Source organism: Gorilla gorilla, chromosome 23 (genome assembly GCF_029281585.2).
Source record: "Gorilla gorilla gorilla isolate KB3781 chromosome 23, NHGRI_mGorGor1-v2.1_pri, whole genome shotgun sequence".
In the NCBI taxonomy this organism is placed as follows: domain Eukaryota; kingdom Metazoa; phylum Chordata; class Mammalia; order Primates; family Hominidae; genus Gorilla; species Gorilla gorilla.
The window spans coordinates 12,087,607-12,159,695 of record NC_086018.1 but is presented as its reverse complement, the minus strand read 5'-3'; positions in this window follow the sequence as shown (position 1 = coordinate 12,159,695).

The window sequence follows — 72,089 nt, the reverse complement described above, 5'->3', positions numbered from 1 at the left end:
GATATTCCTATTTCCAACTAAATCTTCACAGTTATCCAAATATCCACTTGCAGATTTTACAAAAAGACTGTTTCCAAACTGCTGTTTCAAAGAAAAGTCGAACTGTGTTAGTTGAGGACACTCATCACAAAGAAGTTTCTGAGAATGCTTCTGTCTAGATTTCATATGAAGATATTCCCGTTTCCACCGAAATCATTAGAGCTATCCAAATACCCACTTACAGATTCTACAAAAAGAGTGTTACCAATCTGCTCTATCAAATGAAAGGTTCAACTTCGTTAGTTGAGGACACACATCATAAAGAAGTTTCTGAGAATGCTTCTGTCTGGATTTTATATGAAGATATTCCGTTTCCAACGAAATCTTCACAGTTATCCAAATATCAACTTGCAGATTCTACAAAAAGTGTGTTTCCAAACTACTGTATCAAAAGAAAGGATCAACTCTGTTAGTTGAGGACACACATCACAAAGAAGTTTCTGAGAATGCTTCTGTCTAGATTTTATATGAAGATATTCCCGTTTCCAACGAAATCTTCACAGTTATCCAAATATCCACTTGCAGATTCTACAAAAAGAGTGTTTGCAAACTGCTGTATCAAAAGAAAGGATGAACTGTGTTAGCTGAGGACACTCATCAAGAAGAAGTTTCTGAGCATGCTTCGGTCTAGATTTCATATGAAGATATCCCCGTTTCCAACGAAATCATTAGCTCTATCAAAATATCCACTTACAGATTCTACAAAAAGAGTGTTTCCAAACTCCTCTATCAAAAGAAAAGTTCAACTCCTTTAGTTGAGGACACACATCACAAAGAAGTTTCTGAGAATGCTTCTGTCTAGATTTTATATGAAGATATTCCCTTTTCCAATGAAATCTTCAGAGTCATCCAAATATCCACTTGCAGCTTCTACAAAAAGAGTTTTTCTAAACTGCTGTATCCAAAGAAAGTTTCATCTCTGTTAGTTGAGGACACACATCCCAAATAAGTTTCTGAGAATGCTTCTGTCTCGTTTTTATGGGAAGATATTTCCCTTTTCACCTTAGGCCTGAGAGCGCTCGAAATCTCCACTTGCAGATACTACAGAAAGAGTGTTCCAAACCTGCTCTAAGAAAGGGAATGTTCAGCTCAGTGAGTTCAATGCAGATATCACAAAGTAGTTTCTGAGAGAGCTTCTGTCTAGATTTTAGATGAAGATATTCCCGTTTCCAATGAAATCGTTAGAGCTATCCAAATATCCACTTGCAGATTCTACAAAAAGTGTGTTTCCAAACTGCTGTAACAAAGGAAAGGTTGAAATCTGTTAGTTGAGGACACACACCACAAAAAAGTTTCTGAGAACGCTTCTGTCTAGATTCTATATGACGATATTCCCGTTTCCAATGAAATCTTCACAGTTATTCAAATATCCACTTGCAGATTCTACAAAAAGAGTGTTTCCAAACTGCTCTATCAAAAGAAAGGTTCAACTCCGTTAGTTGAGGACACACGTCACAAAGAAGTTTCTGAGAATGCTTCTGTCTCGTTTTTATGGGAAGATATTTCAGTTTTCACCGTAGGCCGGAATGCGCTCGAAATGTCCACTTGCAGATACTACAGAAAGAGTGTTCCAAACCTTCTCTAAGAAAGGGAATCTTCAGCTTTGTGAGTTGAATGCAGATATCACAAAGTAGTTTCTGAGAGTGCTTCTGTCTAGATTTTAGATGAAGATATTCCCGTTTCCAACGAAATCGTTAGAGCTATCCAAATATCTACTTGCAGATTCTACAAAAAGAGTGGTTCCAAACTACTCTATGAAAAGAAAGGTTGAACTCTGTTAGATGAGGACACACATCACAAAGAAGTTTCTGAGAATGCTTCTGTCTAGATTTTATATGAAGATGTTCCCGTTTCCAACGAAATCTTCACATTAAACAAAATATCCACTTGCAGGTTCTACAAAAAGAGTGTTTCCAAACTGCTGTATCAAAGGAAAGGTTGTACTCTGTTAGTTGAGGACACACATCACAAAAAAGTTTCTGAGAATGCTTCTGTCTAGATTTTATATGAAGATATTCCCGTTTCCAACGAAATCTTCACAGTTATTCAAGTATCCACTTGCAGATTCCACAATAAGAGTGTTTCCAAACTGCTGTATCAATAGAAAGGATCAGCTCTGGTAGTTGAGGACACACATCCTAAAGAAGTTTCTGAAAATCCTTCTGTCTCTTTTTTATGGGAAGATATTTCAGTTTTCACCGTAGGCCTTAATGCGCTCGAAATGTCCACTTCCAGATACTACAGAAAGAGTGTTTCAAACCTGCTCTATGAAAGGGAATGTTCCGCTCTGTGACTTGAATGCAGATATCAGAAAGTAGTTTCTGACAGTGCTTCTGTCTAGAATTTAGATGAAGATATTCCCGTTTCCAACGAAATCGATAGAGCTATCCAAATATCCACTTACAGATTCTACAAAAGAAGTGATTCCAAACTGCTCTATCAACAGAAAGGTTTAAGTCTGTTAGTTGAGGACACACATCACAAAGAAGTTTGTGAGAATGCTTCTGTCTAGATTTTATATGAAGATATTCCCGTTTCTAACGATATCTTCACAGTTATCCAAATATCCACTTGCAGATTCTTCAAAAAGTGTGTTTCCAAACTGCTGTATCAAAAGATAGGTTCAACTCTGTCAGTTGAGGACACTCATCGCAAAGAAGTTTCTGAGAATGCTTCTGTCTAGATTTCATATGAAGATACTCCCCTTTCCAACGAAATTATTACAGCTATCCAAATATCCACGGACAGATTCTACAGAAAGGGTGTTTCCAAACTGCTGTATCAAAAGAAAGGTTGAACTCCGTTAGTTGAGGACACACATCACGAAGAAGTTGCTGAGAATGCTTCTGTCTGGAATTTAGATGAAGATATTCCCGTTTCCAACGAAATCTTCACAGTTATCCAAATATCTACCAGCAGATTCTACAAAAAGTGTGTTTCCAAACTACTGTAACAAAAGAAAGGTTGAACTCTGTTAGTTGAGGACACACATCACAAAGAAGTTTCTGAGAATGCTTCTGTCTAGACTTTATATGAAGATATTCACTTTTCCATCGAAATCTTCACAGTTATCCAAATATCCACTTGCGGATTCTACAAAAAGAGTGTTTCTAAACTGCTGTATCAAAAGAAAGGTCCAACTCTGTTAGTTGAGGACACACATCCAGTATAAGTTTCAGAGAATGCTTCTGTCTCGTTTTTATGGGAAGATATTTCCCTTTTCACCGTAGGCCTGAAAGCGCTCGAAATGTCCACTTGCAGATACTACAGAAAGCGTGTTCCAAACCTGCTCTAAGAAAGAGAATCTTCAGCTTGCTGAGTTGAATGCAGATATCACAAAGTAGTTTCTGAGAGTGCTTCTGTCTAGATTTTAGATGAAGATATTCCCGTTTCCAACGAAATCGTATGAGCTATCCAAATATCCACTTGCAGATTGTACAAAAAGGTGGTTCCAAACTACTCTATCAAAAGAAATGTTGAACTCTGTTCGATGAGGACTCACATCACAAAGAAGTTTCTGATAATGCTTCTGCCTAGATTTTATATGATGATGTTCCCGTTTCCAACGAAATCTTCACATTAAACAAAATATCCACTTGCAGGTTCTACAAAAAGAGTGTTTCCAAACTGCTGTATCAACGTAAAGTTTGAACTCTGTTAGTTGAGGACACACATCACAAAAAAGTTTCTGAGAATGCTTCTGTCTAGATTTTATAAGAAGATACTCCCGTTTCCAACGAAATCTTCACAGTTATTCAAGTATCCACTTGCAGATTCCACAAAAAGAGTGTTTCCTAACTGCTGTATCAAGAGAAAGGATCAACTCTGCTAGTTGAGGACCCATATCCTAAATAAGTTTCTGAGAATGCTTCTGTCTCTTTCTTATAGGAAGATATTTCAGTTTTCACCGAAGGGCTGAATGCGTTCGAAATGTCCACTTCCAGATACTACAGAAAGAGTGTTTCAAACCTGCTCTTTGAAAGGGAATGTTCAGCTCTGTGACTTGAATGCAGATGTCACAAAGTAGTTTCTGACAGTGCTTCTGTCTTGAATTTAGATGAAGATATTCCCTTTTCCAACGAAATCGTTAGAGCTATAAAAATATCCACTTGCAGATTCTACAAAAAGGGTGTTTCCAAACTGCCCTATCAAAAGAAACGTTGAACCCTGTTAGTTGAGGATACACATCACAAAGTAGTTTCTGAGAATGCTTGTGTCTAGATTTTATATGAAGATATTCCTATTTCCAACTAAATCTTCACAGTTATCCAAATATCCACTTGCAGATTTTACAAAAAGACTGTTTCCAAACTGCTGTTTCAAAGAAAAGTCGAACTGTGTTAGTTGAGGACACTCATCACAAAGAAGTTTCTGAGAATGCTTCTGTCTAGATTTCATATGAAGATATTCCCGTTTCCACCGAAATCATTAGAGCTATCCAAATACCCACTTACAGATTCTACAAAAAGAGTGTTACCAATCTGCTCTATCAAATGAAAGGTTCAACTTCGTTAGTTGAGGACACACATCATAAAGAAGTTTCTGAGAATGCTTCTGTCTGGATTTTATATGAAGATATTCCGTTTCCAACGAAATCTTCACAGTTATCCAAATATCAACTTGCAGATTCTACAAAAAGTGTGTTTCCAAACTACTGTATCAAAAGAAAGGATCAACTCTGTTAGTTGAGGACACACATCACAAAGAAGTTTCTGAGAATGCTTCTGTCTAGATTTTATATGAAGATATTCCCGTTTCCAACGAAATCTTCACAGTTATCCAAATATCCACTTGCAGATTCTACAAAAAGAGTGTTTGCAAACTGCTGTATCAAAAGAAAGGATGAACTGTGTTAGCTGAGGACACTCATCAAGAAGAAGTTTCTGAGCATGCTTCGGTCTAGATTTCATATGAAGATATCCCCGTTTCCAACGAAATCATTAGCTCTATCAAAATATCCACTTACAGATTCTACAAAAAGAGTGTTTCCAAACTCCTCTATCAAAAGAAAAGTTCAACTCCTTTAGTTGAGGACACACATCACAAAGAAGTTTCTGAGAATGCTTCTGTCTAGATTTTATATGAAGATATTCCCTTTTCCAATGAAATCTTCAGAGTCATCCAAATATCCACTTGCAGCTTCTACAAAAAGAGTTTTTCTAAACTGCTGTATCCAAAGAAAGTTTCATCTCTGTTAGTTGAGGACACACATCCCAAATAAGTTTCTGAGAATGCTTCTGTCTCGTTTTTATGGGAAGATATTTCCCTTTTCACCTTAGGCCTGAGAGCGCTCGAAATCTCCACTTGCAGATACTACAGAAAGAGTGTTCCAAACCTGCTCTAAGAAAGGGAATGTTCAGCTCAGTGAGTTCAATGCAGATATCACAAAGTAGTTTCTGAGAGAGCTTCTGTCTAGATTTTAGATGAAGATATTCCCGTTTCCAATGAAATCGTTAGAGCTATCCAAATATCCACTTGCAGATTCTACAAAAAGTGTTTTTCCAAACTGCTGTAACAAAGGGAAGGTTGAAATCTGTTAGTTGAGGACACACACCACAAAAAAGTTTCTGAGAACGCTTCTGTCTAGATTCTATATGACGATATTCCCGTTTCCAATGAAATCTTCACAGTTATTCAAATATCCACTTGCAGATTCTACAAAAAGAGTGTTTCCAAACTGCTCTATCAAAAGAAAGGTTCAACTCCGTTAGTTGAGGACACACGTCACAAAGAAGTTTCTGAGAATGCTTCTGTCTCGTTTTTATGGGAAGATATTTCAGTTTTCACCGTAGGCCGGAATGCGCTCGAAATGTCCACTTGCAGATACTACAGAAAGAGTGTTCCAAACCTTCTCTAAGAAAGGGAATCTTCAGCTTTGTGAGTTGAATGCAGATATCACAAAGTAGTTTCTGAGAGTGCTTCTGTCTAGATTTTAGATGAAGATATTCCCGTTTCCAACGAAATCGTTAGAGCTATCCAAATATCTACTTGCAGATTCTACAAAAAGAGTGGTTCCAAACTACTCTATGAAAAGAAAGGTTGAACTCTGTTAGATGAGGACACACATCACAAAGAAGTTTCTGAGAATGCTTCTGTCTAGATTTTATATGAAGATGTTCCCGTTTCCAACGAAATCTTCACATTAAACAAAATATCCACTTGCAGGTTCTACAAAAAGAGTGTTTCCAAACTGCTGTATCAAAGGAAAGGTTGTACTCTGTTAGTTGAGGACACACATCACAAAAAAGTTTCTGAGAATGCTTCTGTCTAGATTTTATATGAAGATATTCCCGTTTCCAACGAAATCTTCACAGTTATTCAAGTATCCACTTGCAGATTCCACAATAAGAGTGTTTCCAAACTGCTGTATCAATAGAAAGGATCAGCTCTGGTAGTTGAGGACACACATCCTAAAGAAGTTTCTGAAAATCCTTCTGTCTCTTTTTTATGGGAAGATATTTCAGTTTTCACCGTAGGCCTTAATGCGCTCGAAATGTCCACTTCCAGATACTACAGAAAGAGTGTTTCAAACCTGCTCTATGAAAGGGAATGTTCCGCTCTGTGACTTGAATGCAGATATCAGAAAGTAGTTTCTGACAGTGCTTCTGTCTAGAATTTAGATGAAGATATTCCCGTTTCCAACGAAATCGATAGAGCTATCCAAATATCCACTTACAGATTCTACAAAAGAAGTGATTCCAAACTGCTCTATCAACAGAAAGGTTTAAGTCTGTTAGTTGAGGACACACATCACAAAGAAGTTTGTGAGAATGCTTCTGTCTAGATTTTATATGAAGATATTCCCGTTTCTAACGATATCTTCACAGTTATCCAAATATCCACTTGCAGATTCTTCAAAAAGTGTGTTTCCAAACTGCTGTATCAAAAGATAGGTTCAACTCTGTCAGTTGAGGACACTCATCGCAAAGAAGTTTCTGAGAATGCTTCTGTCTAGATTTCATATGAAGATACTCCCCTTTCCAACGAAATTATTACAGCTATCCAAATATCCACGGACAGATTCTACAGAAAGGGTGTTTCCAAACTGCTGTATCAAAAGAAAGGTTGAACTCCGTTAGTTGAGGACACACATCACGAAGAAGTTGCTGAGAATGCTTCTGTCTGGAATTTAGATGAAGATATTCCCGTTTCCAACGAAATCTTCACAGTTATCCAAATATCTACCAGCAGATTCTACAAAAAGTGTGTTTCCAAACTACTGTAACAAAAGAAAGGTTGAACTCTGTTAGTTGAGGACACACATCACAAAGAAGTTTCTGAGAATGCTTCTGTCTAGATTTTATATGAAGATATTCACTTTTCCATCGAAATCTTCACAGTTATCCAAATATCCACTTGCGGATTCTACAAAAAGAGTGTTTCTAAACTGCTGTATCAAAAGAAAGGTCCAACTCTGTTAGTTGAGGACACACATCCAGTATAAGTTTCAGAGAATGCTTCTGTCTCGTTTTTATGGGAAGATATTTCCCTTTTCACCGTAGGCCTGAAAGCGCTCGAAATGTCCACTTGCAGATACTACAGAAAGCGTGTTCCAAACCTGCTCTAAGAAAGAGAATCTTCAGCTTTCTGAGTTGAATGCAGATATCACAAAGTAGTTTCTGAGAGTGCTTCTGTCTAGATTTTAGATGAAGATATTCCCGTTTCCAACGAAATCGTATGAGCTATCCAAATATCCACTTGCAGATTGTACAAAAAGGTGGTTCCAAACTACTCTATCAAAAGAAATGTTGAACTCTGTTCGATGAGGACTCACATCACAAAGAAGTTTCTGATAATGCTTCTGCCTAGATTTTATATGATGATGTTCCCGTTTCCAACGAAATCTTCACATTAAACAAAATATCCACTTGCAGGTTCTACAAAAAGAGTGTTTCCAAACTGCTGTATCAACGTAAAGTTTGAACTCTGTTAGTTGAGGACACACATCACAAAAAAGTTTCTGAGAATGCTTCTGTCTAGATTTTATAAGAAGATACTCCCGTTTCCAACGAAATCTTCACAGTTATTCAAGTATCCACTTGCAGATTCCACAAAAAGAGTGTTTCCTAACTGCTGTATCAAGAGAAAGGATCAACTCTGCTAGTTGAGGACCCATATCCTAAATAAGTTTCTGAGAATGCTTCTGTCTCTTTCTTATAGGAAGATATTTCAGTTTTCACCGAAGGGCTGAATGCGTTCGAAATGTCCACTTCCAGATACTACAGAAAGAGTGTTTCAAACCTGCTCTTTGAAAGGGAATGTTCAGCTCTGTGACTTGAATGCAGATGTCACAAAGTAGTTTCTGACAGTGCTTCTGTCTTGAATTTAGATGAAGATATTCCCTTTTCCAACGAAATCGTTAGAGCTATAAAAATATCCACTTGCAGATTCTACAAAAAGGGTGTTTCCAAACTGCCCTATCAAAAGAAACGTTGAACCCTGTTAGTTGAGGATACACATCACAAAGTAGTTTCTGAGAATGCTTGTGTCTAGATTTTATATGAAGATATTCCTATTTCCAACTAAATCTTCACAGTTATCCAAATATCCACTTGCAGATTTTACAAAAAGACTGTTTCCAAACTGCTGTTTCAAAGAAAAGTCGAACTGTGTTAGTTGAGGACACTCATCACAAAGAAGTTTCTGAGAATGCTTCTGTCTAGATTTCATATGAAGATATTCCCGTTTCCACCGAAATCATTAGAGCTATCCAAATACCCACTTACAGATTCTACAAAAAGAGTGTTACCAATCTGCTCTATCAAATGAAAGGTTCAACTTCGTTAGTTGAGGACACACATCATAAAGAAGTTTCTGAGAATGCTTCTGTCTGGATTTTATATGAAGATATTCCGTTTCCAACGAAATCTTCACAGTTATCCAAATATCAACTTGCAGATTCTACAAAAAGTGTGTTTCCAAACTACTGTATCAAAAGAAAGGATCAACTCTGTTAGTTGAGGACACACATCACAAAGAAGTTTCTGAGAATGCTTCTGTCTAGATTTTATATGAAGATATTCCCGTTTCCAACGAAATCTTCACAGTTATCCAAATATCCACTTGCAGATTCTACAAAAAGAGTGTTTGCAAACTGCTGTATCAAAAGAAAGGATGAACTGTGTTAGCTGAGGACACTCATCAAGAAGAAGTTTCTGAGCATGCTTCGGTCTAGATTTCATATGAAGATATCCCCGTTTCCAACGAAATCATTAGCTCTATCAAAATATCCACTTACAGATTCTACAAAAAGAGTGTTTCCAAACTCCTCTATCAAAAGAAAAGTTCAACTCCTTTAGTTGAGGACACACATCACAAAGAAGTTTCTGAGAATGCTTCTGTCTAGATTTTATATGAAGATATTCCCTTTTCCAATGAAATCTTCAGAGTCATCCAAATATCCACTTGCAGCTTCTACAAAAAGAGTTTTTCTAAACTGCTGTATCCAAAGAAAGTTTCATCTCTGTTAGTTGAGGACACACATCCCAAATAAGTTTCTGAGAATGCTTCTGTCTCGTTTTTATGGGAAGATATTTCCCTTTTCACCTTAGGCCTGAGAGCGCTCGAAATCTCCACTTGCAGATACTACAGAAAGAGTGTTCCAAACCTGCTCTAAGAAAGGGAATGTTCAGCTCAGTGAGTTCAATGCAGATATCACAAAGTAGTTTCTGAGAGAGCTTCTGTCTAGATTTTAGATGAAGATATTCCCGTTTCCAATGAAATCGTTAGAGCTATCCAAATATCCACTTGCAGATTCTACAAAAAGTGTGTTTCCAAACTGCTGTAACAAAGGAAAGGTTGAAATCTGTTAGTTGAGGACACACACCACAAAAAAGTTTCTGAGAACGCTTCTGTCTAGATTCTATATGACGATATTCCCGTTTCCAATGAAATCTTCACAGTTATTCAAATATCCACTTGCAGATTCTACAAAAAGAGTGTTTCCAAACTGCTCTATCAAAAGAAAGGTTCAACTCCGTTAGTTGAGGACACACGTCACAAAGAAGTTTCTGAGAATGCTTCTGTCTCGTTTTTATGGGAAGATATTTCAGTTTTCACCGTAGGCCGGAATGCGCTCGAAATGTCCACTTGCAGATACTACAGAAAGAGTGTTCCAAACCTTCTCTAAGAAAGGGAATCTTCAGCTTTGTGAGTTGAATGCAGATATCACAAAGTAGTTTCTGAGAGTGCTTCTGTCTAGATTTTAGATGAAGATATTCCCGTTTCCAACGAAATCGTTAGAGCTATCCAAATATCTACTTGCAGATTCTACAAAAAGAGTGGTTCCAAACTACTCTATGAAAAGAAAGGTTGAACTCTGTTAGATGAGGACACACATCACAAAGAAGTTTCTGAGAATGCTTCTGTCTAGATTTTATATGAAGATGTTCCCGTTTCCAACGAAATCTTCACATTAAACAAAATATCCACTTGCAGGTTCTACAAAAAGAGTGTTTCCAAACTGCTGTATCAAAGGAAAGGTTGTACTCTGTTAGTTGAGGACACACATCACAAAAAAGTTTCTGAGAATGCTTCTGTCTAGATTTTATATGAAGATATTCCCGTTTCCAACGAAATCTTCACAGTTATTCAAGTATCCACTTGCAGATTCCACAATAAGAGTGTTTCCAAACTGCTGTATCAATAGAAAGGATCAGCTCTGGTAGTTGAGGACACACATCCTAAAGAAGTTTCTGAAAATCCTTCTGTCTCTTTTTTATGGGAAGATATTTCAGTTTTCACCGTAGGCCTTAATGCGCTCGAAATGTCCACTTCCAGATACTACAGAAAGAGTGTTTCAAACCTGCTCTATGAAAGGGAATGTTCCGCTCTGTGACTTGAATGCAGATATCAGAAAGTAGTTTCTGACAGTGCTTCTGTCTAGAATTTAGATGAAGATATTCCCGTTTCCAACGAAATCGATAGAGCTATCCAAATATCCACTTACAGATTCTACAAAAGAAGTGATTCCAAACTGCTCTATCAACAGAAAGGTTTAAGTCTGTTAGTTGAGGACACACATCACAAAGAAGTTTGTGAGAATGCTTCTGTCTAGATTTTATATGAAGATATTCCCGTTTCTAACGATATCTTCACAGTTATCCAAATATCCACTTGCAGATTCTTCAAAAAGTGTGTTTCCAAACTGCTGTATCAAAAGATAGGTTCAACTCTGTCAGTTGAGGACACTCATCGCAAAGAAGTTTCTGAGAATGCTTCTGTCTAGATTTCATATGAAGATACTCCCCTTTCCAACGAAATTATTACAGCTATCCAAATATCCACGGACAGATTCTACAGAAAGGGTGTTTCCAAACTGCTGTATCAAAAGAAAGGTTGAACTCCGTTAGTTGAGGACACACATCACGAAGAAGTTGCTGAGAATGCTTCTGTCTGGAATTTAGATGAAGATATTCCCGTTTCCAACGAAATCTTCACAGTTATCCAAATATCTACCAGCAGATTCTACAAAAAGTGTGTTTCCAAACTACTGTAACAAAAGAAAGGTTGAACTCTGTTAGTTGAGGACACACATCACAAAGAAGTTTCTGAGAATGCTTCTGTCTAGATTTTATATGAAGATATTCACTTTTCCATCGAAATCTTCACAGTTATCCAAATATCCACTTGCGGATTCTACAAAAAGAGTGTTTCTAAACTGCTGTATCAAAAGAAAGGTCCAACTCTGTTAGTTGAGGACACACATCCAGTATAAGTTTCAGAGAATGCTTCTGTCTCGTTTTTATGGGAAGATATTTCCCTTTTCACCGTAGGCCTGAAAGCGCTCGAAATGTCCACTTGCAGATACTACAGAAAGCGTGTTCCAAACCTGCTCTAAGAAAGAGAATCTTCAGCTTTCTGAGTTGAATGCAGATATCACAAAGTAGTTTCTGAGAGTGCTTCTGTCTAGATTTTAGATGAAGATATTCCCGTTTCCAACGAAATCGTATGAGCTATCCAAATATCCACTTGCAGATTGTACAAAAAGGTGGTTCCAAACTACTCTATCAAAAGAAATGTTGAACTCTGTTCGATGAGGACTCACATCACAAAGAAGTTTCTGATAATGCTTCTGCCTAGATTTTATATGATGATGTTCCCGTTTCCAACGAAATCTTCACATTAAACAAAATATCCACTTGCAGGTTCTACAAAAAGAGTGTTTCCAAACTGCTGTATCAACGTAAAGTTTGAACTCTGTTAGTTGAGGACACACATCACAAAAAAGTTTCTGAGAATGCTTCTGTCTAGATTTTATAAGAAGATACTCCCGTTTCCAACGAAATCTTCACAGTTATTCAAGTATCCACTTGCAGATTCCACAAAAAGAGTGTTTCCTAACTGCTGTATCAAGAGAAAGGATCAACTCTGCTAGTTGAGGACCCATATCCTAAATAAGTTTCTGAGAATGCTTCTGTCTCTTTCTTATAGGAAGATATTTCAGTTTTCACCGAAGGGCTGAATGCGTTCGAAATGTCCACTTCCAGATACTACAGAAAGAGTGTTTCAAACCTGCTCTTTGAAAGGGAATGTTCAGCTCTGTGACTTGAATGCAGATGTCACAAAGTAGTTTCTGACAGTGCTTCTGTCTTGAATTTAGATGAAGATATTCCCTTTTCCAACGAAATCGTTAGAGCTATAAAAATATCCACTTGCAGATTCTACAAAAAGGGTGTTTCCAAACTGCCCTATCAAAAGAAACGTTGAACCCTGTTAGTTGAGGATACACATCACAAAGTAGTTTCTGAGAATGCTTGTGTCTAGATTTTATATGAAGATATTCCTATTTCCAACTAAATCTTCACAGTTATCCAAATATCCACTTGCAGATTTTACAAAAAGACTGTTTCCAAACTGCTGTTTCAAAGAAAAGTCGAACTGTGTTAGTTGAGGACACTCATCACAAAGAAGTTTCTGAGAATGCTTCTGTCTAGATTTCATATGAAGATATTCCCGTTTCCACCGAAATCATTAGAGCTATCCAAATACCCACTTACAGATTCTACAAAAAGAGTGTTACCAATCTGCTCTATCAAATGAAAGGTTCAACTTCGTTAGTTGAGGACACACATCATAAAGAAGTTTCTGAGAATGCTTCTGTCTGGATTTTATATGAAGATATTCCGTTTCCAACGAAATCTTCACAGTTATCCAAATATCAACTTGCAGATTCTACAAAAAGTGTGTTTCCAAACTACTGTATCAAAAGAAAGGATCAACTCTGTTAGTTGAGGACACACATCACAAAGAAGTTTCTGAGAATGCTTCTGTCTAGATTTTATATGAAGATATTCCCGTTTCCAACGAAATCTTCACAGTTATCCAAATATCCACTTGCAGATTCTACAAAAAGAGTGTTTGCAAACTGCTGTATCAAAAGAAAGGATGAACTGTGTTAGCTGAGGACACTCATCAAGAAGAAGTTTCTGAGCATGCTTCGGTCTAGATTTCATATGAAGATATCCCCGTTTCCAACGAAATCATTAGCTCTATCAAAATATCCACTTACAGATTCTACAAAAAGAGTGTTTCCAAACTCCTCTATCAAAAGAAAAGTTCAACTCCTTTAGTTGAGGACACACATCACAAAGAAGTTTCTGAGAATGCTTCTGTCTAGATTTTATATGAAGATATTCCCTTTTCCAATGAAATCTTCAGAGTCATCCAAATATCCACTTGCAGCTTCTACAAAAAGAGTTTTTCTAAACTGCTGTATCCAAAGAAAGTTTCATCTCTGTTAGTTGAGGACACACATCCCAAATAAGTTTCTGAGAATGCTTCTGTCTCGTTTTTATGGGAAGATATTTCCCTTTTCACCTTAGGCCTGAGAGCGCTCGAAATCTCCACTTGCAGATACTACAGAAAGAGTGTTCCAAACCTGCTCTAAGAAAGGGAATGTTCAGCTCAGTGAGTTCAATGCAGATATCACAAAGTAGTTTCTGAGAGAGCTTCTGTCTAGATTTTAGATGAAGATATTCCCGTTTCCAATGAAATCGTTAGAGCTATCCAAATATCCACTTGCAGATTCTACAAAAAGTGTGTTTCCAAACTGCTGTAACAAAGGAAAGGTTGAAATCTGTTAGTTGAGGACACACACCACAAAAAAGTTTCTGAGAACGCTTCTGTCTAGATTCTATATGACGATATTCCCGTTTCCAATGAAATCTTCACAGTTATTCAAATATCCACTTGCAGATTCTACAAAAAGAGTGTTTCCAAACTGCTCTATCAAAAGAAAGGTTCAACTCCGTTAGTTGAGGACACACGTCACAAAGAAGTTTCTGAGAATGCTTCTGTCTCGTTTTTATGGGAAGATATTTCAGTTTTCACCGTAGGCCGGAATGCGCTCGAAATGTCCACTTGCAGATACTACAGAAAGAGTGTTCCAAACCTTCTCTAAGAAAGGGAATCTTCAGCTTTGTGAGTTGAATGCAGATATCACAAAGTAGTTTCTGAGAGTGCTTCTGTCTAGATTTTAGATGAAGATATTCCCGTTTCCAACGAAATCGTTAGAGCTATCCAAATATCTACTTGCAGATTCTACAAAAAGAGTGGTTCCAAACTACTCTATGAAAAGAAAGGTTGAACTCTGTTAGATGAGGACACACATCACAAAGAAGTTTCTGAGAATGCTTCTGTCTAGATTTTATATGAAGATGTTCCCGTTTCCAACGAAATCTTCACATTAAACAAAATATCCACTTGCAGGTTCTACAAAAAGAGTGTTTCCAAACTGCTGTATCAAAGGAAAGGTTGTACTCTGTTAGTTGAGGACACACATCACAAAAAAGTTTCTGAGAATGCTTCTGTCTAGATTTTATATGAAGATATTCCCGTTTCCAACGAAATCTTCACAGTTATTCAAGTATCCACTTGCAGATTCCACAATAAGAGTGTTTCCAAACTGCTGTATCAATAGAAAGGATCAGCTCTGGTAGTTGAGGACACACATCCTAAAGAAGTTTCTGAAAATCCTTCTGTCTCTTTTTTATGGGAAGATATTTCAGTTTTCACCGTAGGCCTTAATGCGCTCGAAATGTCCACTTCCAGATACTACAGAAAGAGTGTTTCAAACCTGCTCTATGAAAGGGAATGTTCCGCTCTGTGACTTGAATGCAGATATCAGAAAGTAGTTTCTGACAGTGCTTCTGTCTAGAATTTAGATGAAGATATTCCCGTTTCCAACGAAATCGATAGAGCTATCCAAATATCCACTTACAGATTCTACAAAAGAAGTGATTCCAAACTGCTCTATCAACAGAAAGGTTTAAGTCTGTTAGTTGAGGACACACATCACAAAGAAGTTTGTGAGAATGCTTCTGTCTGGATTTTATATGAAGATATTCCCGTTTCTAACGATATCTTCACAGTTATCCAAATATCCACTTGCAGGTTCTTCAAAAAGTGTGTTTCCAAACTGCTGTATCAAAAGATAGGTTCAACTCTGTCAGTTGAGGACACTCATCGCAAAGAAGTTTCTGAGAATGCTTCTGTCTAGATTTCATATGAAGATACTCCCCTTTCCAACGAAATTATTACAGCTATCCAAATATCCACGGACAGATTCTACAGAAAGGGTGTTTCCAAACTGCTGTATCAAAAGAAAGGTTGAACTCCGTTAGTTGAGGACACACATCACGAAGAAGTTGCTGAGAATGCTTCTGTCTGGAATTTAGATGAAGATATTCCCGTTTCCAACGAAATCTTCACAGTTATCCAAATATCTACCAGCAGATTCTACAAAAAGTGTGTTTCCAAACTACTGTAACAAAAGAAAGGTTGAACTCTGTTAGTTGAGGACACACATCACAAAGAAGTTTCTGAGAATGCTTCTGTCTAGATTTTATATGAAGATATTCACTTTTCCATCGAAATCTTCACAGTTATCCAAATATCCACTTGCGGATTCTACAAAAAGAGTGTTTCTAAACTGCTGTATCAAAAGAAAGGTCCAACTCTGTTAGTTGAGGACACACATCCAGTATAAGTTTCAGAGAATGCTTCTGTCTCGTTTTTATGGGAAGATATTTCCCTTTTCACCGTAGGCCTGAAAGCGCTCGAAATGTCCACTTGCAGATACTACAGAAAGCGTGTTCCAAACCTGCTCTAAGAAAGAGAATCTTCAGCTTGCTGAGTTGAATGCAGATATCACAAAGTAGTTTCTGAGAGTGCTTCTGTCTAGATTTTAGATGAAGATATTCCCGTTTCCAACGAAATCGTATGAGCTATCCAAATATCCACTTGCAGATTGTACAAAAAGGTGGTTCCAAACTACTCTATCAAAAGAAATGTTGAACTCTGTTCGATGAGGACTCACATCACAAAGAAGTTTCTGATAATGCTTCTGCCTAGATTTTATATGATGATGTTCCCGTTTCCAACGAAATCTTCACATTAAACAAAATATCCACTTGCAGGTTCTACAAAAAGAGTGTTTCCAAACTGCTGTATCAACGTAAAGTTTGAACTCTGTTAGTTGAGGACACACATCACAAAAAAGTTTCTGAGAATGCTTCTGTCTAGATTTTATAAGAAGATACTCCCGTTTCCAACGAAATCTTCACAGTTATTCAAGTATCCACTTGCAGATTCCACAAAAAGAGTGTTTCCTAACTGCTGTATCAAGAGAAAGGATCAACTCTGCTAGTTGAGGACCCATATCCTAAATAAGTTTCTGAGAATGCTTCTGTCTCTTTCTTATAGGAAGATATTTCAGTTTTCACCGAAGGGCTGAATGCGTTCGAAATGTCCACTTCCAGATACTACAGAAAGAGTGTTTCAAACCTGCTCTTTGAAAGGGAATGTTCAGCTCTGTGACTTGAATGCAGATGTCACAAAGTAGTTTCTGACAGTGCTTCTGTCTTGAATTTAGATGAAGATATTCCCTTTTCCAACGAAATCGTTAGAGCTATAAAAATATCCACTTGCAGATTCTACAAAAAGGGTGTTTCCAAACTGCCCTATCAAAAGAAACGTTGAACCCTGTTAGTTGAGGATACACATCACAAAGTAGTTTCTGAGAATGCTTGTGTCTAGATTTTATATGAAGATATTCCTATTTCCAACTAAATCTTCACAGTTATCCAAATATCCACTTGCAGATTTTACAAAAAGACTGTTTCCAAACTGCTGTTTCAAAGAAAAGTCGAACTGTGTTAGTTGAGGACACTCATCACAAAGAAGTTTCTGAGAATGCTTCTGTCTAGATTTCATATGAAGATATTCCCGTTTCCACCGAAATCATTAGAGCTATCCAAATACCCACTTACAGATTCTACAAAAAGAGTGTTACCAATCTGCTCTATCAAATGAAAGGTTCAACTTCGTTAGTTGAGGACACACATCATAAAGAAGTTTCTGAGAATGCTTCTGTCTGGATTTTATATGAAGATATTCCGTTTCCAACGAAATCTTCACAGTTATCCAAATATCAACTTGCAGATTCTACAAAAAGTGTGTTTCCAAACTACTGTATCAAAAGAAAGGATCAACTCTGTTAGTTGAGGACACACATCACAAAGAAGTTTCTGAGAATGCTTCTGTCTAGATTTTATATGAAGATATTCCCGTTTCCAACGAAATCTTCACAGTTATCCAAATATCCACTTGCAGATTCTACAAAAAGAGTGTTTGCAAACTGCTGTATCAAAAGAAAGGATGAACTGTGTTAGCTGAGGACACTCATCAAGAAGAAGTTTCTGAGCATGCTTCGGTCTAGATTTCATATGAAGATATCCCCGTTTCCAACGAAATCATTAGCTCTATCAAAATATCCACTTACAGATTCTACAAAAAGAGTGTTTCCAAACTCCTCTATCAAAAGAAAAGTTCAACTCCTTTAGTTGAGGACACACATCACAAAGAAGTTTCTGAGAATGCTTCTGTCTAGATTTTATATGAAGATATTCCCTTTTCCAATGAAATCTTCAGAGTCATCCAAATATCCACTTGCAGCTTCTACAAAAAGAGTTTTTCTAAACTGCTGTATCCAAAGAAAGTTTCATCTCTGTTAGTTGAGGACACACATCCCAAATAAGTTTCTGAGAATGCTTCTGTCTCGTTTTTATGGGAAGATATTTCCCTTTTCACCTTAGGCCTGAGAGCGCTCGAAATCTCCACTTGCAGATACTACAGAAAGAGTGTTCCAAACCTGCTCTAAGAAAGGGAATGTTCAGCTCAGTGAGTTCAATGCAGATATCACAAAGTAGTTTCTGAGAGAGCTTCTGTCTAGATTTTAGATGAAGATATTCCCGTTTCCAATGAAATCGTTAGAGCTATCCAAATATCCACTTGCAGATTCTACAAAAAGTGTGTTTCCAAACTGCTGTAACAAAGGAAAGGTTGAAATCTGTTAGTTGAGGACACACACCACAAAAAAGTTTCTGAGAACGCTTCTGTCTAGATTCTATATGACGATATTCCCGTTTCCAATGAAATCTTCACAGTTATTCAAATATCCACTTGCAGATTCTACAAAAAGAGTGTTTCCAAACTGCTCTATCAAAAGAAAGGTTCAACTCCGTTAGTTGAGGACACACGTCACAAAGAAGTTTCTGAGAATGCTTCTGTCTCGTTTTTATGGGAAGATATTTCAGTTTTCACCGTAGGCCGGAATGCGCTCGAAATGTCCACTTGCAGATACTACAGAAAGAGTGTTCCAAACCTTCTCTAAGAAAGGGAATCTTCAGCTTTGTGAGTTGAATGCAGATATCACAAAGTAGTTTCTGAGAGTGCTTCTGTCTAGATTTTAGATGAAGATATTCCCGTTTCCAACGAAATCGTTAGAGCTATCCAAATATCTACTTGCAGATTCTACAAAAAGAGTGGTTCCAAACTACTCTATGAAAAGAAAGGTTGAACTCTGTTAGATGAGGACACACATCACAAAGAAGTTTCTGAGAATGCTTCTGTCTAGATTTTATATGAAGATGTTCCCGTTTCCAACGAAATCTTCACATTAAACAAAATATCCACTTGCAGGTTCTACAAAAAGAGTGTTTCCAAACTGCTGTATCAAAGGAAAGGTTGTACTCTGTTAGTTGAGGACACACATCACAAAAAAGTTTCTGAGAATGCTTCTGTCTAGATTTTATATGAAGATATTCCCGTTTCCAACGAAATCTTCACAGTTATTCAAGTATCCACTTGCAGATTCCACAATAAGAGTGTTTCCAAACTGCTGTATCAATAGAAAGGATCAGCTCTGGTAGTTGAGGACACACATCCTAAAGAAGTTTCTGAAAATCCTTCTGTCTCTTTTTTATGGGAAGATATTTCAGTTTTCACCGTAGGCCTTAATGTGCTCGAAATGTCCACTTCCAGATACTACAGAAAGAGTGTTTCAAACCTGCTCTATGAAAGGGAATGTTCCGCTCTGTGACTTGAATGCAGATATCAGAAAGTAGTTTCTGACAGTGCTTCTGTCTAGAATTTAGATGAAGATATTCCCGTTTCCAACGAAATCGATAGAGCTATCCAAATATCCACTTACAGATTCTACAAAAGAAGTGATTCCAAACTGCTCTATCAACAGAAAGGTTTAAGTCTGTTAGTTGAGGACACACATCACAAAGAAGTTTGTGAGAATGCTTCTGTCTAGATTTTATATGAAGATATTCCCGTTTCTAACGATATCTTCACAGTTATCCAAATATCCACTTGCAGATTCTTCAAAAAGTGTGTTTCCAAACTGCTGTATCAAAAGATAGGTTCAACTCTGTCAGTTGAGGACACTCATCGCAAAGAAGTTTCTGAGAATGCTTCTGTCTAGATTTCATATGAAGATACTCCCCTTTCCAACGAAATTATTACAGCTATCCAAATATCCACGGACAGATTCTACAGAAAGGGTGTTTCCAAACTGCTGTATCAAAAGAAAGGTTGAACTCCGTTAGTTGAGGACACACATCACGAAGAAGTTGCTGAGAATGCTTCTGTCTGGAATTTAGATGAAGATATTCCCGTTTCCAACGAAATCTTCACAGTTATCCAAATATCTACCAGCAGATTCTACAAAAAGTGTGTTTCCAAACTACTGTAACAAAAGAAAGGTTGAACTCTGTTAGTTGAGGACACACATCACAAAGAAGTTTCTGAGAATGCTTCTGTCTAGATTTTATATGAAGATATTCACTTTTCCATCGAAATCTTCACAGTTATCCAAATATCCACTTGCGGATTCTACAAAAAGAGTGTTTCTAAACTGCTGTATCAAAAGAAAGGTCCAACTCTGTTAGTTGAGGACACACATCCAGTATAAGTTTCAGAGAATGCTTCTGTCTCGTTTTTATGGGAAGATATTTCCCTTTTCACCGTAGGCCTGAAAGCGCTCGAAATGTCCACTTGCAGATACTACAGAAAGCGTGTTCCAAACCTGCTCTAAGAAAGAGAATCTTCAGCTTGCTGAGTTGAATGCAGATATCACAAAGTAGTTTCTGAGAGTGCTTCTGTCTAGATTTTAGATGAAGATATTCCCGTTTCCAACGAAATCGTATGAGCTATCCAAATATCCACTTGCAGATTGTACAAAAAGGTGGTTCCAAACTACTCTATCAAAAGAAATGTTGAACTCTGTTCGATGAGGACTCACATCACAAAGAAGTTTCTGATAATGCTTCTGCCTAGATTTTATATGATGATGTTCCCGTTTCCAACGAAATCTTCACATTAAACAAAATATCCACTTGCAGGTTCTACAAAAAGAGTGTTTCCAAACTGCTGTATCAACGTAAAGTTTGAACTCTGTTAGTTGAGGACACACATCACAAAAAAGTTTCTGAGAATGCTTCTGTCTAGATTTTATAAGAAGATACTCCCGTTTCCAACGAAATCTTCACAGTTATTCAAGTATCCACTTGCAGATTCCACAAAAAGAGTGTTTCCTAACTGCTGTATCAAGAGAAAGGATCAACTCTGCTAGTTGAGGACCCATATCCTAAATAAGTTTCTGAGAATGCTTCTGTCTCTTTCTTATAGGAAGATATTTCAGTTTTCACCGAAGGGCTGAATGCGTTCGAAATGTCCACTTCCAGATACTACAGAAAGAGTGTTTCAAACCTGCTCTTTGAAAGGGAATGTTCAGCTCTGTGACTTGAATGCAGATGTCACAAAGTAGTTTCTGACAGTGCTTCTGTCTTGAATTTAGATGAAGATATTCCCTTTTCCAACGAAATCGTTAGAGCTATAAAAATATCCACTTGCAGATTCTACAAAAAGGGTGTTTCCAAACTGCCCTATCAAAAGAAACGTTGAACCCTGTTAGTTGAGGATACACATCACAAAGTAGTTTCTGAGAATGCTTGTGTCTAGATTTTATATGAAGATATTCCTATTTCCAACTAAATCTTCACAGTTATCCAAATATCCACTTGCAGATTTTACAAAAAGACTGTTTCCAAACTGCTGTTTCAAAGAAAAGTCGAACTGTGTTAGTTGAGGACACTCATCACAAAGAAGTTTCTGAGAATGCTTCTGTCTAGATTTCATATGAAGATATTCCCGTTTCCACCGAAATCATTAGAGCTATCCAAATACCCACTTACAGATTCTACAAAAAGAGTGTTACCAATCTGCTCTATCAAATGAAAGGTTCAACTTCGTTAGTTGAGGACACACATCATAAAGAAGTTTCTGAGAATGCTTCTGTCTGGATTTTATATGAAGATATTCCGTTTCCAACGAAATCTTCACAGTTATCCAAATATCAACTTGCAGATTCTACAAAAAGTGTGTTTCCAAACTACTGTATCAAAAGAAAGGATCAACTCTGTTAGTTGAGGACACACATCACAAAGAAGTTTCTGAGAATGCTTCTGTCTAGATTTTATATGAAGATATTCCCGTTTCCAACGAAATCTTCACAGTTATCCAAATATCCACTTGCAGATTCTACAAAAAGAGTGTTTGCAAACTGCTGTATCAAAAGAAAGGATGAACTGTGTTAGCTGAGGACACTCATCAAGAAGAAGTTTCTGAGCATGCTTCGGTCTAGATTTCATATGAAGATATCCCCGTTTCCAACGAAATCATTAGCTCTATCAAAATATCCACTTACAGATTCTACAAAAAGAGTGTTTCCAAACTCCTCTATCAAAAGAAAAGTTCAACTCCTTTAGTTGAGGACACACATCACAAAGAAGTTTCTGAGAATGCTTCTGTCTAGATTTTATATGAAGATATTCCCTTTTCCAATGAAATCTTCAGAGTCATCCAAATATCCACTTGCAGCTTCTACAAAAAGAGTTTTTCTAAACTGCTGTATCCAAAGAAAGTTTCATCTCTGTTAGTTGAGGACACACATCCCAAATAAGTTTCTGAGAATGCTTCTGTCTCGTTTTTATGGGAAGATATTTCCCTTTTCACCTTAGGCCTGAGAGCGCTCGAAATCTCCACTTGCAGATACTACAGAAAGAGTGTTCCAAACCTGCTCTAAGAAAGGGAATGTTCAGCTCAGTGAGTTCAATGCAGATATCACAAAGTAGTTTCTGAGAGAGCTTCTGTCTAGATTTTAGATGAAGATATTCCCGTTTCCAATGAAATCGTTAGAGCTATCCAAATATCCACTTGCAGATTCTACAAAAAGTGTTTTTCCAAACTGCTGTAACAAAGGGAAGGTTGAAATCTGTTAGTTGAGGACACACACCACAAAAAAGTTTCTGAGAACGCTTCTGTCTAGATTCTATATGACGATATTCCCGTTTCCAATGAAATCTTCACAGTTATTCAAATATCCACTTGCAGATTCTACAAAAAGAGTGTTTCCAAACTGCTCTATCAAAAGAAAGGTTCAACTCCGTTAGTTGAGGACACACGTCACAAAGAAGTTTCTGAGAATGCTTCTGTCTCGTTTTTATGGGAAGATATTTCAGTTTTCACCGTAGGCCGGAATGCGCTCGAAATGTCCACTTGCAGATACTACAGAAAGAGTGTTCCAAACCTTCTCTAAGAAAGGGAATCTTCAGCTTTGTGAGTTGAATGCAGATATCACAAAGTAGTTTCTGAGAGTGCTTCTGTCTAGATTTTAGATGAAGATATTCCCGTTTCCAACGAAATCGTTAGAGCTATCCAAATATCTACTTGCAGATTCTACAAAAAGAGTGGTTCCAAACTACTCTATGAAAAGAAAGGTTGAACTCTGTTAGATGAGGACACACATCACAAAGAAGTTTCTGAGAATGCTTCTGTCTAGATTTTATATGAAGATGTTCCCGTTTCCAACGAAATCTTCACATTAAACAAAATATCCACTTGCAGGTTCTACAAAAAGAGTGTTTCCAAACTGCTGTATCAAAGGAAAGGTTGTACTCTGTTAGTTGAGGACACACATCACAAAAAAGTTTCTGAGAATGCTTCTGTCTAGATTTTATATGAAGATATTCCCGTTTCCAACGAAATCTTCACAGTTATTCAAGTATCCACTTGCAGATTCCACAATAAGAGTGTTTCCAAACTGCTGTATCAATAGAAAGGATCAGCTCTGGTAGTTGAGGACACACATCCTAAAGAAGTTTCTGAAAATCCTTCTGTCTCTTTTTTATGGGAAGATATTTCAGTTTTCACCGTAGGCCTTAATGCGCTCGAAATGTCCACTTCCAGATACTACAGAAAGAGTGTTTCAAACCTGCTCTATGAAAGGGAATGTTCCGCTCTGTGACTTGAATGCAGATATCAGAAAGTAGTTTCTGACAGTGCTTCTGTCTAGAATTTAGATGAAGATATTCCCGTTTCCAACGAAATCGATAGAGCTATCCAAATATCCACTTACAGATTCTACAAAAGAAGTGATTCCAAACTGCTCTATCAACAGAAAGGTTTAAGTCTGTTAGTTGAGGACACACATCACAAAGAAGTTTGTGAGAATGCTTCTGTCTAGATTTTATATGAAGATATTCCCGTTTCTAACGATATCTTCACAGTTATCCAAATATCCACTTGCAGATTCTTCAAAAAGTGTGTTTCCAAACTGCTGTATCAAAAGATAGGTTCAACTCTGTCAGTTGAGGACACTCATCGCAAAGAAGTTTCTGAGAATGCTTCTGTCTAGATTTCATATGAAGATACTCCCCTTTCCAACGAAATTATTACAGCTATCCAAATATCCACGGACAGATTCTACAGAAAGGGTGTTTCCAAACTGCTGTATCAAAAGAAAGGTTGAACTCCGTTAGTTGAGGACACACATCACGAAGAAGTTGCTGAGAATGCTTCTGTCTGGAATTTAGATGAAGATATTCCCGTTTCCAACGAAATCTTCACAGTTATCCAAATATCTACCAGCAGATTCTACAAAAAGTGTGTTTCCAAACTACTGTAACAAAAGAAAGGTTGAACTCTGTTAGTTGAGGACACACATCACAAAGAAGTTTCTGAGAATGCTTCTGTCTAGATTTTATATGAAGATATTCACTTTTCCATCGAAATCTTCACAGTTATCCAAATATCCACTTGCGGATTCTACAAAAAGAGTGTTTCTAAACTGCTGTATCAAAAGAAAGGTCCAACTCTGTTAGTTGAGGACACACATCCAGTATAAGTTTCAGAGAATGCTTCTGTCTCGTTTTTATGGGAAGATATTTCCCTTTTCACCGTAGGCCTGAAAGCGCTCGAAATGTCCACTTGCAGATACTACAGAAAGCGTGTTCCAAACCTGCTCTAAGAAAGAGAATCTTCAGCTTGCTGAGTTGAATGCAGATATCACAAAGTAGTTTCTGAGAGTGCTTCTGTCTAGATTTTAGATGAAGATATTCCCGTTTCCAACGAAATCGTATGAGCTATCCAAATATCCACTTGCAGATTGTACAAAAAGGTGGTTCCAAACTACTCTATCAAAAGAAATGTTGAACTCTGTTCGATGAGGACTCACATCACAAAGAAGTTTCTGATAATGCTTCTGCCTAGATTTTATATGATGATGTTCCCGTTTCCAACGAAATCTTCACATTAAACAAAATATCCACTTGCAGGTTCTACAAAAAGAGTGTTTCCAAACTGCTGTATCAACGTAAAGTTTGAACTCTGTTAGTTGAGGACACACATCACAAAAAAGTTTCTGAGAATGCTTCTGTCTAGATTTTATAAGAAGATACTCCCGTTTCCAACGAAATCTTCACAGTTATTCAAGTATCCACTTGCAGATTCCACAAAAAGAGTGTTTCCTAACTGCTGTATCAAGAGAAAGGATCAACTCTGCTAGTTGAGGACCCATATCCTAAATAAGTTTCTGAGAATGCTTCTGTCTCTTTCTTATAGGAAGATATTTCAGTTTTCACCGAAGGGCTGAATGCGTTCGAAATGTCCACTTCCAGATACTACAGAAAGAGTGTTTCAAACCTGCTCTTTGAAAGGGAATGTTCAGCTCTGTGACTTGAATGCAGATGTCACAAAGTAGTTTCTGACAGTGCTTCTGTCTTGAATTTAGATGAAGATATTCCCTTTTCCAACGAAATCGTTAGAGCTATAAAAATATCCACTTGCAGATTCTACAAAAAGGGTGTTTCCAAACTGCCCTATCAAAAGAAACGTTGAACCCTGTTAGTTGAGGATACACATCACAAAGTAGTTTCTGAGAATGCTTGTGTCTAGATTTTATATGAAGATATTCCTATTTCCAACTAAATCTTCACAGTTATCCAAATATCCACTTGCAGATTTTACAAAAAGACTGTTTCCAAACTGCTGTTTCAAAGAAAAGTCGAACTGTGTTAGTTGAGGACACTCATCACAAAGAAGTTTCTGAGAATGCTTCTGTCTAGATTTCATATGAAGATATTCCCGTTTCCACCGAAATCATTAGAGCTATCCAAATACCCACTTACAGATTCTACAAAAAGAGTGTTACCAATCTGCTCTATCAAATGAAAGGTTCAACTTCGTTAGTTGAGGACACACATCATAAAGAAGTTTCTGAGAATGCTTCTGTCTGGATTTTATATGAAGATATTCCGTTTCCAACGAAATCTTCACAGTTATCCAAATATCAACTTGCAGATTCTACAAAAAGTGTGTTTCCAAACTACTGTATCAAAAGAAAGGATCAACTCTGTTAGTTGAGGACACACATCACAAAGAAGTTTCTGAGAATGCTTCTGTCTAGATTTTATATGAAGATATTCCCGTTTCCAACGAAATCTTCACAGTTATCCAAATATCCACTTGCAGATTCTACAAAAAGAGTGTTTGCAAACTGCTGTATCAAAAGAAAGGATGAACTGTGTTAGCTGAGGACACTCATCAAGAAGAAGTTTCTGAGCATGCTTCGGTCTAGATTTCATATGAAGATATCCCCGTTTCCAACGAAATCATTAGCTCTATCAAAATATCCACTTACAGATTCTACAAAAAGAGTGTTTCCAAACTCCTCTATCAAAAGAAAAGTTCAACTCCTTTAGTTGAGGACACACATCACAAAGAAGTTTCTGAGAATGCTTCTGTCTAGATTTTATATGAAGATATTCCCTTTTCCAATGAAATCTTCAGAGTCATCCAAATATCCACTTGCAGCTTCTACAAAAAGAGTTTTTCTAAACTGCTGTATCCAAAGAAAGTTTCATCTCTGTTAGTTGAGGACACACATCCCAAATAAGTTTCTGAGAATGCTTCTGTCTCGTTTTTATGGGAAGATATTTCCCTTTTCACCTTAGGCCTGAGAGCGCTCGAAATCTCCACTTGCAGATACTACAGAAAGAGTGTTCCAAACCTGCTCTAAGAAAGGGAATGTTCAGCTCAGTGAGTTCAATGCAGATATCACAAAGTAGTTTCTGAGAGAGCTTCTGTCTAGATTTTAGATGAAGATATTCCCGTTTCCAATGAAATCGTTAGAGCTATCCAAATATCCACTTGCAGATTCTACAAAAAGTGTGTTTCCAAACTGCTGTAACAAAGGAAAGGTTGAAATCTGTTAGTTGAGGACACACACCACAAAAAAGTTTCTGAGAACGCTTCTGTCTAGATTCTATATGACGATATTCCCGTTTCCAATGAAATCTTCACAGTTATTCAAATATCCACTTGCAGATTCTACAAAAAGAGTGTTTCCAAACTGCTCTATCAAAAGAAAGGTTCAACTCCGTTAGTTGAGGACACACGTCACAAAGAAGTTTCTGAGAATGCTTCTGTCTCGTTTTTATGGGAAGATATTTCAGTTTTCACCGTAGGCCGGAATGCGCTCGAAATGTCCACTTGCAGATACTACAGAAAGAGTGTTCCAAACCTTCTCTAAGAAAGGGAATCTTCAGCTTTGTGAGTTGAATGCAGATATCACAAAGTAGTTTCTGAGAGTGCTTCTGTCTAGATTTTAGATGAAGATATTCCCGTTTCCAACGAAATCGTTAGAGCTATCCAAATATCTACTTGCAGATTCTACAAAAAGAGTGGTTCCAAACTACTCTATGAAAAGAAAGGTTGAACTCTGTTAGATGAGGACACACATCACAAAGAAGTTTCTGAGAATGCTTCTGTCTAGATTTTATATGAAGATGTTCCCGTTTCCAACGAAATCTTCACATTAAACAAAATATCCACTTGCAGGTTCTACAAAAAGAGTGTTTCCAAACTGCTGTATCAAAGGAAAGGTTGTACTCTGTTAGTTGAGGACACACATCACAAAAAAGTTTCTGAGAATGCTTCTGTCTAGATTTTATATGAAGATATTCCCGTTTCCAACGAAATCTTCACAGTTATTCAAGTATCCACTTGCAGATTCCACAATAAGAGTGTTTCCAAACTGCTGTATCAATAGAAAGGATCAGCTCTGGTAGTTGAGGACACACATCCTAAAGAAGTTTCTGAAAATCCTTCTGTCTCTTTTTTATGGGAAGATATTTCAGTTTTCACCGTAGGCCTTAATGCGCTCGAAATGTCCACTTCCAGATACTACAGAAAGAGTGTTTCAAACCTGCTCTATGAAAGGGAATGTTCCGCTCTGTGACTTGAATGCAGATATCAGAAAGTAGTTTCTGACAGTGCTTCTGTCTAGAATTTAGATGAAGATATTCCCGTTTCCAACGAAATCGATAGAGCTATCCAAATATCCACTTACAGATTCTACAAAAGAAGTGATTCCAAACTGCTCTATCAACAGAAAGGTTTAAGTCTGTTAGTTGAGGACACACATCACAAAGAAGTTTGTGAGAATGCTTCTGTCTAGATTTTATATGAAGATATTCCCGTTTCTAACGATATCTTCACAGTTATCCAAATATCCACTTGCAGATTCTTCAAAAAGTGTGTTTCCAAACTGCTGTATCAAAAGATAGGTTCAACTCTGTCAGTTGAGGACACTCATCGCAAAGAAGTTTCTGAGAATGCTTCTGTCTAGATTTCATATGAAGATACTCCCCTTTCCAACGAAATTATTACAGCTATCCAAATATCCACGGACAGATTCTACAGAAAGGGTGTTTCCAAACTGCTGTATCAAAAGAAAGGTTGAACTCCGTTAGTTGAGGACACACATCACGAAGAAGTTGCTGAGAATGCTTCTGTCTGGAATTTAGATGAAGATATTCCCGTTTCCAACGAAATCTTCACAGTTATCCAAATATCTACCAGCAGATTCTACAAAAAGTGTGTTTCCAAACTACTGTAACAAAAGAAAGGTTGAACTCTGTTAGTTGAGGACACACATCACAAAGAAGTTTCTGAGAATGCTTCTGTCTAGATTTTATATGAAGATATTCACTTTTCCATCGAAATCTTCACAGTTATCCAAATATCCACTTGCGGATTCTACAAAAAGAGTGTTTCTAAACTGCTGTATCAAAAGAAAGGTCCAACTCTGTTAGTTGAGGACACACATCCAGTATAAGTTTCAGAGAATGCTTCTGTCTCGTTTTTATGGGAAGATATTTCCCTTTTCACCGTAGGCCTGAAAGCGCTCGAAATGTCCACTTGCAGATACTACAGAAAGCGTGTTCCAAACCTGCTCTAAGAAAGAGAATCTTCAGCTTGCTGAGTTGAATGCAGATATCACAAAGTAGTTTCTGAGAGTGCTTCTGTCTAGATTTTAGATGAAGATATTCCCGTTTCCAACGAAATCGTATGAGCTATCCAAATATCCACTTGCAGATTGTACAAAAAGGTGGTTCCAAACTACTCTATCAAAAGAAATGTTGAACTCTGTTCGATGAGGACTCACATCACAAAGAAGTTTCTGATAATGCTTCTGCCTAGATTTTATATGATGATGTTCCCGTTTCCAACGAAATCTTCACATTAAACAAAATATCCACTTGCAGGTTCTACAAAAAGAGTGTTTCCAAACTGCTGTATCAACGTAAAGTTTGAACTCTGTTAGTTGAGGACACACATCACAAAAAAGTTTCTGAGAATGCTTCTGTCTAGATTTTATAAGAAGATACTCCCGTTTCCAACGAAATCTTCACAGTTATTCAAGTATCCACTTGCAGATTCCACAAAAAGAGTGTTTCCTAACTGCTGTATCAAGAGAAAGGATCAACTCTGCTAGTTGAGGACCCATATCCTAAATAAGTTTCTGAGAATGCTTCTGTCTCTTTCTTATAGGAAGATATTTCAGTTTTCACCGAAGGGCTGAATGCGTTCGAAATGTCCACTTCCAGATACTACAGAAAGAGTGTTTCAAACCTGCTCTTTGAAAGGGAATGTTCAGCTCTGTGACTTGAATGCAGATGTCACAAAGTAGTTTCTGACAGTGCTTCTGTCTTGAATTTAGATGAAGATATTCCCTTTTCCAACGAAATCGTTAGAGCTATAAAAATATCCACTTGCAGATTCTACAAAAAGGGTGTTTCCAAACTGCCCTATCAAAAGAAACGTTGAACCCTGTTAGTTGAGGATACACATCACAAAGTAGTTTCTGAGAATGCTTGTGTCTAGATTTTATATGAAGATATTCCTATTTCCAACTAAATCTTCACAGTTATCCAAATATCCACTTGCAGATTTTACAAAAAGACTGTTTCCAAACTGCTGTTTCAAAGAAAAGTCGAACTGTGTTAGTTGAGGACACTCATCACAAAGAAGTTTCTGAGAATGCTTCTGTCTAGATTTCATATGAAGATATTCCCGTTTCCACCGAAATCATTAGAGCTATCCAAATACCCACTTACAGATTCTACAAAAAGAGTGTTACCAATCTGCTCTATCAAATGAAAGGTTCAACTTCGTTAGTTGAGGACACACATCATAAAGAAGTTTCTGAGAATGCTTCTGTCTGGATTTTATATGAAGATATTCCGTTTCCAACGAAATCTTCACAGTTATCCAAATATCAACTTGCAGATTCTACAAAAAGTGTGTTTCCAAACTACTGTATCAAAAGAAAGGATCAACTCTGTTAGTTGAGGACACACATCACAAAGAAGTTTCTGAGAATGCTTCTGTCTAGATTTTATATGAAGATATTCCCGTTTCCAACGAAATCTTCACAGTTATCCAAATATCCACTTGCAGATTCTACAAAAAGAGTGTTTGCAAACTGCTGTATCAAAAGAAAGGATGAACTGTGTTAGCTGAGGACACTCATCAAGAAGAAGTTTCTGAGCATGCTTCGGTCTAGATTTCATATGAAGATATCCCCGTTTCCAACGAAATCATTAGCTCTATCAAAATATCCACTTACAGATTCTACAAAAAGAGTGTTTCCAAACTCCTCTATCAAAAGAAAAGTTCAACTCCTTTAGTTGAGGACACACATCACAAAGAAGTTTCTGAGAATGCTTCTGTCTAGATTTTATATGAAGATATTCCCTTTTCCAATGAAATCTTCAGAGTCATCCAAATATCCACTTGCAGCTTCTACAAAAAGAGTTTTTCTAAACTGCTGTATCCAAAGAAAGTTTCATCTCTGTTAGTTGAGGACACACATCCCAAATAAGTTTCTGAGAATGCTTCTGTCTCGTTTTTATGGGAAGATATTTCCCTTTTCACCTTAGGCCTGAGAGCGCTCGAAATCTCCACTTGCAGATACTACAGAAAGAGTGTTCCAAACCTGCTCTAAGAAAGGGAATGTTCAGCTCAGTGAGTTCAATGCAGATATCACAAAGTAGTTTCTGAGAGAGCTTCTGTCTAGATTTTAGATGAAGATATTCCCGTTTCCAATGAAATCGTTAGAGCTATCCAAATATCCACTTGCAGATTCTACAAAAAGTGTGTTTCCAAACTGCTGTAACAAAGGAAAGGTTGAAATCTGTTAGTTGAGGACACACACCACAAAAAAGTTTCTGAGAACGCTTCTGTCTAGATTCTATATGACGATATTCCCGTTTCCAATGAAATCTTCACAGTTATTCAAATATCCACTTGCAGATTCTACAAAAAGAGTGTTTCCAAACTGCTCTATCAAAAGAAAGGTTCAACTCCGTTAGTTGAGGACACACGTCACAAAGAAGTTTCTGAGAATGCTTCTGTCTCGTTTTTATGGGAAGATATTTCAGTTTTCACCGTAGGCCGGAATGCGCTCGAAATGTCCACTTGCAGATACTACAGAAAGAGTGTTCCAAACCTTCTCTAAGAAAGGGAATCTTCAGCTTTGTGAGTTGAATGCAGATATCACAAAGTAGTTTCTGAGAGTGCTTCTGTCTAGATTTTAGATGAAGATATTCCCGTTTCCAACGAAATCGTTAGAGCTATCCAAATATCTACTTGCAGATTCTACAAAAAGAGTGGTTCCAAACTACTCTATGAAAAGAAAGGTTGAACTCTGTTAGATGAGGACACACATCACAAAGAAGTTTCTGAGAATGCTTCTGTCTAGATTTTATATGAAGATGTTCCCGTTTCCAACGAAATCTTCACATTAAACAAAATATCCACTTGCATGTTCTACAAAAAGAGTGTTTCCAAACTGCTGTATCAAAGGAAAGGTTGTACTCTGTTAGTTGAGGACACACATCACAAAAAAGTTTCTGAGAATGCTTCTGTCTAGATTTTATATGAAGATATTCCCGTTTCCAACGAAATCTTCACAGTTATTCAAGTATCCACTTGCAGATTCCACAATAAGAGTGTTTCCAAACTGCTGTATCAATAGAAAGGATCAGCTCTGGTAGTTGAGGACACACATCCTAAAGAAGTTTCTGAAAATCCTTCTGTCTCTTTTTTATGGGAAGATATTTCAGTTTTCACCGTAGGCCTTAATGCGCTCGAAATGTCCACTTCCAGATACTACAGAAAGAGTGTTTCAAACCTGCTCTATGAAAGGGAATGTTCCGCTCTGTGACTTGAATGCAGATATCAGAAAGTAGTTTCTGACAGTGCTTCTGTCTAGAATTTAGATGAAGATATTCCCGTTTCCAACGAAATCGATAGAGCTATCCAAATATCCACTTACAGATTCTACAAAAGAAGTGATTCCAAACTGCTCTATCAACAGAAAGGTTTAAGTCTGTTAGTTGAGGACACACATCACAAAGAAGTTTGTGAGAATGCTTCTGTCTAGATTTTATATGAAGATATTCCCGTTTCTAACGATATCTTCACAGTTATCCAAATATCCACTTGCAGATTCTTCAAAAAGTGTGTTTCCAAACTGCTGTATCAAAAGATAGGTTCAACTCTGTCAGTTGAGGACACTCATCGCAAAGAAGTTTCTGAGAATGCTTCTGTCTAGATTTCATATGAAGATACTCCCCTTTCCAACGAAATTATTACAGCTATCCAAATATCCACGGACAGATTCTACAGAAAGGGTGTTTCCAAACTGCTGTATCAAAAGAAAGGTTGAACTCCGTTAGTTGAGGACACACATCACGAAGAAGTTGCTGAGAATGCTTCTGTCTGGAATTTAGATGAAGATATTCCCGTTTCCAACGAAATCTTCACAGTTATCCAAATATCTACCAGCAGATTCTACAAAAAGTGTGTTTCCAAACTACTGTAACAAAAGAAAGGTTGAACTCTGTTAGTTGAGGACACACATCACAAAGAAGTTTCTGAGAATGCTTCTGTCTAGATTTTATATGAAGATATTCACTTTTCCATCGAAATCTTCACAGTTATCCAAATATCCACTTGCGGATTCTACAAAAAGAGTGTTTCTAAACTGCTGTATCAAAAGAAAGGTCCAACTCTGTTAGTTGAGGACACACATCCAGTATAAGTTTCAGAGAATGCTTCTGTCTCGTTTTTATGGGAAGATATTTCCCTTTTCACCGTAGGCCTGAAAGCGCTCGAAATGTCCACTTGCAGATACTACAGAAAGCGTGTTCCAAACCTGCTCTAAGAAAGAGAATCTTCAGCTTTCTGAGTTGAATGCAGATATCACAAAGTAGTTTCTGAGAGTGCTTCTGTCTAGATTTTAGATGAAGATATTCCCGTTTCCAACGAAATCGTATGAGCTATCCAAATATCCACTTGCAGATTGTACAAAAAGGTGGTTCCAAACTACTCTATCAAAAGAAATGTTGAACTCTGTTCGATGAGGACTCACATCACAAAGAAGTTTCTGATAATGCTTCTGCCTAGATTTTATATGATGATGTTCCCGTTTCCAACGAAATCTTCACATTAAACAAAATATCCACTTGCAGGTTCTACAAAAAGAGTGTTTCCAAACTGCTGTATCAACGTAAAGTTTGAACTCTGTTAGTTGAGGACACACATCACAAAAAAGTTTCTGAGAATGCTTCTGTCTAGATTTTATAAGAAGATACTCCCGTTTCCAACGAAATCTTCACAGTTATTCAAGTATCCACTTGCAGATTCCACAAAAAGAGTGTTTCCTAACTGCTGTATCAAGAGAAAGGATCAACTCTGCTAGTTGAGGACCCATATCCTAAATAAGTTTCTGAGAATGCTTCTGTCTCTTTCTTATAGGAAGATATTTCAGTTTTCACCGAAGGGCTGAATGCGTTCGAAATGTCCACTTCCAGATACTACAGAAAGAGTGTTTCAAACCTGCTCTTTGAAAGGGAATGTTCAGCTCTGTGACTTGAATGCAGATGTCACAAAGTAGTTTCTGACAGTGCTTCTGTCTTGAATTTAGATGAAGATATTCCCTTTTCCAACGAAATCGTTAGAGCTATAAAAATATCCACTTGCAGATTCTACAAAAAGGGTGTTTCCAAACTGCCCTATCAAAAGAAACGTTGAACCCTGTTAGTTGAGGATACACATCACAAAGTAGTTTCTGAGAATGCTTGTGTCTAGATTTTATATGAAGATATTCCTATTTCCAACTAAATCTTCACAGTTATCCAAATATCCACTTGCAGATTTTACAAAAAGACTGTTTCCAAACTGCTGTTTCAAAGAAAAGTCGAACTGTGTTAGTTGAGGACACTCATCACAAAGAAGTTTCTGAGAATGCTTCTGTCTAGATTTCATATGAAGATATTCCCGTTTCCACCGAAATCATTAGAGCTATCCAAATACCCACTTACAGATTCTACAAAAAGAGTGTTACCAATCTGCTCTATCAAATGAAAGGTTCAACTTCGTTAGTTGAGGACACACATCATAAAGAAGTTTCTGAGAATGCTTCTGTCTGGATTTTATATGAAGATATTCCGTTTCCAACGAAATCTTCACAGTTATCCAAATATCAACTTGCAGATTCTACAAAAAGTGTGTTTCCAAACTACTGTATCAAAAGAAAGGATCAACTCTGTTAGTTGAGGACACACATCACAAAGAAGTTTCTGAGAATGCTTCTGTCTAGATTTTATATGAAGATATTCCCGTTTCCAACGAAATCTTCACAGTTATCCAAATATCCACTTGCAGATTCTACAAAAAGAGTGTTTGCAAACTGCTGTATCAAAAGAAAGGATGAACTGTGTTAGCTGAGGACACTCATCAAGAAGAAGTTTCTGAGCATGCTTCGGTCTAGATTTCATATGAAGATATCCCCGTTTCCAACGAAATCATTAGCTCTATCAAAATATCCACTTACAGATTCTACAAAAAGAGTGTTTCCAAACTCCTCTATCAAAAGAAAAGTTCAACTCCTTTAGTTGAGGACACACATCACAAAGAAGTTTCTGAGAATGCTTCTGTCTAGATTTTATATGAAGATATTCCCTTTTCCAATGAAATCTTCAGAGTCATCCAAATATCCACTTGCAGCTTCTACAAAAAGAGTTTTTCTAAACTGCTGTATCCAAAGAAAGTTTCATCTCTGTTAGTTGAGGACACACATCCCAAATAAGTTTCTGAGAATGCTTCTGTCTCGTTTTTATGGGAAGATATTTCCCTTTTCACCTTAGGCCTGAGAGCGCTCGAAATCTCCACTTGCAGATACTACAGAAAGAGTGTTCCAAACCTGCTCTAAGAAAGGGAATGTTCAGCTCAGTGAGTTCAATGCAGATATCACAAAGTAGTTTCTGAGAGAGCTTCTGTCTAGATTTTAGATGAAGATATTCCCGTTTCCAATGAAATCGTTAGAGCTATCCAAATATCCACTTGCAGATTCTACAAAAAGTGTGTTTCCAAACTGCTGTAACAAAGGGAAGGTTGAAATCTGTTAGTTGAGGACACACACCACAAAAAAGTTTCTGAGAACGCTTCTGTCTAGATTCTATATGACGATATTCCCGTTTCCAATGAAATCTTCACAGTTATTCAAATATCCACTTGCAGATTCTACAAAAAGAGTGTTTCCAAACTGCTCTATCAAAAGAAAGGTTCAACTCCGTTAGTTGAGGACACACGTCACAAAGAAGTTTCTGAGAATGCTTCTGTCTCGTTTTTATGGGAAGATATTTCAGTTTTCACCGTAGGCCGGAATGCGCTCGAAATGTCCACTTGCAGATACTACAGAAAGAGTGTTCCAAACCTTCTCTAAGAAAGGGAATCTTCAGCTTTGTGAGTTGAATGCAGATATCACAAAGTAGTTTCTGAGAGTGCTTCTGTCTAGATTTTAGATGAAGATATTCCCGTTTCCAACGAAATCGTTAGAGCTATCCAAATATCAACTTGCAGATTCTACAAAAAGAGTGGTTCCAAACTACTCTATGAAAAGAAAGGTTGAACTCTGTTAGATGAGGACACACATCACAAAGAAGTTTCTGAGAATGCTTCTGTCTAGATTTTATATGAAGATGTTCCCGTTTCCAACGAAATCTTCACATTAAACAAAATATCCACTTGCAGGTTCTACAAAAAGAGTGTTTCCAAACTGCTGTATCAAAGGAAAGGTTGTACTCTGTTAGTTGAGGACACACATCACAAAAAAGTTTCTGAGAATGCTTCTGTCTAGATTTTATATGAAGATATTCCCGTTTCCAACGAAATCTTCACAGTTATTCAAGTATCCACTTGCAGATTCCACAATAAGAGTGTTTCCAAACTGCTGTATCAATAGAAAGGATCAGCTCTGGTAGTTGAGGACACACATCCTAAAGAAGTTTCTGAAAATCCTTCTGTCTCTTTTTTATGGGAAGATATTTCAGTTTTCACCGTAGGCCTTAATGCGCTCGAAATGTCCACTTCCAGATACTACAGAAAGAGTGTTTCAAACCTGCTCTATGAAAGGGAATGTTCCGCTCTGTGACTTGAATGCAGATATCAGAAAGTAGTTTCTGACAGTGCTTCTGTCTAGAATTTAGATGAAGATATTCCCGTTTCCAACGAAATCGATAGAGCTATCCAAATATCCACTTACAGATTCTACAAAAGAAGTGATTCCAAACTGCTCTATCAACAGAAAGGTTTAAGTCTGTTAGTTGAGGACACACATCACAAAGAAGTTTGTGAGAATGCTTCTGTCTAGATTTTATATGAAGATATTCCCGTTTCTAACGATATCTTCACAGTTATCCAAATATCCACTTGCAGATTCTTCAAAAAGTGTGTTTCCAAACTGCTGTATCAAAAGATAGGTTCAACTCTGTCAGTTGAGGACACTCATCGCAAAGAAGTTTCTGAGAATGCTTCTGTCTAGATTTCATATGAAGATACTCCCCTTTCCAACGAAATTATTACAGCTATCCAAATATCCACGGACAGATTCTACAGAAAGGGTGTTTCCAAACTGCTGTATCAAAAGAAAGGTTGAACTCCGTTAGTTGAGGACACACATCACGAAGAAGTTGCTGAGAATGCTTCTGTCTGGAATTTAGATGAAGATATTCCCGTTTCCAACGAAATCTTCACAGTTATCCAAATATCTACCAGCAGATTCTACAAAAAGTGTGTTTCCAAACTACTGTAACAAAAGAAAGGTTGAACTCTGTTAGTTGAGGACACACATCACAAAGAAGTTTCTGAGAATGCTTCTGTCTAGATTTTATATGAAGATATTCACTTTTCCATCGAAATCTTCACAGTTATCCAAATATCCACTTGCGGATTCTACAAAAAGAGTGTTTCTAAACTGCTGTATCAAAAGAAAGGTCCAACTCTGTTAGTTGAGGACACACATCCAGTATAAGTTTCAGAGAATGCTTCTGTCTCGTTTTTATGGGAAGATATTTCCCTTTTCACCGTAGGCCTGAAAGCGCTCGAAATGTCCACTTGCAGATACTACAGAAAGCGTGTTCCAAACCTGCTCTAAGAAAGAGAATCTTCAGCTTGCTGAGTTGAATGCAGATATCACAAAGTAGTTTCTGAGAGTGCTTCTGTCTAGATTTTAGATGAAGATATTCCCGTTTCCAACGAAATCGTATGAGCTATCCAAATATCCACTTGCAGATTGTACAAAAAGGTGGTTCCAAACTACTCTATCAAAAGAAATGTTGAACTCTGTTCGATGAGGACTCACATCACAAAGAAGTTTCTGATAATGCTTCTGCCTAGATTTTATATGATGATGTTCCCGTTTCCAACGAAATCTTCACATTAAACAAAATATCCACTTGCAGGTTCTACAAAAAGAGTGTTTCCAAACTGCTGTATCAACGTAAAGTTTGAACTCTGTTAGTTGAGGACACACATCACAAAAAAGTTTCTGAGAATGCTTCTGTCTAGATTTTATAAGAAGATACTCCCGTTTCCAACGAAATCTTCACAGTTATTCAAGTATCCACTTGCAGATTCCACAAAAAGAGTGTTTCCTAACTGCTGTATCAAGAGAAAGGATCAACTCTGCTAGTTGAGGACCCATATCCTAAATAAGTTTCTGAGAATGCTTCTGTCTCTTTCTTATAGGAAGATATTTCAGTTTTCACCGAAGGGCTGAATGCGTTCGAAATGTCCACTTCCAGATACTACAGAAAGAGTGTTTCAAACCTGCTCTTTGAAAGGGAATGTTCAGCTCTGTGACTTGAATGCAGATGTCACAAAGTAGTTTCTGACAGTGCTTCTGTCTTGAATTTAGATGAAGATATTCCCTTTTCCAACGAAATCGTTAGAGCTATAAAAATATCCACTTGCAGATTCTACAAAAAGGGTGTTTCCAAACTGCCCTATCAAAAGAAACGTTGAACCCTGTTAGTTGAGGATACACATCACAAAGTAGTTTCTGAGAATGCTTGTGTCTAGATTTTATATGAAGATATTCCTATTTCCAACTAAATCTTCACAGTTATCCAAATATCCACTTGCAGATTTTACAAAAAGACTGTTTCCAAACTGCTGTTTCAAAGAAAAGTCGAACTGTGTTAGTTGAGGACACTCATCACAAAGAAGTTTCTGAGAATGCTTCTGTCTAGATTTCATATGAAGATATTCCCGTTTCCACCGAAATCATTAGAGCTATCCAAATACCCACTTACAGATTCTACAAAAAGAGTGTTACCAATCTGCTCTATCAAATGAAAGGTTCAACTTCGTTAGTTGAGGACACACATCATAAAGAAGTTTCTGAGAATGCTTCTGTCTGGATTTTATATGAAGATATTCCGTTTCCAACGAAATCTTCACAGTTATCCAAATATCAACTTGCAGATTCTACAAAAAGTGTGTTTCCAAACTACTGTATCAAAAGAAAGGATCAACTCTGTTAGTTGAGGACACACATCACAAAGAAGTTTCTGAGAATGCTTCTGTCTAGATTTTATATGAAGATATTCCCGTTTCCAACGAAATCTTCACAGTTATCCAAATATCCACTTGCAGATTCTACAAAAAGAGTGTTTGCAAACTGCTGTATCAAAAGAAAGGATGAACTGTGTTAGCTGAGGACACTCATCAAGAAGAAGTTTCTGAGCATGCTTCGGTCTAGATTTCATATGAAGATATCCCCGTTTCCAACGAAATCATTAGCTCTATCAAAATATCCACTTACAGATTCTACAAAAAGAGTGTTTCCAAACTCCTCTATCAAAAGAAAAGTTCAACTCCTTTAGTTGAGGACACACATCACAAAGAAGTTTCTGAGAATGCTTCTGTCTAGATTTTATATGAAGATATTCCCTTTTCCAATGAAATCTTCAGAGTCATCCAAATATCCACTTGCAGCTTCTACAAAAAGAGTTTTTCTAAACTGCTGTATCCAAAGAAAGTTTCATCTCTGTTAGTTGAGGACACACATCCCAAATAAGTTTCTGAGAATGCTTCTGTCTCGTTTTTATGGGAAGATATTTCCCTTTTCACCTTAGGCCTGAGAGCGCTCGAAATCTCCACTTGCAGATACTACAGAAAGAGTGTTCCAAACCTGCTCTAAGAAAGGGAATGTTCAGCTCAGTGAGTTCAATGCAGATATCACAAAGTAGTTTCTGAGAGAGCTTCTGTCTAGATTTTAGATGAAGATATTCCCGTTTCCAATGAAATCGTTAGAGCTATCCAAATATCCACTTGCAGATTCTACAAAAAGTGTGTTTCCAAACTGCTGTAACAAAGGGAAGGTTGAAATCTGTTAGTTGAGGACACACACCACAAAAAAGTTTCTGAGAACGCTTCTGTCTAGATTCTATATGACGATATTCCCGTTTCCAATGAAATCTTCACAGTTATTCAAATATCCACTTGCAGATTCTACAAAAAGAGTGTTTCCAAACTGCTCTATCAAAAGAAAGGTTCAACTCCGTTAGTTGAGGACACACGTCACAAAGAAGTTTCTGAGAATGCTTCTGTCTCGTTTTTATGGGAAGATATTTCAGTTTTCACCGTAGGCCGGAATGCGCTCGAAATGTCCACTTGCAGATACTACAGAAAGAGTGTTCCAAACCTTCTCTAAGAAAGGGAATCTTCAGCTTTGTGAGTTGAATGCAGATATCACAAAGTAGTTTCTGAGAGTGCTTCTGTCTAGATTTTAGATGAAGATATTCCCGTTTCCAACGAAATCGTTAGAGCTATCCAAATATCTACTTGCAGATTCTACAAAAAGAGTGGTTCCAAACTACTCTATGAAAAGAAAGGTTGAACTCTGTTAGATGAGGACACACATCACAAAGAAGTTTCTGAGAATGCTTCTGTCTAGATTTTATATGAAGATGTTCCCGTTTCCAACGAAATCTTCACATTAAACAAAATATCCACTTGCAGGTTCTACAAAAAGAGTGTTTCCAAACTGCTGTATCAAAGGAAAGGTTGTACTCTGTTAGTTGAGGACACACATCACAAAAAAGTTTCTGAGAATGCTTCTGTCTAGATTTTATATGAAGATATTCCCGTTTCCAACGAAATCTTCACAGTTATTCAAGTATCCACTTGCAGATTCCACAATAAGAGTGTTTCCAAACTGCTGTATCAATAGAAAGGATCAGCTCTGGTAGTTGAGGACACACATCCTAAAGAAGTTTCTGAAAATCCTTCTGTCTCTTTTTTATGGGAAGATATTTCAGTTTTCACCGTAGGCCTTAATGCGCTCGAAATGTCCACTTCCAGATACTACAGAAAGAGTGTTTCAAACCTGCTCTATGAAAGGGAATGTTCCGCTCTGTGACTTGAATGCAGATATCAGAAAGTAGTTTCTGACAGTGCTTCTGTCTAGAATTTAGATGAAGATATTCCCGTTTCCAACGAAATCGATAGAGCTATCCAAATATCCACTTACAGATTCTACAAAAGAAGTGATTCCAAACTGCTCTATCAACAGAAAGGTTTAAGTCTGTTAGTTGAGGACACACATCACAAAGAAGTTTGTGAGAATGCTTCTGTCTAGATTTTATATGAAGATATTCCCGTTTCTAACGATATCTTCACAGTTATCCAAATATCCACTTGCAGATTCTTCAAAAAGTGTGTTTCCAAACTGCTGTATCAAAAGATAGGTTCAACTCTGTCAGTTGAGGACACTCATCGCAAAGAAGTTTCTGAGAATGCTTCTGTCTAGATTTCATATGAAGATACTCCCCTTTCCAACGAAATTATTACAGCTATCCAAATATCCACGGACAGATTCTACAGAAAGGGTGTTTCCAAACTGCTGTATCAAAAGAAAGGTTGAACTCCGTTAGTTGAGGACACACATCACGAAGAAGTTGCTGAGAATGCTTCTGTCTGGAATTTAGATGAAGATATTCCCGTTTCCAACGAAATCTTCACAGTTATCCAAATATCTACCAGCAGATTCTACAAAAAGTGTGTTTCCAAACTACTGTAACAAAAGAAAGGTTGAACTCTGTTAGTTGAGGACACACATCACAAAGAAGTTTCTGAGAATGCTTCTGTCTAGATTTTATATGAAGATATTCACTTTTCCATCGAAATCTTCACAGTTATCCAAATATCCACTTGCGGATTCTACAAAAAGAGTGTTTCTAAACTGCTGTATCAAAAGAAAGGTCCAACTCTGTTAGTTGAGGACACACATCCAGTATAAGTTTCAGAGAATGCTTCTGTCTCGTTTTTATGGGAAGATATTTCCCTTTTCACCGTAGGCCTGAAAGCGCTCGAAATGTCCACTTGCAGATACTACAGAAAGCGTGTTCCAAACCTGCTCTAAGAAAGAGAATCTTCAGCTTGCTGAGTTGAATGCAGATATCACAAAGTAGTTTCTGAGAGTGCTTCTGTCTAGATTTTAGATGAAGATATTCCCGTTTCCAACGAAATCGTATGAGCTATCCAAATATCCACTTGCAGATTGTACAAAAAGGTGGTTCCAAACTACTCTATCAAAAGAAATGTTGAACTCTGTTCGATGAGGACTCACATCACAAAGAAGTTTCTGATAATGCTTCTGCCTAGATTTTATATGATGATGTTCCCGTTTCCAACGAAATCTTCACATTAAACAAAATATCCACTTGCAGGTTCTACAAAAAGAGTGTTTCCAAACTGCTGTATCAACGTAAAGTTTGAACTCTGTTAGTTGAGGACACACATCACAAAAAAGTTTCTGAGAATGCTTCTGTCTAGATTTTATAAGAAGATACTCCCGTTTCCAACGAAATCTTCACAGTTATTCAAGTATCCACTTGCAGATTCCACAAAAAGAGTGTTTCCTAACTGCTGTATCAAGAGAAAGGATCAACTCTGCTAGTTGAGGACCCATATCCTAAATAAGTTTCTGAGAATGCTTCTGTCTCTTTCTTATAGGAAGATATTTCAGTTTTCACCGAAGGGCTGAATGCGTTCGAAATGTCCACTTCCAGATACTACAGAAAGAGTGTTTCAAACCTGCTCTTTGAAAGGGAATGTTCAGCTCTGTGACTTGAATGCAGATGTCACAAAGTAGTTTCTGACAGTGCTTCTGTCTTGAATTTAGATGAAGATATTCCCTTTTCCAACGAAATCGTTAGAGCTATAAAAATATCCACTTGCAGATTCTACAAAAAGGGTGTTTCCAAACTGCCCTATCAAAAGAAACGTTGAACCCTGTTAGTTGAGGATACACATCACAAAGTAGTTTCTGAGAATGCTTGTGTCTAGATTTTATATGAAGATATTCCTATTTCCAACTAAATCTTCACAGTTATCCAAATATCCACTTGCAGATTTTACAAAAAGACTGTTTCCAAACTGCTGTTTCAAAGAAAAGTCGAACTGTGTTAGTTGAGGACACTCATCACAAAGAAGTTTCTGAGAATGCTTCTGTCTAGATTTCATATGAAGATATTCCCGTTTCCACCGAAATCATTAGAGCTATCCAAATACCCACTTACAGATTCTACAAAAAGAGTGTTACCAATCTGCTCTATCAAATGAAAGGTTCAACTTCGTTAGTTGAGGACACACATCATAAAGAAGTTTCTGAGAATGCTTCTGTCTGGATTTTATATGAAGATATTCCGTTTCCAACGAAATCTTCACAGTTATCCAAATATCAACTTGCAGATTCTACAAAAAGTGTGTTTCCAAACTACTGTATCAAAAGAAAGGATCAACTCTGTTAGTTGAGGACACACATCACAAAGAAGTTTCTGAGAATGCTTCTGTCTAGATTTTATATGAAGATATTCCCGTTTCCAACGAAATCTTCACAGTTATCCAAATATCCACTTGCAGATTCTACAAAAAGAGTGTTTGCAAACTGCTGTATCAAAAGAAAGGATGAACTGTGTTAGCTGAGGACACTCATCAAGAAGAAGTTTCTGAGCATGCTTCGGTCTAGATTTCATATGAAGATATCCCCGTTTCCAACGAAATCATTAGCTCTATCAAAATATCCACTTACAGATTCTACAAAAAGAGTGTTTCCAAACTCCTCTATCAAAAGAAAAGTTCAACTCCTTTAGTTGAGGACACACATCACAAAGAAGTTTCTGAGAATGCTTCTGTCTAGATTTTATATGAAGATATTCCCTTTTCCAATGAAATCTTCAGAGTCATCCAAATATCCACTTGCAGCTTCTACAAAAAGAGTTTTTCTAAACTGCTGTATCCAAAGAAAGTTTCATCTCTGTTAGTTGAGGACACACATCCCAAATAAGTTTCTGAGAATGCTTCTGTCTCGTTTTTATGGGAAGATATTTCCCTTTTCACCTTAGGCCTGAGAGCGCTCGAAATCTCCACTTGCAGATACTACAGAAAGAGTGTTCCAAACCTGCTCTAAGAAAGGGAATGTTCAGCTCAGTGAGTTCAATGCAGATATCACAAAGTAGTTTCTGAGAGAGCTTCTGTCTAGATTTTAGATGAAGATATTCCCGTTTCCAATGAAATCGTTAGAGCTATCCAAATATCCACTTGCAGATTCTACAAAAAGTGTGTTTCCAAACTGCTGTAACAAAGGGAAGGTTGAAATCTGTTAGTTGAGGACACACACCACAAAAAAGTTTCTGAGAACGCTTCTGTCTAGATTCTATATGACGATATTCCCGTTTCCAATGAAATCTTCACAGTTATTCAAATATCCACTTGCAGATTCTACAAAAAGAGTGTTTCCAAACTGCTCTATCAAAAGAAAGGTTCAACTCCGTTAGTTGAGGACACACGTCACAAAGAAGTTTCTGAGAATGCTTCTGTCTCGTTTTTATGGGAAGATATTTCAGTTTTCACCGTAGGCCGGAATGCGCTCGAAATGTCCACTTGCAGATACTACAGAAAGAGTGTTCCAAACCTTCTCTAAGAAAGGGAATCTTCAGCTTTGTGAGTTGAATGCAGATATCACAAAGTAGTTTCTGAGAGTGCTTCTGTCTAGATTTTAGATGAAGATATTCCCGTTTCCAACGAAATCGTTAGAGCTATCCAAATATCAACTTGCAGATTCTACAAAAAGAGTGGTTCCAAACTACTCTATGAAAAGAAAGGTTGAACTCTGTTAGATGAGGACACACATCACAAAGAAGTTTCTGAGAATGCTTCTGTCTAGATTTTATATGAAGATGTTCCCGTTTCCAACGAAATCTTCACATTAAACAAAATATCCACTTGCAGGTTCTACAAAAAGAGTGTTTCCAAACTGCTGTATCAAAGGAAAGGTTGTACTCTGTTAGTTGAGGACACACATCACAAAAAAGTTTCTGAGAATGCTTCTGTCTAGATTTTATATGAAGATATTCCCGTTTCCAACGAAATCTTCACAGTTATTCAAGTATCCACTTGCAGATTCCACAATAAGAGTGTTTCCAAACTGCTGTATCAATAGAAAGGATCAGCTCTGGTAGTTGAGGACACACATCCTAAAGAAGTTTCTGAAAATCCTTCTGTCTCTTTTTTATGGGAAGATATTTCAGTTTTCACCGTAGGCCTTAATGCGCTCGAAATGTCCACTTCCAGATACTACAGAAAGAGTGTTTCAAACCTGCTCTATGAAAGGGAATGTTCCGCTCTGTGACTTGAATGCAGATATCAGAAAGTAGTTTCTGACAGTGCTTCTGTCTAGAATTTAGATGAAGATATTCCCGTTTCCAACGAAATCGATAGAGCTATCCAAATATCCACTTACAGATTCTACAAAAGAAGTGATTCCAAACTGCTCTATCAACAGAAAGGTTTAAGTCTGTTAGTTGAGGACACACATCACAAAGAAGTTTGTGAGAATGCTTCTGTCTAGATTTTATATGAAGATATTCCCGTTTCTAACGATATCTTCACAGTTATCCAAATATCCACTTGCAGATTCTTCAAAAAGTGTGTTTCCAAACTGCTGTATCAAAAGATAGGTTCAACTCTGTCAGTTGAGGACACTCATCGCAAAGAAGTTTCTGAGAATGCTTCTGTCTAGATTTCATATGAAGATACTCCCCTTTCCAACGAAATTATTACAGCTATCCAAATATCCACGGACAGATTCTACAGAAAGGGTGTTTCCAAACTGCTGTATCAAAAGAAAGGTTGAACTCCGTTAGTTGAGGACACACATCACGAAGAAGTTGCTGAGAATGCTTCTGTCTGGAATTTAGATGAAGATATTCCCGTTTCCAACGAAATCTTCACAGTTATCCAAATATCTACCAGCAGATTCTACAAAAAGTGTGTTTCCAAACTACTGTAACAAAAGAAAGGTTGAACTCTGTTAGTTGAGGACACACATCACAAAGAAGTTTCTGAGAATGCTTCTGTCTAGATTTTATATGAAGATATTCACTTTTCCATCGAAATCTTCACAGTTATCCAAATATCCACTTGCGGATTCTACAAAAAGAGTGTTTCTAAACTGCTGTATCAAAAGAAAGGTCCAACTCTGTTAGTTGAGGACACACATCCAGTATAAGTTTCAGAGAATGCTTCTGTCTCGTTTTTATGGGAAGATATTTCCCTTTTCACCGTAGGCCTGAAAGCGCTCGAAATGTCCACTTGCAGATACTACAGAAAGCGTGTTCCAAACCTGCTCTAAGAAAGAGAATCTTCAGCTTGCTGAGTTGAATGCAGATATCACAAAGTAGTTTCTGAGAGTGCTTCTGTCTAGATTTTAGATGAAGATATTCCCGTTTCCAACGAAATCGTATGAGCTATCCAAATATCCACTTGCAGATTGTACAAAAAGGTGGTTCCAAACTACTCTATCAAAAGAAATGTTGAACTCTGTTCGATGAGGACTCACATCACAAAGAAGTTTCTGATAATGCTTCTGCCTAGATTTTATATGATGATGTTCCCGTTTCCAACGAAATCTTCACATTAAACAAAATATCCACTTGCAGGTTCTACAAAAAGAGTGTTTCCAAACTGCTGTATCAACGTAAAGTTTGAACTCTGTTAGTTGAGGACACACATCACAAAAAAGTTTCTGAGAATGCTTCTGTCTAGATTTTATAAGAAGATACTCCCGTTTCCAACGAAATCTTCACAGTTATTCAAGTATCCACTTGCAGATTCCACAAAAAGAGTGTTTCCTAACTGCTGTATCAAGAGAAAGGATCAACTCTGCTAGTTGAGGACCCATATCCTAAATAAGTTTCTGAGAATGCTTCTGTCTCTTTCTTATAGGAAGATATTTCAGTTTTCACCGAAGGGCTGAATGCGTTCGAAATGTCCACTTCCAGATACTACAGAAAGAGTGTTTCAAACCTGCTCTTTGAAAGGGAATGTTCAGCTCTGTGACTTGAATGCAGATGTCACAAAGTAGTTTCTGACAGTGCTTCTGTCTTGAATTTAGATGAAGATATTCCCTTTTCCAACGAAATCGTTAGAGCTATAAAAATATCCACTTGCAGATTCTACAAAAAGGGTGTTTCCAAACTGCCCTATCAAAAGAAACGTTGAACCCTGTTAGTTGAGGATACACATCACAAAGTAGTTTCTGAGAATGCTTGTGTCTAGATTTTATATGAAGATATTCCTATTTCCAACTAAATCTTCACAGTTATCCAAATATCCACTTGCAGATTTTACAAAAAGACTGTTTCCAAACTGCTGTTTCAAAGAAAAGTCGAACTGTGTTAGTTGAGGACACTCATCACAAAGAAGTTTCTGAGAATGCTTCTGTCTAGATTTCATATGAAGATATTCCCGTTTCCACCGAAATCATTAGAGCTATCCAAATACCCACTTACAGATTCTACAAAAAGAGTGTTACCAATCTGCTCTATCAAATGAAAGGTTCAACTTCGTTAGTTGAGGACACACATCATAAAGAAGTTTCTGAGAATGCTTCTGTCTGGATTTTATATGAAGATATTCCGTTTCCAACGAAATCTTCACAGTTATCCAAATATCAACTTGCAGATTCTACAAAAAGTGTGTTTCCAAACTACTGTATCAAAAGAAAGGATCAACTCTGTTAGTTGAGGACACACATCACAAAGAAGTTTCTGAGAATGCTTCTGTCTAGATTTTATATGAAGATATTCCCGTTTCCAACGAAATCTTCACAGTTATCCAAATATCCACTTGCAGATTCTACAAAAAGAGTGTTTGCAAACTGCTGTATCAAAAGAAAGGATGAACTGTGTTAGCTGAGGACACTCATCAAGAAGAAGTTTCTGAGCATGCTTCGGTCTAGATTTCATATGAAGATATCCCCGTTTCCAACGAAATCATTAGCTCTATCAAAATATCCACTTACAGATTCTACAAAAAGAGTGTTTCCAAACTCCTCTATCAAAAGAAAAGTTCAACTCCTTTAGTTGAGGACACACATCACAAAGAAGTTTCTGAGAATGCTTCTGTCTAGATTTTATATGAAGATATTCCCTTTTCCAATGAAATCTTCAGAGTCATCCAAATATCCACTTGCAGCTTCTACAAAAAGAGTTTTTCTAAACTGCTGTATCCAAAGAAAGTTTCATCTCTGTTAGTTGAGGACACACATCCCAAATAAGTTTCTGAGAATGCTTCTGTCTCGTTTTTATGGGAAGATATTTCCCTTTTCACCTTAGGCCTGAGAGCGCTCGAAATCTCCACTTGCAGATACTACAGAAAGAGTGTTCCAAACCTGCTCTAAGAAAGGGAATGTTCAGCTCAGTGAGTTCAATGCAGATATCACAAAGTAGTTTCTGAGAGAGCTTCTGTCTAGATTTTAGATGAAGATATTCCCGTTTCCAATGAAATCGTTAGAGCTATCCAAATATCCACTTGCAGATTCTACAAAAAGTGTTTTTCCAAACTGCTGTAACAAAGGGAAGGTTGAAATCTGTTAGTTGAGGACACACACCACAAAAAAGTTTCTGAGAACGCTTCTGTCTAGATTCTATATGACGATATTCCCGTTTCCAATGAAATCTTCACAGTTATTCAAATATCCACTTGCAGATTCTACAAAAAGAGTGTTTCCAAACTGCTCTATCAAAAGAAAGGTTCAACTCCGTTAGCTGAGGACACACGTCACAAAGAAGTTTCTGAGAATGCTTCTGTCTCGTTTTTATGGGAAGATATTTCAGTTTTCACCGTAGGCCGGAATGCGCTCGAAATGTCCACTTGCAGATACTACAGAAAGAGTGTTCCAAACCTTCTCTAAGAAAGGGAATCTTCAGCTTTGTGAGTTGAATGCAGATATCACAAAGTAGTTTCTGAGAGTGCTTCTGTCTAGATTTTAGATGAAGATATTCCCGTTTCCAACGAAATCGTTAGAGCTATCCAAATATCAACTTGCAGATTCTACAAAAAGAGTGGTTCCAAACTACTCTATGAAAAGAAAGGTTGAACTCTGTTAGATGAGGACACACATCACAAAGAAGTTTCTGAGAATGCTTCTGTCTAGATTTTATATGAAGATGTTCCCGTTTCCAACGAAATCTTCACATTAAACAAAATATCCACTTGCAGGTTCTACAAAAAGAGTGTTTCCAAACTGCTGTATCAAAGGAAAGGTTGTACTCTGTTAGTTGAGGACACACATCACAAAAAAGTTTCTGAGAATGCTTCTGTCTAGATTTTATATGAAGATATTCCCGTTTCCAACGAAATCTTCACAGTTATTCAAGTATCCACTTGCAGATTCCACAATAAGAGTGTTTCCAAACTGCTGTATCAATAGAAAGGATCAGCTCTGGTAGTTGAGGACACACATCCTAAAGAAGTTTCTGAAAATCCTTCTGTCTCTTTTTTATGGGAAGATATTTCAGTTTTCACCGTAGGCCTTAATGCGCTCGAAATGTCCACTTCCAGATACTACAGAAAGAGTGTTTCAAACCTGCTCTATGAAAGGGAATGTTCCGCTCTGTGACTTGAATGCAGATATCAGAAAGTAGTTTCTGACAGTGCTTCTGTCTAGAATTTAGATGAAGATATTCCCGTTTCCAACGAAATCGATAGAGCTATCCAAATATCCACTTACAGATTCTACAAAAGAAGTGATTCCAAACTGCTCTATCAACAGAAAGGTTTAAGTCTGTTAGTTGAGGACACACATCACAAAGAAGTTTGTGAGAATGCTTCTGTCTAGATTTTATATGAAGATATTCCCGTTTCTAACGATATCTTCACAGTTATCCAAATATCCACTTGCAGATTCTTCAAAAAGTGTGTTTCCAAACTGCTGTATCAAAAGATAGGTTCAACTCTGTCAGTTGAGGACACTCATCGCAAAGAAGTTTCTGAGAATGCTTCTGTCTAGATTTCATATGAAGATACTCCCCTTTCCAACGAAATTATTACAGCTATCCAAATATCCACGGACAGATTCTACAGAAAGGGTGTTTCCAAACTGCTGTATCAAAAGAAAGGTTGAACTCCGTTAGTTGAGGACACACATCACGAAGAAGTTGCTGAGAATGCTTCTGTCTGGAATTTAGATGAAGATATTCCCGTTTCCAACGAAATCTTCACAGTTATCCAAATATCTACCAGCAGATTCTACAAAAAGTGTGTTTCCAAACTACTGTAACAAAAGAAAGGTTGAACTCTGTTAGTTGAGGACACACATCACAAAGAAGTTTCTGAGAATGCTTCTGTCTAGATTTTATATGAAGATATTCACTTTTCCATCGAAATCTTCACAGTTATCCAAATATCCACTTGCGGATTCTACAAAAAGAGTGTTTCTAAACTGCTGTATCAAAAGAAAGGTCCAACTCTGTTAGTTGAGGACACACATCCAGTATAAGTTTCAGAGAATGCTTCTGTCTCGTTTTTATGGGAAGATATTTCCCTTTTCACCGTAGGCCTGAAAGCGCTCGAAATGTCCACTTGCAGATACTACAGAAAGCGTGTTCCAAACCTGCTCTAAGAAAGAGAATCTTCAGCTTGCTGAGTTGAATGCAGATATCACAAAGTAGTTTCTGAGAGTGCTTCTGTCTAGATTTTAGATGAAGATATTCCCGTTTCCAACGAAATCGTATGAGCTATCCAAATATCCACTTGCAGATTGTACAAAAAGGTGGTTCCAAACTACTCTATCAAAAGAAATGTTGAACTCTGTTCGATGAGGACTCACATCACAAAGAAGTTTCTGATAATGCTTCTGCCTAGATTTTATATGATGATGTTCCCGTTTCCAACGAAATCTTCACATTAAACAAAATATCCACTTGCAGGTTCTACAAAAAGAGTGTTTCCAAACTGCTGTATCAACGTAAAGTTTGAACTCTGTTAGTTGAGGACACACATCACAAAAAAGTTTCTGAGAATGCTTCTGTCTAGATTTTATAAGAAGATACTCCCGTTTCCAACGAAATCTTCACAGTTATTCAAGTATCCACTTGCAGATTCCACAAAAAGAGTGTTTCCTAACTGCTGTATCAAGAGAAAGGATCAACTCTGCTAGTTGAGGACCCATATCCTAAATAAGTTTCTGAGAATGCTTCTGTCTCTTTCTTATAGGAAGATATTTCAGTTTTCACCGAAGGGCTGAATGCGTTCGAAATGTCCACTTCCAGATACTACAGAAAGAGTGTTTCAAACCTGCTCTTTGAAAGGGAATGTTCAGCTCTGTGACTTGAATGCAGATGTCACAAAGTAGTTTCTGACAGTGCTTCTGTCTTGAATTTAGATGAAGATATTCCCTTTTCCAACGAAATCGTTAGAGCTATAAAAATATCCACTTGCAGATTCTACAAAAAGGGTGTTTCCAAACTGCCCTATCAAAAGAAACGTTGAACCCTGTTAGTTGAGGATACACATCACAAAGTAGTTTCTGAGAATGCTTGTGTCTAGATTTTATATGAAGATATTCCTATTTCCAACTAAATCTTCACAGTTATCCAAATATCCACTTGCAGATTTTACAAAAAGACTGTTTCCAAACTGCTGTTTCAAAGAAAAGTCGAACTGTGTTAGTTGAGGACACTCATCACAAAGAAGTTTCTGAGAATGCTTCTGTCTAGATTTCATATGAAGATATTCCCGTTTCCACCGAAATCATTAGAGCTATCCAAATACCCACTTACAGATTCTACAAAAAGAGTGTTACCAATCTGCTCTATCAAATGAAAGGTTCAACTTCGTTAGTTGAGGACACACATCATAAAGAAGTTTCTGAGAATGCTTCTGTCTGGATTTTATATGAAGATATTCCGTTTCCAACGAAATCTTCACAGTTATCCAAATATCAACTTGCAGATTCTACAAAAAGTGTGTTTCCAAACTACTGTATCAAAAGAAAGGATCAACTCTGTTAGTTGAGGACACACATCACAAAGAAGTTTCTGAGAATGCTTCTGTCTAGATTTTATATGAAGATATTCCCGTTTCCAACGAAATCTTCACAGTTATCCAAATATCCACTTGCAGATTCTACAAAAAGAGTGTTTGCAAACTGCTGTATCAAAAGAAAGGATGAACTGTGTTAGCTGAGGACACTCATCAAGAAGAAGTTTCTGAGCATGCTTCGGTCTAGATTTCATATGAAGATATCCCCGTTTCCAACGAAATCATTAGCTCTATCAAAATATCCACTTACAGATTCTACAAAAAGAGTGTTTCCAAACTCCTCTATCAAAAGAAAAGTTCAACTCCTTTAGTTGAGGACACACATCACAAAGAAGTTTCTGAGAATGCTTCTGTCTAGATTTTATATGAAGATATTCCCTTTTCCAATGAAATCTTCAGAGTCATCCAAATATCCACTTGCAGCTTCTACAAAAAGAGTTTTTCTAAACTGCTGTATCCAAAGAAAGTTTCATCTCTGTTAGTTGAGGACACACATCCCAAATAAGTTTCTGAGAATGCTTCTGTCTCGTTTTTATGGGAAGATATTTCCCTTTTCACCTTAGGCCTGAGAGCGCTCGAAATCTCCACTTGCAGATACTACAGAAAGAGTGTTCCAAACCTGCTCTAAGAAAGGGAATGTTCAGCTCAGTGAGTTCAATGCAGATATCACAAAGTAGTTTCTGAGAGAGCTTCTGTCTAGATTTTAGATGAAGATATTCCCGTTTCCAATGAAATCGTTAGAGCTATCCAAATATCCACTTGCAGATTCTACAAAAAGTGTGTTTCCAAACTGCTGTAACAAAGGGAAGGTTGAAATCTGTTAGTTGAGGACACACACCACAAAAAAGTTTCTGAGAACGCTTCTGTCTAGATTCTATATGACGATATTCCCGTTTCCAATGAAATCTTCACAGTTATTCAAATATCCACTTGCAGATTCTACAAAAAGAGTGTTTCCAAACTGCTCTATCAAAAGAAAGGTTCAACTCCGTTAGTTGAGGACACACGTCACAAAGAAGTTTCTGAGAATGCTTCTGTCTCGTTTTTATGGGAAGATATTTCAGTTTTCACCGTAGGCCGGAATGCGCTCGAAATGTCCACTTGCAGATACTACAGAAAGAGTGTTCCAAACCTTCTCTAAGAAAGGGAATCTTCAGCTTTGTGAGTTGAATGCAGATATCACAAAGTAGTTTCTGAGAGTGCTTCTGTCTAGATTTTAGATGAAGATATTCCCGTTTCCAACGAAATCGTTAGAGCTATCCAAATATCAACTTGCAGATTCTACAAAAAGAGTGGTTCCAAACTACTCTATGAAAAGAAAGGTTGAACTCTGTTAGATGAGGACACACATCACAAAGAAGTTTCTGAGAATGCTTCTGTCTAGATTTTATATGAAGATGTTCCCGTTTCCAACGAAATCTTCACATTAAACAAAATATCCACTTGCAGGTTCTACAAAAAGAGTGTTTCCAAACTGCTGTATCAAAGGAAAGGTTGTACTCTGTTAGTTGAGGACACACATCACAAAAAAGTTTCTGAGAATGCTTCTGTCTAGATTTTATATGAAGATATTCCCGTTTCCAACGAAATCTTCACAGTTATTCAAGTATCCACTTGCAGATTCCACAATAAGAGTGTTTCCAAACTGCTGTATCAATAGAAAGGATCAGCTCTGGTAGTTGAGGACACACATCCTAAAGAAGTTTCTGAAAATCCTTCTGTCTCTTTTTTATGGGAAGATATTTCAGTTTTCACCGTAGGCCTTAATGCGCTCGAAATGTCCACTTCCAGATACTACAGAAAGAGTGTTTCAAACCTGCTCTATGAAAGGGAATGTTCCGCTCTGTGACTTGAATGCAGATATCAGAAAGTAGTTTCTGACAGTGCTTCTGTCTAGAATTTAGATGAAGATATTCCCGTTTCCAACGAAATCGATAGAGCTATCCAAATATCCACTTACAGATTCTACAAAAGAAGTGATTCCAAACTGCTCTATCAACAGAAAGGTTTAAGTCTGTTAGTTGAGGACACACATCACAAAGAAGTTTGTGAGAATGCTTCTGTCTAGATTTTATATGAAGATATTCCCGTTTCTAACGATATCTTCACAGTTATCCAAATATCCACTTGCAGATTCTTCAAAAAGTGTGTTTCCAAACTGCTGTATCAAAAGATAGGTTCAACTCTGTCAGTTGAGGACACTCATCGCAAAGAAGTTTCTGAGAATGCTTCTGTCTAGATTTCATATGAAGATACTCCCCTTTCCAACGAAATTATTACAGCTATCCAAATATCCACGGACAGATTCTACAGAAAGGGTGTTTCCAAACTGCTGTATCAAAAGAAAGGTTGAACTCCGTTAGTTGAGGACACACATCACGAAGAAGTTGCTGAGAATGCTTCTGTCTGGAATTTAGATGAAGATATTCCCGTTTCCAACGAAATCTTCACAGTTATCCAAATATCTACCAGCAGATTCTACAAAAAGTGTGTTTCCAAACTACTGTAACAAAAGAAAGGTTGAACTCTGTTAGTTGAGGACACACATCACAAAGAAGTTTCTGAGAATGCTTCTGTCTAGATTTTATATGAAGATATTCACTTTTCCATCGAAATCTTCACAGTTATCCAAATATCCACTTGCGGATTCTACAAAAAGAGTGTTTCTAAACTGCTGTATCAAAAGAAAGGTCCAACTCTGTTAGTTGAGGACACACATCCAGTATAAGTTTCAGAGAATGCTTCTGTCTCGTTTTTATGGGAAGATATTTCCCTTTTCACCGTAGGCCTGAAAGCGCTCGAAATGTCCACTTGCAGATACTACAGAAAGCGTGTTCCAAACCTGCTCTAAGAAAGAGAATCTTCAGCTTGCTGAGTTGAATGCAGATATCACAAAGTAGTTTCTGAGAGTGCTTCTGTCTAGATTTTAGATGAAGATATTCCCGTTTCCAACGAAATCGTATGAGCTATCCAAATATCCACTTGCAGATTGTACAAAAAGGTGGTTCCAAACTACTCTATCAAAAGAAATGTTGAACTCTGTTCGATGAGGACTCACATCACAAAGAAGTTTCTGATAATGCTTCTGCCTAGATTTTATATGATGATGTTCCCGTTTCCAACGAAATCTTCACATTAAACAAAATATCCACTTGCAGGTTCTACAAAAAGAGTGTTTCCAAACTGCTGTATCAACGTAAAGTTTGAACTCTGTTAGTTGAGGACACACATCACAAAAAAGTTTCTGAGAATGCTTCTGTCTAGATTTTATAAGAAGATACTCCCGTTTCCAACGAAATCTTCACAGTTATTCAAGTATCCACTTGCAGATTCCACAAAAAGAGTGTTTCCTAACTGCTGTATCAAGAGAAAGGATCAACTCTGCTAGTTGAGGACCCATATCCTAAATAAGTTTCTGAGAATGCTTCTGTCTCTTTCTTATAGGAAGATATTTCAGTTTTCACCGAAGGGCTGAATGCGTTCGAAATGTCCACTTCCAGATACTACAGAAAGAGTGTTTCAAACCTGCTCTTTGAAAGGGAATGTTCAGCTCTGTGACTTGAATGCAGATGTCACAAAGTAGTTTCTGACAGTGCTTCTGTCTTGAATTTAGATGAAGATATTCCCTTTTCCAACGAAATCGTTAGAGCTATAAAAATATCCACTTGCAGATTCTACAAAAAGGGTGTTTCCAAACTGCCCTATCAAAAGAAACGTTGAACCCTGTTAGTTGAGGATACACATCACAAAGTAGTTTCTGAGAATGCTTGTGTCTAGATTTTATATGAAGATATTCCTATTTCCAACTAAATCTTCACAGTTATCCAAATATCCACTTGCAGATTTTACAAAAAGACTGTTTCCAAACTGCTGTTTCAAAGAAAAGTCGAACTGTGTTAGTTGAGGACACTCATCACAAAGAAGTTTCTGAGAATGCTTCTGTCTAGATTTCATATGAAGATATTCCCGTTTCCACCGAAATCATTAGAGCTATCCAAATACCCACTTACAGATTCTACAAAAAGAGTGTTACCAATCTGCTCTATCAAATGAAAGGTTCAACTTCGTTAGTTGAGGACACACATCATAAAGAAGTTTCTGAGAATGCTTCTGTCTGGATTTTATATGAAGATATTCCGTTTCCAACGAAATCTTCACAGTTATCCAAATATCAACTTGCAGATTCTACAAAAAGTGTGTTTCCAAACTACTGTATCAAAAGAAAGGATCAACTCTGTTAGTTGAGGACACACATCACAAAGAAGTTTCTGAGAATGCTTCTGTCTAGATTTTATATGAAGATATTCCCGTTTCCAACGAAATCTTCACAGTTATCCAAATATCCACTTGCAGATTCTACAAAAAGAGTGTTTGCAAACTGCTGTATCAAAAGAAAGGATGAACTGTGTTAGCTGAGGACACTCATCAAGAAGAAGTTTCTGAGCATGCTTCGGTCTAGATTTCATATGAAGATATCCCCGTTTCCAACGAAATCATTAGCTCTATCAAAATATCCACTTACAGATTCTACAAAAAGAGTGTTTCCAAACTCCTCTATCAAAAGAAAAGTTCAACTCCTTTAGTTGAGGACACACATCACAAAGAAGTTTCTGAGAATGCTTCTGTCTAGATTTTATATGAAGATATTCCCTTTTCCAATGAAATCTTCAGAGTCATCCAAATATCCACTTGCAGCTTCTACAAAAAGAGTTTTTCTAAACTGCTGTATCCAAAGAAAGTTTCATCTCTGTTAGTTGAGGACACACATCCCAAATAAGTTTCTGAGAATGCTTCTGTCTCGTTTTTATGGGAAGATATTTCCCTTTTCACCTTAGGCCTGAGAGCGCTCGAAATCTCCACTTGCAGATACTACAGAAAGAGTGTTCCAAACCTGCTCTAAGAAAGGGAATGTTCAGCTCAGTGAGTTCAATGCAGATATCACAAAGTAGTTTCTGAGAGAGCTTCTGTCTAGATTTTAGATGAAGATATTCCCGTTTCCAATGAAATCGTTAGAGCTATCCAAATATCCACTTGCAGATTCTACAAAAAGTGTGTTTCCAAACTGCTGTAACAAAGGGAAGGTTGAAATCTGTTAGTTGAGGACACACACCACAAAAAAGTTTCTGAGAACGCTTCTGTCTAGATTCTATATGACGATATTCCCGTTTCCAATGAAATCTTCACAGTTATTCAAATATCCACTTGCAGATTCTACAAAAAGAGTGTTTCCAAACTGCTCTATCAAAAGAAAGGTTCAACTCCGTTAGTTGAGGACACACGTCACAAAGAAGTTTCTGAGAATGCTTCTGTCTCGTTTTTATGGGAAGATATTTCAGTTTTCACCGTAGGCCGGAATGCGCTCGAAATGTCCACTTGCAGATACTACAGAAAGAGTGTTCCAAACCTTCTCTAAGAAAGGGAATCTTCAGCTTTGTGAGTTGAATGCAGATATCACAAAGTAGTTTCTGAGAGTGCTTCTGTCTAGATTTTAGATGAAGATATTCCCGTTTCCAACGAAATCGTTAGAGCTATCCAAATATCTACTTGCAGATTCTACAAAAAGAGTGGTTCCAAACTACTCTATGAAAAGAAAGGTTGAACTCTGTTAGATGAGGACACACATCACAAAGAAGTTTCTGAGAATGCTTCTGTCTAGATTTTATATGAAGATGTTCCCGTTTCCAACGAAATCTTCACATTAAACAAAATATCCACTTGCAGGTTCTACAAAAAGAGTGTTTCCAAACTGCTGTATCAAAGGAAAGGTTGTACTCTGTTAGTTGAGGACACACATCACAAAAAAGTTTCTGAGAATGCTTCTGTCTAGATTTTATATGAAGATATTCCCGTTTCCAACGAAATCTTCACAGTTATTCAAGTATCCACTTGCAGATTCCACAATAAGAGTGTTTCCAAACTGCTGTATCAATAGAAAGGATCAGCTCTGGTAGTTGAGGACACACATCCTAAAGAAGTTTCTGAAAATCCTTCTGTCTCTTTTTTATGGGAAGATATTTCAGTTTTCACCGTAGGCCTTAATGCGCTCGAAATGTCCACTTCCAGATACTACAGAAAGAGTGTTTCAAACCTGCTCTATGAAAGGGAATGTTCCGCTCTGTGACTTGAATGCAGATATCAGAAAGTAGTTTCTGACAGTGCTTCTGTCTAGAATTTAGATGAAGATATTCCCGTTTCCAACGAAATCGATAGAGCTATCCAAATATCCACTTACAGATTCTACAAAAGAAGTGATTCCAAACTGCTCTATCAACAGAAAGGTTTAAGTCTGTTAGTTGAGGACACACATCACAAAGAAGTTTGTGAGAATGCTTCTGTCTAGATTTTATATGAAGATATTCCCGTTTCTAACGATATCTTCACAGTTATCCAAATATCCACTTGCAGATTCTTCAAAAAGTGTGTTTCCAAACTGCTGTATCAAAAGATAGGTTCAACTCTGTCAGTTGAGGACACTCATCGCAAAGAAGTTTCTGAGAATGCTTCTGTCTAGATTTCATATGAAGATACTCCCCTTTCCAACGAAATTATTACAGCTATCCAAATATCCACGGACAGATTCTACAGAAAGGGTGTTTCCAAACTGCTGTATCAAAAGAAAGGTTGAACTCCGTTAGTTGAGGACACACATCACGAAGAAGTTGCTGAGAATGCTTCTGTCTGGAATTTAGATGAAGATATTCCCGTTTCCAACGAAATCTTCACAGTTATCCAAATATCTACCAGCAGATTCTACAAAAAGTGTGTTTCCAAACTACTGTAACAAAAGAAAGGTTGAACTCTGTTAGTTGAGGACACACATCACAAAGAAGTTTCTGAGAATGCTTCTGTCTAGATTTTATATGAAGATATTCACTTTTCCATCGAAATCTTCACAGTTATCCAAATATCCACTTGCGGATTCTACAAAAAGAGTGTTTCTAAACTGCTGTATCAAAAGAAAGGTCCAACTCTGTTAGTTGAGGACACACATCCAGTATAAGTTTCAGAGAATGCTTCTGTCTCGTTTTTATGGGAAGATATTTCCCTTTTCACCGTAGGCCTGAAAGCGCTCGAAATGTCCACTTGCAGATACTACAGAAAGCGTGTTCCAAACCTGCTCTAAGAAAGAGAATCTTCAGCTTGCTGAGTTGAATGCAGATATCACAAAGTAGTTTCTGAGAGTGCTTCTGTCTAGATTTTAGATGAAGATATTCCCGTTTCCAACGAAATCGTATGAGCTATCCAAATATCCACTTGCAGATTGTACAAAAAGGTGGTTCCAAACTACTCTATCAAAAGAAATGTTGAACTCTGTTCGATGAGGACTCACATCACAAAGAAGTTTCTGATAATGCTTCTGCCTAGATTTTATATGATGATGTTCCCGTTTCCAACGAAATCTTCACATTAAACAAAATATCCACTTGCAGGTTCTACAAAAAGAGTGTTTCCAAACTGCTGTATCAACGTAAAGTTTGAACTCTGTTAGTTGAGGACACACATCACAAAAAAGTTTCTGAGAATGCTTCTGTCTAGATTTTATAAGAAGATACTCCCGTTTCCAACGAAATCTTCACAGTTATTCAAGTATCCACTTGCAGATTCCACAAAAAGAGTGTTTCCTAACTGCTGTATCAAGAGAAAGGATCAACTCTGCTAGTTGAGGACCCATATCCTAAATAAGTTTCTGAGAATGCTTCTGTCTCTTTCTTATAGGAAGATATTTCAGTTTTCACCGAAGGGCTGAATGCGTTCGAAATGTCCACTTCCAGATACTACAGAAAGAGTGTTTCAAACCTGCTCTTTGAAAGGGAATGTTCAGCTCTGTGACTTGAATGCAGATGTCACAAAGTAGTTTCTGACAGTGCTTCTGTCTTGAATTTAGATGAAGATATTCCCTTTTCCAACGAAATCGTTAGAGCTATAAAAATATCCACTTGCAGATTCTACAAAAAGGGTGTTTCCAAACTGCCCTATCAAAAGAAACGTTGAACCCTGTTAGTTGAGGATACACATCACAAAGTAGTTTCTGAGAATGCTTGTGTCTAGATTTTATATGAAGATATTCCTATTTCCAACTAAATCTTCACAGTTATCCAAATATCCACTTGCAGATTTTACAAAAAGACTGTTTCCAAACTGCTGTTTCAAAGAAAAGTCGAACTGTGTTAGTTGAGGACACTCATCACAAAGAAGTTTCTGAGAATGCTTCTGTCTAGATTTCATATGAAGATATTCCCGTTTCCACCGAAATCATTAGAGCTATCCAAATACCCACTTACAGATTCTACAAAAAGAGTGTTACCAATCTGCTCTATCAAATGAAAGGTTCAACTTCGTTAGTTGAGGACACACATCATAAAGAAGTTTCTGAGAATGCTTCTGTCTGGATTTTATATGAAGATATTCCGTTTCCAACGAAATCTTCACAGTTATCCAAATATCAACTTGCAGATTCTACAAAAAGTGTGTTTCCAAACTACTGTATCAAAAGAAAGGATCAACTCTGTTAGTTGAGGACACACATCACAAAGAAGTTTCTGAGAATGCTTCTGTCTAGATTTTATATGAAGATATTCCCGTTTCCAACGAAATCTTCACAGTTATCCAAATATCCACTTGCAGATTCTACAAAAAGAGTGTTTGCAAACTGCTGTATCAAAAGAAAGGATGAACTGTGTTAGCTGAGGACACTCATCAAGAAGAAGTTTCTGAGCATGCTTCGGTCTAGATTTCATATGAAGATATCCCCGTTTCCAACGAAATCATTAGCTCTATCAAAATATCCACTTACAGATTCTACAAAAAGAGTGTTTCCAAACTCCTCTATCAAAAGAAAAGTTCAACTCCTTTAGTTGAGGACACACATCACAAAGAAGTTTCTGAGAATGCTTCTGTCTAGATTTTATATGAAGATATTCCCTTTTCCAATGAAATCTTCAGAGTCATCCAAATATCCACTTGCAGCTTCTACAAAAAGAGTTTTTCTAAACTGCTGTATCCAAAGAAAGTTTCATCTCTGTTAGTTGAGGACACACATCCCAAATAAGTTTCTGAGAATGCTTCTGTCTCGTTTTTATGGGAAGATATTTCCCTTTTCACCTTAGGCCTGAGAGCGCTCGAAATCTCCACTTGCAGATACTACAGAAAGAGTGTTCCAAACCTGCTCTAAGAAAGGGAATGTTCAGCTCAGTGAGTTCAATGCAGATATCACAAAGTAGTTTCTGAGAGAGCTTCTGTCTAGATTTTAGATGAAGATATTCCCGTTTCCAATGAAATCGTTAGAGCTATCCAAATATCCACTTGCAGATTCTACAAAAAGTGTGTTTCCAAACTGCTGTAACAAAGGAAAGGTTGAAATCTGTTAGTTGAGGACACACACCACAAAAAAGTTTCTGAGAACGCTTCTGTCTAGATTCTATATGACGATATTCCCGTTTCCAATGAAATCTTCACAGTTATTCAAATATCCACTTGCAGATTCTACAAAAAGAGTGTTTCCAAACTGCTCTATCAAAAGAAAGGTTCAACTCCGTTAGTTGAGGACACACGTCACAAAGAAGTTTCTGAGAATGCTTCTGTCTCGTTTTTATGGGAAGATATTTCAGTTTTCACCGTAGGCCGGAATGCGCTCGAAATGTCCACTTGCAGATACTACAGAAAGAGTGTTCCAAACCTTCTCTAAGAAAGGGAATCTTCAGCTTTGTGAGTTGAATGCAGATATCACAAAGTAGTTTCTGAGAGTGCTTCTGTCTAGATTTTAGATGAAGATATTCCCGTTTCCAACGAAATCGTTAGAGCTATCCAAATATCAACTTGCAGATTCTACAAAAAGAGTGGTTCCAAACTACTCTATGAAAAGAAAGGTTGAACTCTGTTAGATGAGGACACACATCACAAAGAAGTTTCTGAGAATGCTTCTGTCTAGATTTTATATGAAGATGTTCCCGTTTCCAACGAAATCTTCACATTAAACAAAATATCCACTTGCAGGTTCTACAAAAAGAGTGTTTCCAAACTGCTGTATCAAAGGAAAGGTTGTACTCTGTTAGTTGAGGACACACATCACAAAAAAGTTTCTGAGAATGCTTCTGTCTAGATTTTATATGAAGATATTCCCGTTTCCAACGAAATCTTCACAGTTATTCAAGTATCCACTTGCAGATTCCACAATAAGAGTGTTTCCAAACTGCTGTATCAATAGAAAGGATCAGCTCTGGTAGTTGAGGACACACATCCTAAAGAAGTTTCTGAAAATCCTTCTGTCTCTTTTTTATGGGAAGATATTTCAGTTTTCACCGTAGGCCTTAATGCGCTCGAAATGTCCACTTCCAGATACTACAGAAAGAGTGTTTCAAACCTGCTCTATGAAAGGGAATGTTCCGCTCTGTGACTTGAATGCAGATATCAGAAAGTAGTTTCTGACAGTGCTTCTGTCTAGAATTTAGATGAAGATATTCCCGTTTCCAACGAAATCGATAGAGCTATCCAAATATCCACTTACAGATTCTACAAAAGAAGTGATTCCAAACTGCTCTATCAACAGAAAGGTTTAAGTCTGTTAGTTGAGGACACACATCACAAAGAAGTTTGTGAGAATGCTTCTGTCTAGATTTTATATGAAGATATTCCCGTTTCTAACGATATCTTCACAGTTATCCAAATATCCACTTGCAGATTCTTCAAAAAGTGTGTTTCCAAACTGCTGTATCAAAAGATAGGTTCAACTCTGTCAGTTGAGGACACTCATCGCAAAGAAGTTTCTGAGAATGCTTCTGTCTAGATTTCATATGAAGATACTCCCCTTTCCAACGAAATTATTACAGCTATCCAAATATCCACGGACAGATTCTACAGAAAGGGTGTTTCCAAACTGCTGTATCAAAAGAAAGGTTGAACTCCGTTAGTTGAGGACACACATCACGAAGAAGTTGCTGAGAATGCTTCTGTCTGGAATTTAGATGAAGATATTCCCGTTTCCAACGAAATCTTCACAGTTATCCAAATATCTACCAGCAGATTCTACAAAAAGTGTGTTTCCAAACTACTGTAACAAAAGAAAGGTTGAACTCTGTTAGTTGAGGACACACATCACAAAGAAGTTTCTGAGAATGCTTCTGTCTAGATTTTATATGAAGATATTCACTTTTCCATCGAAATCTTCACAGTTATCCAAATATCCACTTGCGGATTCTACAAAAAGAGTGTTTCTAAACTGCTGTATCAAAAGAAAGGTCCAACTCTGTTAGTTGAGGACACACATCCAGTATAAGTTTCAGAGAATGCTTCTGTCTCGTTTTTATGGGAAGATATTTCCCTTTTCACCGTAGGCCTGAAAGCGCTCGAAATGTCCACTTGCAGATACTACAGAAAGCGTGTTCCAAACCTGCTCTAAGAAAGAGAATCTTCAGCTTGCTGAGTTGAATGCAGATATCACAAAGTAGTTTCTGAGAGTGCTTCTGTCTAGATTTTAGATGAAGATATTCCCGTTTCCAACGAAATCGTATGAGCTATCCAAATATCCACTTGCAGATTGTACAAAAAGGTGGTTCCAAACTACTCTATCAAAAGAAATGTTGAACTCTGTTCGATGAGGACTCACATCACAAAGAAGTTTCTGATAATGCTTCTGCCTAGATTTTATATGATGATGTTCCCGTTTCCAACGAAATCTTCACATTAAACAAAATATCCACTTGCAGGTTCTACAAAAAGAGTGTTTCCAAACTGCTGTATCAACGTAAAGTTTGAACTCTGTTAGTTGAGGACACACATCACAAAAAAGTTTCTGAGAATGCTTCTGTCTAGATTTTATAAGAAGATACTCCCGTTTCCAACGAAATCTTCACAGTTATTCAAGTATCCACTTGCAGATTCCACAAAAAGAGTGTTTCCTAACTGCTGTATCAAGAGAAAGGATCAACTCTGCTAGTTGAGGACCCATATCCTAAATAAGTTTCTGAGAATGCTTCTGTCTCTTTCTTATAGGAAGATATTTCAGTTTTCACCGAAGGGCTGAATGCGTTCGAAATGTCCACTTCCAGATACTACAGAAAGAGTGTTTCAAACCTGCTCTTTGAAAGGGAATGTTCAGCTCTGTGACTTGAATGCAGATGTCACAAAGTAGTTTCTGACAGTGCTTCTGTCTTGAATTTAGATGAAGATATTCCCTTTTCCAACGAAATCGTTAGAGCTATAAAAATATCCACTTGCAGATTCTACAAAAAGGGTGTTTCCAAACTGCCCTATCAAAAGAAACGTTGAACCCTGTTAGTTGAGGATACACATCACAAAGTAGTTTCTGAGAATGCTTGTGTCTAGATTTTATATGAAGATATTCCTATTTCCAACTAAATCTTCACAGTTATCCAAATATCCACTTGCAGATTTTACAAAAAGACTGTTTCCAAACTGCTGTTTCAAAGAAAAGTCGAACTGTGTTAGTTGAGGACACTCATCACAAAGAAGTTTCTGAGAATGCTTCTGTCTAGATTTCATATGAAGATATTCCCGTTTCCACCGAAATCATTAGAGCTATCCAAATACCCACTTACAGATTCTACAAAAAGAGTGTTACCAATCTGCTCTATCAAATGAAAGGTTCAACTTCGTTAGTTGAGGACACACATCATAAAGAAGTTTCTGAGAATGCTTCTGTCTGGATTTTATATGAAGATATTCCGTTTCCAACGAAATCTTCACAGTTATCCAAATATCAACTTGCAGATTCTACAAAAAGTGTGTTTCCAAACTACTGTATCAAAAGAAAGGATCAACTCTGTTAGTTGAGGACACACATCACAAAGAAGTTTCTGAGAATGCTTCTGTCTAGATTTTATATGAAGATATTCCCGTTTCCAACGAAATCTTCACAGTTATCCAAATATCCACTTGCAGATTCTACAAAAAGAGTGTTTGCAAACTGCTGTATCAAAAGAAAGGATGAACTGTGTTAGCTGAGGACACTCATCAAGAAGAAGTTTCTGAGCATGCTTCGGTCTAGATTTCATATGAAGATATCCCCGTTTCCAACGAAATCATTAGCTCTATCAAAATATCCACTTACAGATTCTACAAAAAGAGTGTTTCCAAACTCCTCTATCAAAAGAAAAGTTCAACTCCTTTAGTTGAGGACACACATCACAAAGAAGTTTCTGAGAATGCTTCTGTCTAGATTTTATATGAAGATATTCCCTTTTCCAATGAAATCTTCAGAGTCATCCAAATATCCACTTGCAGCTTCTACAAAAAGAGTTTTTCTAAACTGCTGTATCCAAAGAAAGTTTCATCTCTGTTAGTTGAGGACACACATCCCAAATAAGTTTCTGAGAATGCTTCTGTCTCGTTTTTATGGGAAGATATTTCCCTTTTCACCTTAGGCCTGAGAGCGCTCGAAATCTCCACTTGCAGATACTACAGAAAGAGTGTTCCAAACCTGCTCTAAGAAAGGGAATGTTCAGCTCAGTGAGTTCAATGCAGATATCACAAAGTAGTTTCTGAGAGAGCTTCTGTCTAGATTTTAGATGAAGATATTCCCGTTTCCAATGAAATCGTTAGAGCTATCCAAATATCCACTTGCAGATTCTACAAAAAGTGTTTTTCCAAACTGCTGTAACAAAGGGAAGGTTGAAATCTGTTAGTTGAGGACACACACCACAAAAAAGTTTCTGAGAACGCTTCTGTCTAGATTCTATATGACGATATTCCCGTTTCCAATGAAATCTTCACAGTTATTCAAATATCCACTTGCAGATTCTACAAAAAGAGTGTTTCCAAACTGCTCTATCAAAAGAAAGGTTCAACTCCGTTAGCTGAGGACACACGTCACAAAGAAGTTTCTGAGAATGCTTCTGTCTCGTTTTTATGGGAAGATATTTCAGTTTTCACCGTAGGCCGGAATGCGCTCGAAATGTCCACTTGCAGATACTACAGAAAGAGTGTTCCAAACCTTCTCTAAGAAAGGGAATCTTCAGCTTTGTGAGTTGAATGCAGATATCACAAAGTAGTTTCTGAGAGTGCTTCTGTCTAGATTTTAGATGAAGATATTCCCGTTTCCAACGAAATCGTTAGAGCTATCCAAATATCAACTTGCAGATTCTACAAAAAGAGTGGTTCCAAACTACTCTATGAAAAGAAAGGTTGAACTCTGTTAGATGAGGACACACATCACAAAGAAGTTTCTGAGAATGCTTCTGTCTAGATTTTATATGAAGATGTTCCCGTTTCCAACGAAATCTTCACATTAAACAAAATATCCACTTGCAGGTTCTACAAAAAGAGTGTTTCCAAACTGCTGTATCAAAGGAAAGGTTGTACTCTGTTAGTTGAGGACACACATCACAAAAAAGTTTCTGAGAATGCTTCTGTCTAGATTTTATATGAAGATATTCCCGTTTCCAACGAAATCTTCACAGTTATTCAAGTATCCACTTGCAGATTCCACAATAAGAGTGTTTCCAAACTGCTGTATCAATAGAAAGGATCAGCTCTGGTAGTTGAGGACACACATCCTAAAGAAGTTTCTGAAAATCCTTCTGTCTCTTTTTTATGGGAAGATATTTCAGTTTTCACCGTAGGCCTTAATGCGCTCGAAATGTCCACTTCCAGATACTACAGAAAGAGTGTTTCAAACCTGCTCTATGAAAGGGAATGTTCCGCTCTGTGACTTGAATGCAGATATCAGAAAGTAGTTTCTGACAGTGCTTCTGTCTAGAATTTAGATGAAGATATTCCCGTTTCCAACGAAATCGATAGAGCTATCCAAATATCCACTTACAGATTCTACAAAAGAAGTGATTCCAAACTGCTCTATCAACAGAAAGGTTTAAGTCTGTTAGTTGAGGACACACATCACAAAGAAGTTTGTGAGAATGCTTCTGTCTAGATTTTATATGAAGATATTCCCGTTTCTAACGATATCTTCACAGTTATCCAAATATCCACTTGCAGATTCTTCAAAAAGTGTGTTTCCAAACTGCTGTATCAAAAGATAGGTTCAACTCTGTCAGTTGAGGACACTCATCGCAAAGAAGTTTCTGAGAATGCTTCTGTCTAGATTTCATATGAAGATACTCCCCTTTCCAACGAAATTATTACAGCTATCCAAATATCCACGGACAGATTCTACAGAAAGGGTGTTTCCAAACTGCTGTATCAAAAGAAAGGTTGAACTCCGTTAGTTGAGGACACACATCACGAAGAAGTTGCTGAGAATGCTTCTGTCTGGAATTTAGATGAAGATATTCCCGTTTCCAACGAAATCTTCACAGTTATCCAAATATCTACCAGCAGATTCTACAAAAAGTGTGTTTCCAAACTACTGTAACAAAAGAAAGGTTGAACTCTGTTAGTTGAGGACACACATCACAAAGAAGTTTCTGAGAATGCTTCTGTCTAGATTTTATATGAAGATATTCACTTTTCCATCGAAATCTTCACAGTTATCCAAATATCCACTTGCGGATTCTACAAAAAGAGTGTTTCTAAACTGCTGTATCAAAAGAAAGGTCCAACTCTGTTAGTTGAGGACACACATCCAGTATAAGTTTCAGAGAATGCTTCTGTCTCGTTTTTATGGGAAGATATTTCCCTTTTCACCGTAGGCCTGAAAGCGCTCGAAATGTCCACTTGCAGATACTACAGAAAGCGTGTTCCAAACCTGCTCTAAGAAAGAGAATCTTCAGCTTGCTGAGTTGAATGCAGATATCACAAAGTAGTTTCTGAGAGTGCTTCTGTCTAGATTTTAGATGAAGATATTCCCGTTTCCAACGAAATCGTATGAGCTATCCAAATATCCACTTGCAGATTGTACAAAAAGGTGGTTCCAAACTACTCTATCAAAAGAAATGTTGAACTCTGTTCGATGAGGACTCACATCACAAAGAAGTTTCTGATAATGCTTCTGCCTAGATTTTATATGATGATGTTCCCGTTTCCAACGAAATCTTCACATTAAACAAAATATCCACTTGCAGGTTCTACAAAAAGAGTGTTTCCAAACTGCTGTATCAACGTAAAGTTTGAACTCTGTTAGTTGAGGACACACATCACAAAAAAGTTTCTGAGAATGCTTCTGTCTAGATTTTATAAGAAGATACTCCCGTTTCCAACGAAATCTTCACAGTTATTCAAGTATCCACTTGCAGATTCCACAAAAAGAGTGTTTCCTAACTGCTGTATCAAGAGAAAGGATCAACTCTGCTAGTTGAGGACCCATATCCTAAATAAGTTTCTGAGAATGCTTCTGTCTCTTTCTTATAGGAAGATATTTCAGTTTTCACCGAAGGGCTGAATGCGTTCGAAATGTCCACTTCCAGATACTACAGAAAGAGTGTTTCAAACCTGCTCTTTGAAAGGGAATGTTCAGCTCTGTGACTTGAATGCAGATGTCACAAAGTAGTTTCTGACAGTGCTTCTGTCTTGAATTTAGATGAAGATATTCCCTTTTCCAACGAAATCGTTAGAGCTATAAAAATATCCACTTGCAGATTCTACAAAAAGGGTGTTTCCAAACTGCCCTATCAAAAGAAACGTTGAACCCTGTTAGTTGAGGATACACATCACAAAGTAGTTTCTGAGAATGCTTGTGTCTAGATTTTATATGAAGATATTCCTATTTCCAACTAAATCTTCACAGTTATCCAAATATCCACTTGCAGATTTTACAAAAAGACTGTTTCCAAACTGCTGTTTCAAAGAAAAGTCGAACTGTGTTAGTTGAGGACACTCATCACAAAGAAGTTTCTGAGAATGCTTCTGTCTAGATTTCATATGAAGATATTCCCGTTTCCACCGAAATCATTAGAGCTATCCAAATACCCACTTACAGATTCTACAAAAAGAGTGTTACCAATCTGCTCTATCAAATGAAAGGTTCAACTTCGTTAGTTGAGGACACACATCATAAAGAAGTTTCTGAGAATGCTTCTGTCTGGATTTTATATGAAGATATTCCGTTTCCAACGAAATCTTCACAGTTATCCAAATATCAACTTGCAGATTCTACAAAAAGTGTGTTTCCAAACTACTGTATCAAAAGAAAGGATCAACTCTGTTAGTTGAGGACACACATCACAAAGAAGTTTCTGAGAATGCTTCTGTCTAGATTTTATATGAAGATATTCCCGTTTCCAACGAAATCTTCACAGTTATCCAAATATCCACTTGCAGATTCTACAAAAAGAGTGTTTGCAAACTGCTGTATCAAAAGAAAGGATGAACTGTGTTAGCTGAGGACACTCATCAAGAAGAAGTTTCTGAGCATGCTTCGGTCTAGATTTCATATGAAGATATCCCCGTTTCCAACGAAATCATTAGCTCTATCAAAATATCCACTTACAGATTCTACAAAAAGAGTGTTTCCAAACTCCTCTATCAAAAGAAAAGTTCAACTCCTTTAGTTGAGGACACACATCACAAAGAAGTTTCTGAGAATGCTTCTGTCTAGATTTTATATGAAGATATTCCCTTTTCCAATGAAATCTTCAGAGTCATCCAAATATCCACTTGCAGCTTCTACAAAAAGAGTTTTTCTAAACTGCTGTATCCAAAGAAAGTTTCATCTCTGTTAGTTGAGGACACACATCCCAAATAAGTTTCTGAGAATGCTTCTGTCTCGTTTTTATGGGAAGATATTTCCCTTTTCACCTTAGGCCTGAGAGCGCTCGAAATCTCCACTTGCAGATACTACAGAAAGAGTGTTCCAAACCTGCTCTAAGAAAGGGAATGTTCAGCTCAGTGAGTTCAATGCAGATATCACAAAGTAGTTTCTGAGAGAGCTTCTGTCTAGATTTTAGATGAAGATATTCCCGTTTCCAATGAAATCGTTAGAGCTATCCAAATATCCACTTGCAGATTCTACAAAAAGTGTGTTTCCAAACTGCTGTAACAAAGGAAAGGTTGAAATCTGTTAGTTGAGGACACACACCACAAAAAAGTTTCTGAGAACGCTTCTGTCTAGATTCTATATGACGATATTCCCGTTTCCAATGAAATCTTCACAGTTATTCAAATATCCACTTGCAGATTATACAAAAAGAGTGTTTCCAAACTGCTCTATCAAAAGAAAGGTTCAACTCCGTTAGCTGAGGACACACGTCACAAAGAAGTTTCTGAGAATGCTTCTGTCTCGTTTTTATGGGAAGATATTTCAGTTTTCACCGTAGGCCGGAATGCGCTCGAAATGTCCACTTGCAGATACTACAGAAAGAGTGTTCCAAACCTTCTCTAAGAAAGGGAATCTTCAGCTTTGTGAGTTGAATGCAGATATCACAAAGTAGTTTCTGAGAGTGCTTCTGTCTAGATTTTAGATGAAGATATTCCCGTTTCCAACGAAATCGTTAGAGCTATCCAAATATCTACTTGCAGATTCTACAAAAAGAGTGGTTCCAAACTACTCTATGAAAAGAAAGGTTGAACTCTGTTAGATGAGGACACACATCACAAAGAAGTTTCTGAGAATGCTTCTGTCTAGATTTTATATGAAGATGTTCCCGTTTCCAACGAAATCTTCACATTAAACAAAATATCCACTTGCAGGTTCTACAAAAAGAGTGTTTCCAAACTGCTGTATCAAAGGAAAGGTTGTACTCTGTTAGTTGAGGACACACATCACAAAAAAGTTTCTGAGAATGCTTCTGTCTAGATTTTATATGAAGATATTCCCGTTTCCAACGAAATCTTCACAGTTATTCAAGTATCCACTTGCAGATTCCACAATAAGAGTGTTTCCAAACTGCTGTATCAATAGAAAGGATCAGCTCTGGTAGTTGAGGACACACATCCTAAAGAAGTTTCTGAAAATCCTTCTGTCTCTTTTTTATGGGAAGATATTTCAGTTTTCACCGTAGGCCTTAATGCGCTCGAAATGTCCACTTCCAGATACTACAGAAAGAGTGTTTCAAACCTGCTCTATGAAAGGGAATGTTCCGCTCTGTGACTTGAATGCAGATATCAGAAAGTAGTTTCTGACAGTGCTTCTGTCTAGAATTTAGATGAAGATATTCCCGTTTCCAACGAAATCGATAGAGCTATCCAAATATCCACTTACAGATTCTACAAAAGAAGTGATTCCAAACTGCTCTATCAACAGAAAGGTTTAAGTCTGTTAGTTGAGGACACACATCACAAAGAAGTTTGTGAGAATGCTTCTGTCTAGATTTTATATGAAGATATTCCCGTTTCTAACGATATCTTCACAGTTATCCAAATATCCACTTGCAGATTCTTCAAAAAGTGTGTTTCCAAACTGCTGTATCAAAAGATAGGTTCAACTCTGTCAGTTGAGGACACTCATCGCAAAGAAGTTTCTGAGAATGCTTCTGTCTAGATTTCATATGAAGATACTCCCCTTTCCAACGAAATTATTACAGCTATCCAAATATCCACGGACAGATTCTACAGAAAGGGTGTTTCCAAACTGCTGTATCAAAAGAAAGGTTGAACTCCGTTAGTTGAGGACACACATCACGAAGAAGTTGCTGAGAATGCTTCTGTCTGGAATTTAGATGAAGATATTCCCGTTTCCAACGAAATCTTCACAGTTATCCAAATATCTACCAGCAGATTCTACAAAAAGTGTGTTTCCAAACTACTGTAACAAAAGAAAGGTTGAACTCTGTTAGTTGAGGACACACATCACAAAGAAGTTTCTGAGAATGCTTCTGTCTAGATTTTATATGAAGATATTCACTTTTCCATCGAAATCTTCACAGTTATCCAAATATCCACTTGCGGATTCTACAAAAAGAGTGTTTCTAAACTGCTGTATCAAAAGAAAGGTCCAACTCTGTTAGTTGAGGACACACATCCAGTATAAGTTTCAGAGAATGCTTCTGTCTCGTTTTTATGGGAAGATATTTCCCTTTTCACCGTAGGCCTGAAAGCGCTCGAAATGTCCACTTGCAGATACTACAGAAAGCGTGTTCCAAACCTGCTCTAAGAAAGAGAATCTTCAGCTTTCTGAGTTGAATGCAGATATCACAAAGTAGTTTCTGAGAGTGCTTCTGTCTAGATTTTAGATGAAGATATTCCCGTTTCCAACGAAATCGTATGAGCTATCCAAATATCCACTTGCAGATTGTACAAAAAGGTGGTTCCAAACTACTCTATCAAAAGAAATGTTGAACTCTGTTCGATGAGGACTCACATCACAAAGAAGTTTCTGATAATGCTTCTGCCTAGATTTTATATGATGATGTTCCCGTTTCCAACGAAATCTTCACATTAAACAAAATATCCACTTGCAGGTTCTACAAAAAGAGTGTTTCCAAACTGCTGTATCAACGTAAAGTTTGAACTCTGTTAGTTGAGGACACACATCACAAAAAAGTTTCTGAGAATGC